Below are 72089 nucleotides of genomic sequence, written 5' to 3' on the forward strand. Positions count from 1 at the left end.
CAACTCTGCAAAATAAAAAAACATGTCAGGAGGATTTCTCTTGAACGTGTCTGCCTTGTGAAACTTTTGCCTTGGATAATAAAGGCTAGAGGTGGGTGCTTGTTCTACAAGAAGATTGATTGGTCTAGTTGCAACAATGGAAAAAATGGATTTTGGAGTTGTGATGAAGATCATGCCAAGATGTCAATTCCATTGAATGCCCGATATATTAAAGGAGTAATCTTAGACTTTACTGATAAAAAAATAACTAATTGATAATGAAGTATCATATAACACATCATAAAATGTAATTGGCCACAATGGGATTACTCCTATATGTATTTAGTAAATAAATAATTTAGAGATCAAAATTAATAGCATCAATTAATAGTTGACAGTTAGTTATTAAAATGACGGGCTTTATTACTCCTAATTAAACTAAACGTTCTGAGGGGTAAAAATTGCAAGTTGTACATAAAATATCCTTGGTGTAAATTACAACTTTCAAATCTTACGCATTTCTCATCAATCTCTCGCACAAATTGCATTTTTCTATCAAAAAAGTTCAAAAACCCTGATTTAGAACGACAATTTTTCAAATGAAAGCCACCCCCTCTCCACATAAAGACCCTCAGAACAAGTCACAATGTTTAGTGTATAATATTAAGTCAATACATATTTTCACTTGGAGCCATTATTCTCAATTTATCCGAACTAATTTAAGCAAAAAAGTTAATGAAATTCATTAAATCTCGATTTAAATTGGCTAAATATATAAAATATTTGCGACTCTTTGCTGAAACGTAGCGAAATCCATCCATTTTTGAGCTGTGTGGTGACAGGCGATGAAAAATGGGTCATATCCCAGAACAACAGCTGAAAAAGATCTTTATCAAAGTACAATGAAGCGGCTCAAACGATCGCCTTGCCCAGATTAACGTCCAAGATGGTTATGCTTTTTTTTTTGGTGGATTGGAAGGGAATCATCAATATGAGCTGCTCCCCATCGAGCAAAACACTCAACTCGGACTTATATTGTCAACAACTAACGAGGTTGAAGCAGGCGATCGACCAGAAGCTACCAGAATTGACCAATGGAAAGGGCGTTGTAGTCTATCAAGACAACACCAGGCCACACACATCTTTAACGACACACTAGAAGCTCCGAGAGCTGGGATGTTCTATCACACTCGTTGTAGAGTCCAGACCTTGCATCAAGCGATTATCAATCACGGAATTATGAAATTCCATTCAAAAGGGACAAAAGTTATTTAACAAAACGGTGCATATTTTATCTGAATCGGATAATCCTAAGAATGTCAATTTTATTGTCAGAATAAAGCGAAGAAATTATCAGAACTTATTACTTTACCTATTATACTTGTAAGAAATTATATAACGGTGTTGATAATTTTGGGACTAAGCCTGCTCCCCTCAAATAATGAAAGCTAGCAACACACCTAGAGTAAAAAAGTAAAGAGTATTTAATTAATTATCTATTTAAACGTCGCCTTATAAGAAGGCTCGCGAATATGGGGGATATTGTGGGAGATATCCTAATAACCTCCCTGTTTATAGCCAATTTATTTTCGTTGTATTTCCTAGGCCATTACAAAGTAAGATGGCTCCCATGGAATGCAATAGAAAACAAAAACACAATAGTCAATACTGCATAATAAGGTCTAGCAGTGGGGCCCTCTCTCGAACAAATCAGCAATCGCTCTCAAAGAAGAAGAAAAGAACCGGTTTTTCCTTCTTACTCACCCCCCAAAGTAAGAATAATAATAATAACTGAAGCGAGCGTGAATAAAATAATATAAGAGTATATATTATTGTAGAAGAGGCTCCTTGGCGTAAATGGCTTTAAGAGGACCCACTTTGGGCGGGTATGGAATTAGAAAGGCTAAGAAGACCGTAAAGGGGCAACCTCCTGAGAAATAGAAAAAGAAAAAAATAGTACCCTCCCTTCCTTTTCTTATTCTCTTTCCATGTCTTTTTCTCTCTTTCCCTCCCTGAGTTTCTGTCATGTTTCTTTTTCTTGCCTCTGCTGTGTTCCCCTTGAGTTTTTTTTCTTTTCCTTTTGTAAGTACGTGTACGCTCCTGCCGTACTTTAATTCTTGGGATAGCTTCCCCCCTCCCTCCCTTTTTTTCTATTTCTTTCTTCTTTCTTCTTTTCTCGCTCGCCCGCTCTCCTATGTTCCCTCCCTCCCTTCTTCTTTTGGAATAATAATTTATTCAGTAGTAAAGTGAATACCGGGCTGAGTGCATCACGCTTGTGTTACAGTTTTTACTTCCTAATATAAATATTATAATTACCCGTGATGAACACCCCATAGTTATATAAGTAACACTACCCAACTGTGAAAGATGATGATGGCCTTATCCGTGGCTGCCTCTTCTTCCCCCACACCTCCTCCTGCATCACACCATTCGCAACATCCAGATGGAAAAGGAGGGGTTATACTGGCTTCATCTCTTAGCCTCTCTTTGGAGAAACTCCTGGATCAGGCAGAAACAAGTGGAGAGCTTAAATTGAGTGGACGGAATCTGAAATCCTTTCCACGAGCAGGGCCCTCCAAATCCTATAATTATTTGAGGGATACGGTCGTTGCAGGTAAAATAAAAGCACTTTAACTTTCAGGATTGGCTGTGGGGGTCCAATTCTCCTTCATTTACATACTGCATGAGTCATGGGGATGTGTTCACGTTGTCGTCATTGGGGGTCCAGGGATCTTCAACCCTTCTACATTGCTTTCCACTCTTGTATTTCTATAAAAGTGAAGGCTCTAAATATGTCCAAGCAATAATCATCATATATTTGGTCGTGGTATAACCTTTTTATACGACGCTCGCCATTTTGAGGGCCTAAACAACATAGTTGGTTAACAATGCGGGTTGTTTTTTTCTCATTTATATTAATAAAAACTTGCTGACGGAGCTTGTAATGCTGGGTTTCGATCCAAAGAAAAAAATAGGTCTAACTAAAAATTCTTCCAAATGCAAAGACTAATATAAGGACCTAGCTTGCGGATCCTGGCTAGTTAATTTTTAGAAAAATCGTCAATTATTGGCTTTTGAAAATGGGACGCAGGATATTAAAAGGACATAAGCCTTACCTTTTCTCAAAAATGTATTATTCTATTCCCTAGAGTTGTGTCAGACCTTATTTATTCGGTTCAGTTCAGTCTTAAGACGGTACTTTGGACAGTCAGTACTATAACTCATTTTTAAAAAAAAATGTATTTGAGAACCTAACTTTATAGGTTTTAGGGCGGGACTGCAGTCTTGAGTCCTAAATAAGGCCTGGCACAATACTACCTAGTTATATTATATATCAGACCCTAATATGTATTATATCGTTAGATAATCTTATTTACATATCATAGGTTGATAAAAAACTACTATCACAGTGGAAATAAAGATATATTTTTCTCATATAATTATCCTATCTTTCTCCTTCCTAATCGATCAGAAAGAAAATTGTACTAATTTAGACATGTGAAAGGGATTTTCAGTATATATTATTACTTTGATTATATTCAAATATCCTTCTTCATCAGGGGTATCAAGTAGTATTCAATGTAAGTGTCTTTTTTTATTTATAAAGTCATTTGATGAAGCTTCGTCAAGATTTATTGGACCTTTTATTCAGAAAAAATATCAACTTGTGAGCCCCCAAAATTGCGTCTCCTTCAATCATGATGCAATTTATGCCGTTAGAAAAAAGGATAATGATGTATGTACAAGTTCTAACTTCTATAAGCAGATTGTCTCACTACGCTTTACTTCATTATAACACCAGTCATTTTAATTATCAACTTATAATTAATGTCATCATTTAATTTTGATCTATTAAATGACAGAGTTATTATGTAGTTACTATGGGGTATTTGAGCTTTGTGATGTGTCAAAAGTAATAGTCAAAAAGGGGACATCCTTTAGTATATACATTTCAAGAGTTTTTTCTTGCATCAAGACAAATACTTAAGTATTATTTAAAAAAAACAAAAAAAAAACAAGAACTTTAATTACTATATGCAATTTGAAAATCCTACATAAAATATGCACACCGTGTTTCAAATAATATGTAGGGCAGAGAAGTTGTTACGTAAGCCCCTCTTCTCAATATTGCAATCATATTATTTCTAATTTCTTCCTTTCCTCAGTTTGTTGCTGTTGTAAATATAATATATCATATTATTGTATCTAAAATAATGTACAAAGATCGGAATAATATAGGGGCATGATAATATGCCCTTTATTTTAATAGGTCAAATGTTAGTTTTGGAGTTAACGAATTTTAGGGGCATAATTATTGGAAACATAATAATCAACTTCCCTTTTGGAAGTTCAAATGTGTTTTAGCTCCTTTGAGCAACTTTTTTGGACTCACAATGTACCTTTTGTATGAATAATAAGAGTATATATACCTTTTTGGATATGTTCAAATGTGTTTTTGTACCCTTGAGCAAAGTTGTGAACTCTCAATGGAGCTTTTGTATGAATAATAAGGGCACAATATGCCCTTTTTAATATCAAAAGTGTTCTTGCTTTATAGATATAAGTTTTGGACTCACAATTCCACCTTTTATGAATAATAGGGGCATGACGGGACCTTCTTTAAGTTCAAAAGGGGTTTTGTGTGTCCCTAAAGCAAAGATTGGTACTCACAATTAACCTTATCATATTGCCTTTTTTGAAGTTAAAATGTGTTTTTCCCTCCCCAGACTTGCACAATCAGTGTAGAGTTAATGGTCATACATCTTGAGATTTGACGTTCGTATCTCTTGGATTGATCCTCTGCCCTACAACATTACCACCGCTACCACCCCTTTTCTCTACCACTTCCAACTTCCTCCTATTATAAATAGTTGATTTAATAATGAAACTCCTTCCTTCTTCCTTTGTTGTGTGCATATAGATGTACGCATACAGCTAGACTATACGACCAGAGATATTTTGATAAGTTAAGCATTTTGTTCTTTAAAAAATGTATTAAATCTCCTATACTACTACTACTAATAATAGTAATAGACTTCCTCTTATGATGAATCCATGACATTCTCTTTTTGGGATTTGAAACGCTATTTAGTAATACAATCCGCCAAAAAATAAGGGCAACATTACCTCATTTAGTCTTTTGTCGTTTCTTCCCCAATTTGAATATCTTTTTTTGTCTTATTATTAATTTATTACTCTGTACAAGCTTTAAAAAAACGAACTGTTATAGTCAAATCTGCACAAAATGTCCCTTTTGAGAAGGAACTAGAGTTGTGTCCGGTTAAATAGTCATACTTATAAACACATCCCCGGAACATCACTTTGTAAAATACCAGCAGAAACGGTTACCCTGGAGTAATTACTCGTTGCCGGCTAAAATTATCCCAAATCCCCTAAACCTGTACTGCGGTCTCGGGACATAAAAACCCGACTCCTGCACCAACACACAATTTGTTAATATTATATTTTATAGCCTATATGGGTACTACTGAGTCATTTGAGACTACAAATATAGATTAAGTTTATAGCTATAGGTAGCTATTAATTTTATAGTGTAAATAATTGTGCCAGGTATAAAGATTTTTTTTTTTTTGAAACATCAAATAAATAACAAGATGGACAACAAATGAAATTAATCAAAATCCATCTATTCATAATTTATTTATAAGTTTCTGAAAATGATTTATGCACTCGTAACTGAGGAACAGCAGTAGAAACAATCTCTCACTGCAACTTTACACTGATCAAATTGACTATTCACTAGACTATGTATTGCACTAGCTTGGCTTGCTCTACGCAACATAATAGTTTAGTCTTTCGAGATGTTCGGGAATTGTAATTTTATAGACGATAGAGCACGTTTGAAATTTGTGAAGTAAACTTATAAATGAGCTTACTTTCGAGTTTTATAAATATTAACCGTACTCAATAAGTTGAACGTATAACCATTTTGAAAATAACTTACCGAACTCTCAATGTAAGCCTTAGATGAGCAGCAATGAATCCGGTTTTAAGCAGTCTGGTTAGTAAATATCCGGGCTGTTCGGGGTTTTTGATGTAGATTCATCTGTAGGGGCTATTTTTTTATATCATCGCAACATATTTAATCATTGTTCTTGTAATATAGTTTGTAAGAATCCGGATTTAAGTAGTCTCGTTACTAAATATAGGGACGGTTTGGAAGTTTTACTATATATATGTGGGATTTAATTGATGTATTTTGTGATATTCTCAATACACAATTTTTACCCATTTGTGCGTGTGTAATCTAGGTCTTATTATGTATAAATATGTGCAAATATCCCTTGTGTATTTTGTTTTATTTTAGCTTTTGAAATCACTTTTTGAATAATAATTTTTTTCTTCTTTTATAATATACGAGGATATGTTTATTACACGTTGCAATTTTGTAGACGTTCTAACTTGTATGAGCAACCATAAAAATGAGATGAATCATTTTAAATGTAGGATTTAGTATATAGGGGATGAGGATAATGCATTACTTGAATATTCCTTGGATGAACCATATACTTAAGGGTGTAATTGCTGACTATTTATACAAAATGATTAAAATATAAGGATATCAAGTAGCAAATTATAGAGTTCAAATGCCCAGGAGTATCAATGTTTAGTTGGACATTAGAATCACAAATGTGTTAATTAAATAATGGATTTTAAGATAAAGAAATTGCAAGTTGTACAATTTGCTCTGTACAAGTTACAACTTGTACAGAGCTTAAGTATTTATAAAATTACCTACTCTCCCTTATATCCATGGTAGAGATTTCTTTTTCGTATAGTTTTTTTTTTTTTTTTTTTTAATTTTTGTATTTATAAAAAAAACACGTATTAAACCATGACGCCAAAGAAAAAAGCGACCTGACTTTTGGCTGGCTCGTTTTTGTTTTGTTTTGTTTTTTTACGACAATGACTTCCATCCATCCCTCACCTCCTCCCCTCTACCCTATTCTCTCTCTCTCTCTCTCCTCTCCCTTCCTCCCTCTCTCCCTTCCTTCTTACACTATCCCAAAAAATATCACTACCTGTATACAGTATGCTATTTTTTAATGTTCATGTAGTAGTAGTATTATACCTCCATGTATCAGCATTTTATTCCTTTCCTTTTTCCCCTTCATAATAACAAGACTCAAAGAATCCTATATATATATATATATATACAATTTGTAGCTTGTATAAGAAGATTGTACACGTTGCTGTTTTTCGTCTTAAAATGCATTATTTAATGATCAAATTGGTCATTAAAATGACCAATATGTTAATTCATACTATCATTATTACATTTTGATCTATTAAAATTACGTATTTATGAGTAATTTAAGTGTAGGCATTTGAATGTGGCCCATAGTAACGTCGCTAGTTCGTCTTTGAGGCTCCCCTAATTTTATATCATACATAATAGTTTAGGAAACAATCAATTTCGTATTTTTCGCTTTATTTGAAAGATTTAAGCAAAGTATGACCCCTAACAGAGGGCATCATTGCTACGAACTAGCATTATTTATTTGGTGATTTTTTTTTTTTTTTTACAAAATGGCCTTGATATGATAACCATTCTAGAAACGTAGCCATGGAGGAGTACAAAGAGCCCCCTTCCTCTCTTCAAAGCCATGAAAACCCTAATGTAGCCTGTAGCCCGAAGATTATAATATATTTTTATATATTAATAGCACATATGATACAATAATCATTTATAAACCCAAGCCTGAAAATAGTTCATTTAAATAACAGTTCAGAATCAAAAAACGTTATTAAAATAGCCAGTCTTATTAACTGCATTCATGATGACTAAGATTGATTTTTTTAGTACTGTTTTTATAAGGCCATTTTTTCCACATTCCCTTCCTTATATTATATAAGGCAATATAAAAGTATTTTGAGTATCTTTTCACTAAGTACCCCCCTTCATAAATAGTTAATTTTCATTGACGTCATAATCATAATTGAAGGAGACGTCATTTTGGGGGCTCAAAGTTGATATTTGTACTACATAAAATGTACTAATGTCCAATCAATATAGATTAAACTTCATGAAAGGGCTTTAAGAATTAAAAAAAGACTTCACGTTTGCATTGAATACCAATGAGTTCGAGGGATATTTGAATTAAATCATCGGTTAGGGACGAGAAAAGTAGGATAAAATCCCTTATTCTTTCTATTGTGATTAACATTGATGACAATATGTAATAACATACTTCCAACGCATATTAAGATCTGATAAATATATATATAATACAACCAGGCATAGAAGGACTTTTCATTGGACAGTAAGGGTTAATTCCTTTTATTTTACATTGGACCCGATTTTGAAATCCAATAGTTGACTAGTTCCCTTAATATTTATATTAAAAGGGATGAATGTTGATTATAATACAGTTTGGTTGCTTAGGCCCCAAAGATAGTCGATATTCATAATGCTGACGTCAAGAGACCGGACCATATAATAAAATCTACACTAAAAGTAGTATTTTTGTCCATTCATGTATTTTCTCTTTATGAGAGTCAACGAATCCTTATTTTCATGCAGTTGTTACCAATGAGTCATAATAGGTTTTGTTATGACCTTATTTTTTGATTAATCATCTTACTCTATATCATAAACAAGTATTTATAAAAACAGTGCAGTAGTCTGTTCATTTGAATTTAGGTCAATTTTGCTTTAGATTGAAGCAGGGTGGCAGGTGGAGGATTCATTATTATTATTAATTGCACAAAGATATGTTGTATAAGTTCTAAAAATAATAATTTAAATATTTATGAATGGCGTATTTTATTTATAATTTTTCCCCTTTTCTTTACAGATCTATCTCGAAATAAACTTAATGAAGTACCAGATGAATGTACTAAATTCAGTTCAATGGAAAAGTTCCTACTCTATCACAACACCATTAAGTCTATTCCAGACTCTATTATAGCCTTGCATTCGCTCCAATTTTTGGATCTCAGGTGATGATTTTATTTATTTAATGTGTCCTTGCCACGATCCCATTCGGATAAGTGTAAAATTCTTTAAAGAACCACCACTCTTTTTGTTTATAAAACGACTTTGCATAAGAACAACAGTATTAATGTTACTCTACGCGAATTCCAAAAATGTATACATATTCTTCCTCAAATAGTTTTTAGATCATTTATGTACCTTGCTTTACTATCTTCTTCTCTTATTAATAATAACCATATAAAAAATAGAGTCTATAACTTCACTGTTGGGGGTTAATCGAAAAAAAAAAAGTCTTAAACTTTATGGGCAAATTGTATAAGTTTGCCCACACGTCATACTTTCTCTTTGCATCTCGAGATTGGAGACGGCGACAGAGGACAGCTGAAATTTAATCCTTGCAACCTTTTAATAATAAGGAAATAACTTAACCACAAAGCAAAGAATATATTATTAGAGTAGGAGGACCATGATCGAAAATTTTCTCTGTATTCGGACAATTAGCACTTTGGAGGATCATGAAAGTAAATGGAAGACTCATGATTTATTAGTGAAGGTTGTGAGTTTGGATCCAGTATTCCAGGTCGGTCTGTGGACAGCGGGTTGAGGCCGGAGGAGATTACATCTCATCAAGTAAAACACTACGGTTTTTTCTTGTATCTACCATGAACAATTACAATATAATTAAAGGATGAACGTAATAGGTATCATGGAGAGGAACTTCTTTGTTATCAAATCTATTAACTGTAGATAAATTTATGCCTTGTACCCTATGAATGTTTATGTTCAGTACATCCTTATTTAGGACTACGGTTCCCTCTTGACGTAAATGAGGGTATTTTCCTTTTTTAATTATTCCATTGTATATTAGAATAAATTATATAAGTAAGTAACAAAATTATATAATATGTTCGTATTATAATGGAAAAAAATTATATTTTTTGCAAGATATGTGCAATAATCTTAATGCATATCTTATTTGACTTAATACACCATCGACTTTTTTTATGAAAAATTCCAAGGCCCGGTCTGAAGGACCCGACACAACACTTTATGTACATTTTAAATCGAGTTTTAGATGCAATTGGTACAAACTTTTTGTTAAAAAAAGTCCAGGTGTTTAGTTTTTATCCGTATTTGATTGTATATTTAAACATATTTGTGTATCAGTCCTGCTATTTATATACTAATTACTCTATTGTTATTTATTTTTTTGCAGCCGCAATCAACTTAGTTATCTTCCTGCCAATTTATGTCAGCTTCCTTTACAAGGTCTAATTGTCAACAATAACCGTTTAGTTAGTTTACCTGAAGAAATTGGAAAAATGCAAACTCTAATGGAACTTGATGCATCCTGTAACGAAATCGCTCATTTGCCTGTTCAAATAGGAGATTTGTCATCCCTAAAATGTCTCAAACTACGCCGAAATCATTTACAAGAAATCCCTGTGGAAATTTCCTACTTGCAATTGTCAACTCTAGACTTGAGTGGTAACCGCATATCCATTCTTCCTGTCGAGCTCCGTTTCATGACATCTGTTATTGATATAAACCTTGAAGAAAATCCGCTAACTTGTCCTCCTGCAAATGTAAGAAAATATTATAAAACGTTTTTTGATTTATGATAATGAATCTGCGGTGTGTTTTTTAAGACTTTTTATAGTTGTGCCGTTAATGTAATAAATGTGTGTACGTTACTAGTAATTCAGTTTGAATCCGTTCTTGCGAAATTGAAAGGAACTTGGATTGATCAATATTCTTTGCTTATTACTCTACAATTTCTATTAGATAAATATTTAAATTGAAAATGCTTCTGTATATCTGTTAATTGAGGAGGATGTAACTATGATCATGACAATCTTCTGCTAAATAATAGCTGAAGTAAAAAGTTCTGAGCGTTTTTTCACTTTATTTTGACAATACAATTAGTAGTATAGATAGGATTATCAGATTTAAATGGTTCCAAACGGTTTTCTAGCTAATTTCCAGTTCCTTGGTAATGGAAAAAGTGCTCACATGCCGGTACAACTAGACAATTATCATGTATTTTGATTCCAATGGACATGATCTTTGTAATGGTTATTGATAATAAGTGATATTTAAAAATGTTGAAGAAACTTTGGCTTGGATTTTAATTATCAGATGCATATTTTTGTCTTTTAAACATAACATCTTTGGGTACTTCAAGTATCAAAGACTTACATCGTTAAATTACAATCTATAAAAGGCAACACATTGACAAATAAGTAATTATAATTGAAAAACATAGATGATTCGTATTATAATTATAATCAATGATCAGAAAATGAAATATTGATAGGTCTTAGAAGCATAAATCTTAGGACTTCAGAATCATTAATATTAATTGTTGATATTAAGTGATGAAAAATTCTGCCAAAAAAAAAAATATATATATATATACTGTATTAACTTGGAATTTATTTGTTTTAAAAGGAAATGATATTATTTTTCATTCCAGCTGAATAAGTTATAATCAGTTATGTTCAGACTGATTAATATAAAAATAATGTTACTTAAAGAAGCTTTTTATAAAAAGAACACTTAAAAAAGTAATTTACATGTCATTATTGCATGTTACTTTTAAATACTTTGAATCACATACGTCTTTTAGACTCATAACATTTTGCACGCAATCACTATGCGTTATTGTTGTTGCTTTTTACGGATTAAAATTATAAATCTGTTTAGTTCTATATTGATAGTCAGATTTTTTTTTTTTTTTTTCAAATAATAAATATTTTCTATAGTGTGACTTAATAATTGTACTTATTTTTCCTTCAAATATGATGTACAATTATTTATTATTGTATATATTTATTATATATTGACATGAGACTCCACTTAATTTCAGCTTTGTTCACGTGGAAGAATTCATATATATAAATATCTTGAAATTCAAGCCATTAAAGAAGATCGAAGGAGAGGTGTTTTAACAGATTCTGAGTATAGGCGATCATTTCGTAAAACCGGAACTAATCAACTGAGCGATATGGGGTAATAATTAACCCTAACATTTATAGCTAAATATGTATGGTAATTCATTTAAATTTAGGTTTAACAACATGTTTAATTGTGATCCTAGAAGAAAACGAAATACGGCGGATAGTGGCTATGGAAGTGAGCAGCCGCTAGAGCGTCGTTGGTCTCAGGATTTTAACCAAGAGGTAAGTCTATGAATATAACTTTTTTAATGTATCCTGGCATATCTGTCATTGTGAACCCAAGAGTTGTTTATATAACATATGTAGGTAGGGAAAAGATTTTATTAACTTAATATGACCCACAAAATAACATGATTACCACCTAAAGATTACCAAATTTTTTGAAATAATTTAGATACAAGACTACCACCCGGACGAAGCTAAGCGACTCATTCTCAAGGCAGCTAGTTCTAGTACAATATCTAGGTCAATAAATAAAGTCAGTCATGTCGAAAAAAAAGTTCCTCCACATACTAGCTCTGGATCTAGTACTGCTAGCTCGGGTTATAGTTCATTATGCGGGCCCCATTGGGAAAACGGAGGAATGAGTAATAATGTCCTTAATCTCGGACAAAACCCATTAGATTGTGATTATAAAAACCCATCTATAGCCGGATCCATCTCCTCCTCTCAGTACTATCATTCGCCTAATAGTGTAGAAGGATCATATCATAAGGTAGATTTTCACTCCGTTGTTTGAAAGGTGTTGGGTTTTTAGTAGATTTTTATGTATGTATCATTTACAGGGTGGTTTTGAATTAGAGTCCTATCAAAGTTAATTAATTAATCACAGATTACGGTTTGTATAGGCCTGAAACTGCATTAGTCTCCCTCTCGACCATGCCCTACCGGTTGGTCCATTAAAATCTGAACACAAACAATTAGTTGCAAAACAATATAAACCTGAGCTCTCTAGCCTAGGTACAAGTTGAGAAAATTAAACTTGAACGTGATCGACGAATTTCCATTCGCACACTCCAAGACAGTTGGGCGTTTCGAGGACCAACGTCAGCAAGTCCGAAACACTGGAGAGGAAAAAGATCTCTGTCAAAAAGGCCAAATTGGACTCTTAGGAATTAAAGAAAACAACCAAGGTCAATCCCTTCAAGTCCATGAGGGCCCATGTAAGAGATCTCGGGGTTTCACACCAGACTGACCAGATAGCTATAAAAAAGTTGGTGAAAAGAGCCTTGTGTGGGTGGACAGGCCACTTTTGGCATAAGAAATGAAAGAAACCCTTCTCCTCCTTTGTCTTTTCAACTCTTTTTAATACTATTGCCCCGCCCCACAGCCCTGATGCCAATCTCCTTGACTGCACCTTTTGGGTGAATGTCGAGGGGAAGGTCTTCAGTGTCTGTCATCCATATACCGAGCCCCCAAATACACTTTCAGCCAGCACTGGGATGTCATGACAGAGGACTTCATCCTCCGTGGGTGTCAAGCCTTCCACCAACACCTGGAAGCTATCATTGCCACTAAAAGCTAATGATTAACAGAACTCAGACACTCATCTATTTATAGTATTAATTTTATTGAAATTATTTTATTAATTATATCTTGTTGAAGATAAAATTCAAAGTGTTCAGATTTTAATAGAGAACTCGGTACATTGCAAAGTCAAGGGGAGTTCAGATCAAATGCCAAAAGTCATCAAAATTGTTTTTGTGGGAGTCCACAATACTCTCAATTGAATACAGTTAATAGGACTCTAATTCTGAATCACTTTGTATATATATTAATTTGGCAAATTCATTTATATACTCGCTATATTGCTTTGATTACAATAGATGATGGACGGAATGACTATCTCGAATGAAAGAAATCATAATAAGCCGACAGGAGATTTTGTGGATTCTACAAGTCAAGAAAGGAGTGTGTATGGTCACAATTCGTCTGTAAAAAGGGGGTGAGTGCTGTTTTTAAATGTCCTTGATTTGAATCAAATTAAAAAAAAAGAAGTTATGATTGCACAATAAATTATAATGATACAGTCAAATTCCGTGAAAAGGAGCCATTTGAATGCTCCTATGGATGAGTTCAAAAAGTATCTACGTACTTTGAAAAATACTTTAAATTCACAAGTGTGTATTCTAAATATTATTTTGTCATGATGAATACGAGCATGGACTTTTTTAATTTCACCGCTGGGCATGATAAGAAAAGTCTTACATTAAAATTGATTAATAAAGTTAAGAATATGTCTAAAATATAATTCTGCTCTTAAGTGAATACTTTTTAGGCAGTTTTAGATTAATTGACGTTCCTCAAAGTTGGTGTACATTTAAAAAAGCATATATTAATTAACCTCTGAAAACGGTAACATGGAAAGTGTTGCCCATTTTTAAGAGTAATTTCATTCTAAATGATTCTGGGAATAAATATAATTTGACTAAATATTAGTATTGAGATTCGGTCCGAGAGCGATTTTTTTATTTCCGGATCATATTTGGAGTTTTACTACAAAATCGGTCCAATGCAAACTTGGATTAAAGATTTACTTTCGGTATTACTAAAATTATTTAAGTGTTGGGTTTTTCCGACATGTCTAAGACATTCATAATTTTTGAGTAAGATCGAACTAATTCGACCCAAGTCTGTCTGGACATGGCTCGAAGTGTAACTGTCAGACTATAATTTTTACTTATATTTAATCAGAGCAACTGCATCTGATCCATTAACAGGGCGTCTGCAAGGGGGGCTGGAGGGCTTTGGTCCATGGTTAGGACTGAAATATCGGTCTAGAAAAAATCTAACCGATATTAGAAAAATAGGTCTTGGGGCTAGTCTAGTATCAACTATTTTCATTATTTTTATCCGGGTTTGACTGTAAATTAATTCATTTTTCGTTTCTCATTTGTCCCCCAAATTCTCCCCCCCCCCCTATCAGTATCAGTCCATATTTAGGACTGCAGTTCCGTCCAGTTTAGTCCTAAAACTTATTAAGTTCGGTCCTTGTTTTGACATCACTAAGCTTGATTTCATTTTTTTTTTAAATCAGTTCTAGTATTGACAGTCTTAAGGACGGGATCCAAGGACTGATAGGACCAGCCCTAAGACAGGACTGGACCGAATAAATAAGAAATAACACAATACTAATTTAAGTAATCACACCATTAATATATGGTTACAACTAACTACGTCATTAGAGTCTTTGAAGTTTCATTATAATCCATTACCTCTTTTAAAGAGACAAAGTACTCATTAGACATTCAGTCCTAAGACTACTCCAATACTATCTGTAAAATATTCAGTTATTGTATTATCCTCATCCCAAGTACACTTAATCCTACATTTAAAATGATTCATCTCTTTTTTTTTTTTTTATGGTTACAACTTATACAAAAACATATTTATAAATATATAATAATTATTATTTTAACGTGACTGGTCTTTAGTATACCTAATTAAAGAAATTAGATGTTCAAGTGGGTAGTTATTTATTTAATTTTAATTTTTAGTGGAGATAAAGGAGCAACGACTCATTTACCAAACCATCCTACTTTATCGAGACCTAATCCTGCCTCCTCCTCTTCCAAGCTATCCTCTCCCCGCCATAATCCCCCAAATCCTCCTTTATCCACTCATGAATCTAAAATCTTACCTCATTCTTCGTCTACAACAACGACAACAACTACTAATGTTTCGAGTAGTAATATTAGTATAATATCCAATAAATATTCGGGAATGGTATCGCCGCCTAATAAGATAAATGGTAGTAGTGGTTTGCCCCTTCCTTCTAAACTGACTAGATCATCAGATCCACACACTAAAGTCCACTCTCAAACGTATAGGTGAGAGAATGTTGCTAACCTTAATGTATACATATTACATACTAATCCTGGTTTTGGTTGTTCATAACTCTCTTTCGCTCTCTAATTAATTAATTATTTGACTAACAACATTGGTTTGACGGTTTTTACATAACTACTTGATTTATAATCCTCTCATTTATTCCCTTTTTAATTCGCCCAATCATGTTTTAGGCAATATAAGGAGCAGCTACGCCAACAGAGAAACAATGGATCTAATCATGATTACTCGAATTCGAATGAAATACCGCCGCCGCTGAGTGAAGAGCAACAATCTAATGATATCAAAAGCCGTTTGTCATCACATCCTCATAATCATATAACGCATGGACATGGTAACACCATGAAGCTCGGAAAACACAATGGAACGTCATCATCATTTGCGTATTCATATGATGTTAAAACAATGCAGAAGGAAGCTGTACTATCGTTTGTTAAGGTATGATATCATCAGCATTCCTTTATGTGTATATATGCTGTTGTTATCATAATCTATTTATGTGGTGATTTATCACAAAAACCATCAGGAAAAAATGAAATACTGTATTTATACTCCTATATTTATTGTGGGTTTTTTTAATGTACATGTATCCCATCAACAAAAAATCAAGCTAGAATGATTTTTCTAAAAATTGAACCTGGATTACATTTCTTTCAATTTCTATCAACAAATTATTCTGATGACTTCATTTTTAAGCACCGCAAATGCATTGTCACAATGAATTAATTAAAAGTTGATAGTTATATTCTATCTGAAAGGCCGTATCGGGGCCAAATGAAGACTAAACGATAGTTAACACTATTGGGTATTTATATATGATTTTCTTGAATTTTGTGCAAGATTGTTGTCGTATTAATAACCGGGTATATACATAGTTAAGTTTAGACTTATTTCGGTCAATTATAGAATGTATGATATCAGTTGAATCTTAACTATAGTTTAGAGCCATCATATTTTGGCTCACATATTATACTACCTTTCAAATAAAATCTTTTTATTTTTTTATTGTGACAATGAATTTTTGCTAATTTACGTGTTATTTACAAGGATTCCAAAGGATAAATTATAATAGTTTGCTGATAGAATTTGAAGATAGTTCGTCGTCAAAGAAAATGTATAAATATAATTCAGATTTATTTAGAGAAAAATATTCTAGCTTCATTTTTGGTTGACGGGCCATATATATGAACATAATTATTGGCCTGCACTCGACTTTAATATATTGGTCACACCATGTGATGACAAATTCTATTATGCGAGTAGAAATCATTTTGTCTTGACAAATGTATTAATTTAGCATTTGAATGCACTCTGTGAACAATGTTGCACTTTCCACCACTGACTGCATGCATATATTGTCTGAGCAGAGCATTGAATTATTATAATATATATTTTACCTTCAACATTCTCTTTTATATTCGAATGCTTTTAATTTGAATTTTACTGTAAAATGATTGATTCGTCATAACGATATGTATTGTCATTGATATATCCTTCATTACTATTACGATATGAAATTTTCCTCAGTTGATTGGTTCAGCTCTTGTGTTTGATTATACATACATGTATTTCAATCATTGTAACTAAAAACGACTTTTTTTATATATAGTCAAAATCAAATGGGTCCAGTAATACTGTTAATTCATCCAAATTACCCTCATCTTCCGGGATTCCACAGCCATCCTTGAACTCTTCATCGAGACTAAAGATGCCACAGCATTCCAATACTACTACAACTATAGATCAAAACAGAACATTCACTGCTAGACGAGAAGCTGAGAAATCTGCCACTTCTGAAACGCACATTCAACAGTTAAAAATGGTAATATTTCCTTCATTTTGTCATTTTTTATTTAAACATAGCAAATATTAGAATGACTCCTACAAAAACGTTTATTCACCACAAAGTAAAATTTCAAAAGAAAGCACATTTTCTGCTATCAAAATCCTGCAATGCCATAGCATAGACCACCAGATATGTCCAACTCGAATCAAATGATACTAGAGTTGGATTCGAGTATTACTCAAATCCAAAAAAAACCTAGACGTAAGGAAATACTTTTTTGGTCTTGTTTAATTACTAGAATTTGTCCAAAATATCTTTTGAAAAATTCCACATAGTTTTCACGCGAACAAAGGAAACTCAAAGTATATATATGAGTCTTTAGTAATCAAGTATTTAGATATTTCTTTTAGATAACAAGGAATATCTAATTATTCCTGCGAAATAAAAAATTATAAATAACTATTCAAAATATAGGAATCTGATGGTTTCAAATTTAAAAATATTTGTTATGTAAATATTCATAACTATGGATAGGAATGGCGCCATAACCTACAAGTTATAACTAGTTCTAAGGCCCGGCACACACTTACAGTTTCAACTGCACTGGCCAAGGCCACGGAATATTTTTATGCTATAAAAGTAATATGTTACTCTTATTTATGTTATTTCTCCATAGCAAATTCGAAGTAAAATATGAGAATCACCGTCATATCCAAAATCAACTCGAAATCGACCGAACTCGAGAATTTTAAATCGAATCTAACTCAACTTGATACTAATAAGACGTTAAATTACAATCGTCAGTACCGCACAAAAGTCTTCTCGATCTTTTTCAAAATTATTTTGACTTGGTTTGTAGGACAATAAAAGTTAATTACTAGTAGTCATCAAGTATGGGTCTCTCTGTAGTATTTTGGTTGTACATTTGTTATTAAACATCTAGTTAAATTCACTTGAAACTCGTCGCCTTTGCGTTCATGATTATATTTTTAATTTTGCAATTGGAATTAGTTTTGAATTAGACTCAAAATTTTGGAGTTTGGTCGAAGTTCTACGTGTAGTCAATTTAGTGTAATATACCCATATTTGAGTTTTAGAGACTTGCTGCAAATTATACAATGAGATTTCTACTTTTTAATTCATTTCATAAGAAATGAATGTTTTGTAGTAGTATTTACTGTGATGCTAGAAAGTAGATTAATAAAATATTTGGGTAAGTTCGAGTAATACTCAAATCTAACAATGATTTTGTACTATTAAAAAATATAGTGGACATCTCTGGTGTATACTTCATTTTTAGAGTTATCGATTCTATATGAAATCTTTAGACATGATTTTGCAATAGTTTTTGAGAATTGTGGCGAATGAACTTTTTTTTTAAGAACATGCTTCGTACCTACGCGAATTACTTTATAAATTTTATTATTATTTTTAGCATCTTGAAAATAGATTAAGGCTGACTCTACCGGATGACATATCTGGATCTCTAGTTGATGGAGTGATATTATGTCATATGGCTAATCATGTAAAACCAAGATCAGTGCCTAGCATTCACGTCCCATCCCCTGCTGTGCCCAAACTCACTTCTGCCAAGTGCCGTAAAAATGTGGAAAACTTTTTATTGGCCTGTAGAAAAATCGGAGTCCGTGATGTAAGTGAACTCATATTTTTATTCTATTTTTGGTTTCTTATTTATTTTCAAATTTCACTTTTTTGTTTTGTTCTTTTTATCATTAATGGTTAATTAGTAACTACGTCTTTAGTGTATACGTACACATATTTTCATACACGCTCATTCAGCCCTCTCTTAAATTTATTTGTTACCACACGCAAAAATAACAAAAATTGCTTTTATAAGTATTTATTGATACAAATCTTATTCCATCATTTACTTCTCTAAAAAAAAAATCCTTGAAAATTATGATGATTCATTTTTTAACAAGTTGATTACGGTGCATCTTTTTATGACATTCCTTTCTGGCAAACATGTGTAACTTATACCTTAATTTGAACTCTTTTGGCGTTCAAATTGATTTTATATTCAATGTACAGCTCAAACCCTATATTTAGTGATGAAAATCCGGTATATATTTTAACTCGTGTGTTTTTATGGAATGGGTAATAGCTGAAGAATGTATTTACTTTTCCTTAGCAGTTGTCGTAATTATTTAACTCCAGAGTAAGAAACTTCCTTTTCCACTGCATTCAATTATATTCAAATCCTGATTGAACATGTTTATGTGCTCAAAAAGAATGAAAGTAGTACCCTGGAGGATTTGTGGAAGAGTTATAAATATGAATCCTTGTTGGACTCATAGTAGAATCAAGGATCCCCATTAGTGATGGGACGATTCCAAAAGAAAATTCCGATGCCGATGCGATTCTAGTAAAAAAATCCCGACTCCAATTTTATAATATTTTAAACATTAGTTCAAAAATTAAATTCATAAAATATATCGTCCTCCTCTATTTAATGTAAAGGATTCGTCTGCACGGTGACCTTTTTCCAGGGCAAGTAATCCCACGGCAAACTTTCCAAAGCTGAACTGCTTCCCTATATCCCTTTACAACACTTATTCCCCTAAAATAACAATATCTGCACCGACTGCATGTGTTTAAAACATTTATGTTCACGTTTAGTTTGTGTCAATTTGTTTCTTCTCAATTTGGAGCATTCTTTATCATAAATTACTTTATAACAATATTTATACAATTCAAGTAACAAATTGACATGGTCGTTTTTTTGTATCTTGACGGGTATATTTAATATTTTTTTGCCCTAGCTTGGAAAAGTAATAAATAGTTAATAAGAAGTAATAAATAAAAGAAAAATAATCGGAATCACAAATTAAATATTATTTTCCTGATGCTGATTTCTGAAAAAACAACAACACAATTCTCCGATTAATAGTCCCATCACTATTCCACATCGGCAGTTGATCTAATGAAACGACATGACAGCAAAGCTATTCTCCTTCAAAACATTCTTCCAATTGTCAGGGCTACCATCTTGATTTTCGGTTTTTTTAAGCAGTATGACAGATCATATTATTATGGAAATAACTATTGTTAGAATGCCCAAAATACATACGATTTTCATCACTACCAATATTGCACGTTCAAATCTAATATTAGGTTTTAGTCATAGTTATTTAAAACCACATATTTACCAACTAAAGTACTTTTTGCCAGTTATGAAAAGTTGTGGTACACATTGATATTAACATGATCACTTTTTTTAATAAATGAAAGCTTATATTTTTAATTTAACTGCAAATCTCTTCACCAATTGATATTTCTCTCAGCATCCCTCATTTTCTTTCAAAATTTGTATCATTATGTTAAATTGTTTTTTTATTATCATTTCATCTCTTTTTCTTGTCTTCCTTGTATTTTTTATTTTATTATTTTCTAGTTGTTTGTCAGATCCTTGTTTGTACTGCTTATTCCTTTAAAAAACAGTCATTTTGTTTCATTTCCTGGGGGATCATTGCCTCTAATTGATTCTATAATATGTACTTCCAGGAGCGTCTGTAGGATTATATATATATATATATTATTTTTTGGAGGAAAAAAAAATCCAAAATCCATAACTATTCTCAAAAGATCAAAGATTAAATTTTTTGGGGAAAAAATTCAAAAAGTAAAGTTCTTATGTTATCCACAGCTGTTCATACAAAATTCATTTTTTTTTTTTTTTTGAAAGACCTGCGGACGCCCCTGACTTCACAACGAATTGAGTGGATGTGCTCATGGAATTCTGGGCACATGTAATAATCACGTAATCTTGTTTTTCTTTATTTCCCTCTCTTGAAGGAATTGAGAAAAAATGACTTAAACTCTTTTCTTTCCAACCAATCACTCCTTTTATATTCCTCTCATGTGGGAATAAAAATTATGCATGATTATTCCAGGTCTCTAGAATTTCATAATGTAGTATATTAAGTTATTTTTTGACAAACATATTTTCAAACTATTTATCGCTTAAATGATGAATGCATTTGGTGAATTAATTAACATTTATCATAATATTGTTATGTACAAGTTTGAATTTGTACGCCTCATGTTCATTTTAATTATAATACCAAGACATTTTAACTACTAAAACCATAGAAAGATTGATTCCATCATTTAATTTTAATCTACCGGGTTGAGCTTATATATAGTGGTATACATTTTGTTTATTTTTTCAAGAGTAAAATTAAAACAAGAGGTTTTGTGAGGGCATTAATTTAACAAAACCATCTGAAAATAGTGCTCGGCACAACTTTTATTCAATAGTTGAGCCCTCAACTCTAATAATTGCCTCAATACAATGCCTAAATCCCTTGCAGGCCCTGACTATGTAGTCAGACTTGAGTTTGGTCAACTCCTTCTTGATGGAAGCCTCTAGAGTCTGGACACTCGTGTGAGGAGTAGCACACGCCCTTTCCTCCAGACGTGCATAGATAGAGTAGTACAAGTGGTTCGCGTTTGGAGAGGAGGGCAGCCACATTTTGGAGTCCGGAAAGTTCTTTCTCAGGAAGGCAATGCCTCGGAGCTTCATCTTGAGTGAAAACAAAGTTGTCTCCGAACTTTTATTTGACCCTGGGTAGCTCTTTCATATCAAGATGTTTGATGTAAGCATATGCATTGAGCCACTCCTTCCTCTCCACAACGGCCCTGCCCATGGCTCCGGCTTGATTTTTGTTCTGAAGACATGGATCACTGAAGTTAAGACATTATCCGGATGTTTGGTTGTGATGTAACGACTATTCTGTTTATTCACAGTGGCATCAACGGTGTAAAATTATGTTGGCCTTGACAAAATTTTGAATCTTCTTTGCTCCTTCCAACAGTCTCAGCTTGCTCTGTTCAGAGACAAGATGTTTTGTTGTCCTCCTTCCGTGATTTTGCACAATCGTCATTCTGGATTGAAAGTAATAAAATGTGTACCACTAAATAAAATCATGAGTATTTGTATATGCTGATGAAATACTAAGGACGAAAATATTCTTGTTTTATTTTTAATTCATAGATCTTCATATAATAAACTTGCAAAACATAATCAATTTACCTTATTTTTTTAAAATGAGTTTTGGATGGATTCCTCGATTTGAGCAGTTTTACCATTTTTGGGATCAAAAACTTTATGGATTTGCTATAACAAATGTACATATATCTCATGAAATATATCATTCAACAGGGGGAGTGTCATTTCTTACATTTGACCTTCCATTGTTGTTGCAATTGTATTGCCTCATTGAAAATTGTTATAAACAAATGTGTTGTTTTTTTTGGAAAATTATATTTATAATTTTACAAGTGTTGTTCTATGGAGAAAATCATTCATTCAATTACTACATTAAACACTTAAAAAGCTCTCAATTTTTGAGCATCAAACCATATATTTTTGTTACTTTAGAAATAGACAAGGATTTTCATTTCAAAAAGTCAGACCACAAATTAACTTAGTGAACGTATTTAGTTTTACTTCCATAAATCAAAATATGCAATTTGATCAAATTTCAAATTGAAGATTTAATTTTAATAGCCTCCCTAGTCAGAAAAAGTCAGTGGTTATCAAACTTTATTCATGGGTTCAATAAAGAGATAAACAAGATTATGAGGGGGGGGGGATAGGCAAAAAACTACCATACTGATTGTAGAATAAGATGAAATTAAGTCCCCTTTTTACACGATCAATCATGAATTTTCTAAGCACTGGTTAAATATTTAGAATATTTTAAAGATCAGCGCATTAGTATTTGTATGACTTATTTATTATATACGGTGAAATTTGGGTACTAAAGAGCACATTATTAAGCGTGTCTTTTTTTAAATTTTCCTTGCCTGACTACTTAACACACCGCTAATTGCATTTACGTATAGTCCTTTCATGTGCCACAGAAAACCGACCCAATAAATTGACAATTTAAAAAAAAAATTCAAAAATCTATAGCTATTCACAAAAAATTAAATATTTTGGAAAAAAAAAAAAAATTAAAATATTACATTTTTTCTAATTTTTTTCCCACAATCTAAAGCTATTCACAAAAAATTCAGCTTTTTGGAGAACAAAATTTAAAAATAAAATTTCAAGGGCCCACAAGTAAATTTTTGAATATATATATTTATATATAATACTATGGACGCCGCCCCTGAACATCTATTGTAGTGATTTAATCATTGTATTCAAAATACGTCCTCTCAATTTTTGATTGCAACTTGTACACGACAATATTATACAAAGAAATTGTTTGTTTTTTATTCATTTATGTTTAAATGCTTCCAAGTCTGAAAATTTTCCAGCTATGCTCTTTGCATTGTACTTTGTAATGAATATTGTTTTTTAAATCTTTTTTAATTAATATAATTGTTGTACATTAGAGTGTCCAATTCTTGTGATATAGTGGTTTTTTGTTTGCTTATTTTTTGGAGGGGGCTTGGTTGGTTTTTGAAATTTCAAAAAAAAAAAATTCAAAAATCCATATCTATTCAATTACATTTTTTGTTTAGCTGCAAATTTTGCCGGAATGACGAAAAAAATTCTTGTAAAAAGCAAGAATTCCTTAATTTGAGCAGTGGGGACAAAGACATTCCAGCCCAACCCCTGCGGACGCCCCTGTTACAAAACTTATCTATAAGATTTAAATTCACAAGTTGGCCCTTTAAATACTAGATTGATATATACCTCCTTTAACACGGCGGAGAGGACATTTTGATATAAAACTACAGGATATATAACTGCTAAATCAAACAAGTTATAAAAATTTTGTACTGCCCAACGTCACACACTAACATTAGCCTTTTTATCAATGATATATACTGTTCTTTACGCCAACGAAGTTGAACGTTAAAAGTTACAGATCGATTTTGATCTGACTTGCTAGTAAAATTAATTATGGTCACAGTAAGATGCCATTAAATTTTGAGAGGTCAATAGTAACTGTGGAACAGAGCGCAAATTTGTGTCATAAAATAGATGGTTCAGATAGCAATAAATCAAGCTCAAGCTTAAAAACACATACTCGACTATCACTTTTGAGCAAATTGAGAGACATAGCCTAAATCATCTCTTTGTGGTACACACAATACATATTAAAGTATGTATGCAATAGATATTAGGTTAAATTAAATTTAACATTGAACAATTTTTAACTTTAACATAGATAAGAAATGGTGTTTCTTTTAGAAAAATGACAATCTACCGGTTGCATTCTAGTTATAATATATTACTGAGTCAGGTTTTGTTGAGTAATGTTATATAAATCTGTCCATATATTGGGATCAAATAAATCCGTCACTGATTTGAAAACGATTAAATTTATCTCTACCGTCTGGACCGAAGTATCGGTTCAAATCGGTCTCGGACACAGTCTCAACACTATTGTGTACCACCTTAGAAAATATCATGATATTCAAGTAGTATCATTGTACAAACCAAATTGAACATACTATAGTGGAATATTTAGCCTATTTGTGACGTTCCTCTATATAGTACTACTTGATGGAGCTGTTGTATCACACAGTCTTATACGTCTGAAAATTCCCATTTGTACACAAAAATATCACTTTCTTCACCTTCAAGGAGGCCAAAGACATATCTCAGTTATATTTTAAAAAATAAGTGATGTATGCTAAAGAAATGTTTGAACTCGAATTTGTCTTCCATATAATTTTATCAATGTCCTCCATCAAATAAGAAACCACTGATCATTGGCGCAGTAAAAAAACAATTTACCCCAAAAACTGAACACTCTAATATATATACGCATAACACAATTCAGGCCTTGGAACGGTGCGAGCTGAAATCCACATTTATGAAATCTATTCAAACTGTAGAACACGATAACGACTGTTAAAACCTTCAACTTTCACCATGTATTTAATATAAGGATATTCTTTCATTTTATCTATCATATATTACCTTCCAAATTTTTCTTGGAGGTTTGTATGGCTATGTTCGTGTTTCATGGCTTAAATAACCATGATAAATGTGGGTTTCACACCATGGGCCAAAATGCTGCTACATAGTGTAATTAATTATTCAATCAAATCTGAATGCTTTTGCTCCTAAACTTTACTTTTTAAACAGTAACTATTGATGCACGGTCAGGGGCGTCCGCAGGGGGTTGAGGTAGAAGGGTTGAAGCCCCTCCCCAAAAAAGGAAACATTGCATTTACTAGAAAATTCAATATTTGAAGAAGAAAAAGTCATAAATTTCAATTTTTGTAAACAGCTGTGGATTTTTGAAAAAATAATAATAATGTCTTTAGAATAGCTATAAATATTTAAGATTATATGGCAAAAAATCTAATTTTTTGAAAATAGCTATAAATTATTAAATTTTTGTCAAAAAAAAATATTTTTTCAAATTTTTTTCCAAAAATTTTATCCAAAACAATCAAAAACCAGCCCCGGTCCCCAATATGATCCTGCAGACGCCCTTGTTGGTGATTTTTTTTTTTTTTTTTTGAGTACCTCTTTCCTTCAACTTCTCCTTTTCCTTTAGGAGGATCTTTTTGACTGGGACAATGTGAGCCCTCTTCCGGATCTCGAAAGAATATTGACTACTCTTCTGGCTTTAGAAGAAACGCTTTATTCTGCCCAGATTTCTTCCTCCTCCTGCTCTGATGAATTGGTTGGGCCACTTGATGAAGATCCAACAAGCCTGGCTCAACCTCCTCATTACCCTGACTTAGTTCCTATAGAAGAAACTACTAACATGAGACTTGTCAACAGTCAACCTAATAATAATATTAACACTACTGACCTGTTCCTCAACAAAACCACCACCACCACCACGTCTCTTCAACCACAAATTATTAATAATCATAACAACTTCTTTGAATCATTTTTTCTTTCTGGTCTTTTATTGGGAACGGTTTTGCTATTATATCTGTATCCACCCCCTCAATAGCTTATTCATTATTTAACAAACACCTTTTCTTCATCAAATTCTTTTTGTAAAAAGTCAACATCTGATAATAATAATAATAATAATTAATCATTACTTGGTGCCATTTATTTTTATAGTTAAAATACAATTATTTTTTTGTCATTTTTTGAAAGTTTGAAAATTTCACGAATATGATTTATGAGTACATAATATGATATTTCTCCCCTCCTTCTTTTTGTTGAAAGGTCTTTTTTTACATTACATTTTTTGTTAAATTTCACATACCTTATGAGTAATAAATATGTTTGGTCTCAATTGGATTATTTGATTAATTAAACTCTATGCGAGGTGTGCTCAAAAAGTAAGGTGACTTGGTATTTTCAGGGGAAAATATGGATTTATTCATCAATATTTATGTTGTCCCTTTTAAAGCAATCCCCCCTCAGATACAAAACACTAGTGCCAAGGTTTTTTGACATGACTTTGAGCTCTTCCAGCGATCCAGTCTATATATTTCGTTACAAATCTCCGTCCTATGACAAGTCTCTTCAGTTTTGGAAGAAGAAAAAGTCACATGGGGGGAAATCCAGTGAATATCTATCACAAGCAAAGATCAAAATTAAGCAGTTTCTGAACAAACTCTGCTCACACTTGCCTCATGGCCAAAACCTTTGAAAAAAATATTATGGCACGACCCAAATGATATGGTATTGTCTTCAACAATTTTTCCTATAGTAATTTTCTTCAACGCTACAACGTTTTCATCTGTTATTGACGTGCTTAGGCGTCCATAGTGAGGCTCGTCATTTGCATCTTCCAAACCATCATGGAAGAGTTTGTACTCCTTTTAAACAGGTTTTATTACTCAAGACTGTATGCCACTGTCAACATCTCAGATGTTTTGGGAACTTAATTTCATTTTTACATAAAATTTGACTCAAATTATTTGATCAATGTTTTTCAATAGCAAAAATCGCCGAACATGCAGAATACTTCTAACCGTTATTCCTATCACAAAGAAACTAAATATGGAAAATGCGTTGGGACAAGTGTATTGTATCTGAAGGGAACAACATAAATATTGATGAATAACTAAATGCACTATTCCCCTATAAATACAAATTTACCCTATTTTTTGAATACACCTCGTACAAACACACTCTCCTGTGTAAAGTTGTAACTCACTTGCATCAAATAAGCAACTATAGAAAAATAAGATTTGTGATATTAGTACTGTACTTTTATGTAAACTCCATTAATTGATCCATACCACTAAGGATTTTGCATGAAAATGACACATTAATAGTGTGGATTCGAACATTGTTTTCGAACTTGAATAATCAAAACATGTAATGTGTAGTACTCCCATTTTTCTAGTGTCACTCAAAGGGAACTCTAGAAAAATGTATAAAATATTATTTAACAACATTATTTATAATACTGTATCGAATAAAATAATACTATGTAGGATTTTATTGTTACGTAATGTATATATGTTATATGATAGGATAGTGTCTGGGAGTGTATAAGAGGTAAATAGCAGTTGGTGTGATTGACTTATTTGGGCAACTACCAAATAATTTATGGCTCTTTTTCTTTTTTAAAGTATGTAGTAGAGGTTGCGTGATAAAATAAATGTAACGTGGTGCCATGTATTGTTATGTCTGTCCTAATTGGGACTAAAAACTACAGTCCCATCCAGTTAAGTCGCGGTCTACTCCAGTTCAGTCCTAAAACTTATAAGTAGGGACCTTGATGACGTCAATCTACTTTAAAAAATTATCAGTTCTAATACTGACAATCTTAAGCCAGGGGCGTCCGGAGGGGTGGTTTAGAGGGAATGTAGCCAAATTTCTAAGGAATTCTATAAAATTTTATTCAATTCTTTAAAAAAGAAATCAAAGTTGAAGTTAATTTTTTTGTGAACAGCTGTAGATTTATCTTTTTCCAAAAAATTTAATATTTGAAGTTTTATTTTTCAATTTTTTTTGTAAATAGCTTTAAATTTAAACCAAGTCCCCGCCCCAATAAATAATCTTGTAGATGGGCCTGTAAGGGCCGGTCCTAAAACTGCACTGGACCGAATAAATAAGGGAACTGTTAATTCACTACTTCCAGTTATCTAGAATTCTATTCCTCATCAGGAGTAGTCTAATTTATACATCTCATTTTGCGCATCAACTTGTACAATTTACTTATACTAGTTACAACTTATACACATTATATATAATATAATGGGGATATTTGAAAAGGGAAACCATTTTAGAGCTCCATCATGGAATTAAAATATGATATATATAATTTTTTTTTTAATTATCCTCTTGTATGTTTCAGGACTTGATTTGCTCTCCCTCAGATGTTTTAGAGCCACGAAAGCAGGGTACAGTTCGTATAGCTATATCTATTTCCGAACTACTTCGATTTCAACAGCCCAAAATGACGATGATGATGATGATGGCTAATGGCAACTGATTGATGAGGTAAAACAACGCGATTCCAGGACGACGATTCCTTATCTCTCCTATCTTCCTATTATAATTAATTTGAATCTATATCTGTGATGATACCTAAAGAGGAATGTGTTCTAGCCCTTGACTACACATATAATAACCATCAAAGTATTATTTGGTGCTAATGCTTTTTTCTGCATTATGTTCGTACAGGATATTATGTCAGGGGCGTACGCAGGGGATGAAAGTCTATATAAAGGAATTTTTGTTCTTGCTAGAAATTTAAAAATATTAATTTTCTGTGAAAAGCTATGGGGTTTTTCCAAAAAAATATAACTTGAAATTTTTTTCAAAAAGTTTAATTCTTTAATTTTTTATTTTTCAAAAAAAATAATTTTCTGTAAATACCTATGGATTTTTGAGAAAAAAAAATCCAAAAAATTAAATATTTGTTATTTATTTCTATTAATTTTTTTTTTTTTCAAAATAAAATCCAAGAACCAAGACCCCTCCCAAAAAAAAATATATATATATAATCCAGCGGACGTCCCTCTATGCAGAATGTACATTTTATATGAAACGCGATAGATGTTAACTTTGAAGCTATCTCTCTCTCTCTCAGACTTATGAAATATGGTATTCCTACGATAATGTTGCTGATATGATAAGATAATTTATTATCCATTTTATTAATTGCTTTTACTATATATTATAATTACTCTCTATTAATAGATTTACTCATAATTATTTTAATTTAATTTTATATTTGACAATGAGTAAAAAAATCAAATCAAATCATCACCAACAACCTTTTTATGTATGTGGTATACGTCAAACCAAAAGCAATCCTGAAACAAAAATGATGAGAGTCATTCCCAATATGTATTTATTTTTACATATTATAATGGCTTGTGACTCCTGGGTCCGGTTCGGTTTTATGTTATTTTATGAACCAAATTGTAGATAGACGTTGACGAAAAATTACAACCGTCGAATTAATTGAGTCTTAAACAAATGATGATGGTCTCTGACCGGTCCCGGATTTTCAGATCAAAAACCAACACTATATACAGGGGCACCCGCAGGGTGTGGGCTGTAGGAGCTTCACCCCCCCCAAAAAAAAAAAAGAAGGAATTTTTGCTTTTTACTGGAAAATGTAATATTTGAAATATTTTTCTAAACATTTCATATTTTTTTTTTGTGAACAGCTGTTTTTGAAGTTTTTCTGTAACGAGCTATAGATTAAAAAAAAATATATATATGAACGTTAATTTTTGGAGAAATTTTGTTAACAGCTAATTAATAAAATTCCCCCAAAAAAAAAAAAAAATATATATATATATAAATATAGTCCTGCGGACGCCCCTGACATACATAGTTGAAATGCTCAAATAATGATAGGAAAAAATGTATAATTGTAAAGTGATTGGCTCTTGTAACTTCTATGACTTCTTACTGACGAATCTTTGTTTTATTTTTGGTCCAACTCCTCTTACGTGGTTAAATAGCCCCGGTCACTTGATGTATGATACTTAATTTTGTGCTAGAGTATGGCCTTTAAAATTATTGGATTGGATCATATTTTTTTGAATTAATTGTAACTGGGACTTTGTACAATCTTGCAATGCGATTTACGTTTGTGTATCAGAAAAATTAATTAATATATAGGTTGATAAATATTTGATTTGTCAAATTTTGGTCAATTCTAGATCTTATATTCAAATTTCCTTGATGGGCTGAGATACACAAGGTTTTTTTGATATATGATATTTGGCTCCGATATGCTCTTACAAATAAAATCTAATATATATTCGTTAATTGGGATATGTCCTGATTTTAGGATGGGGTGGGGGGAATTGACCCCTGGTCCCGTGAAGGGTTAGTTTTATATGTATATATAAATAAATATTTAAAAATCCAAAGGGCCCGCATTTTATGATTTGAAATTTAATTATAAATGTATCAAAAATTAAATCCAGTAGATTCATCTTTCTCAAAAGAACATATATATATATATATAACTTGAATAGCAACGCCGGCAGTTTGGAAGAATTGGTAGCCCTCTTTTTCAGTGCGTTTAATCGCTGAAATTCAGGTCAATATCTGATCATAAAGTAAATATTATATTAAAAAATATCTAGTTTTATGTACATAATTTAATATCCTTTTCTGTTACTCACTCCTTTCATTCACCTGACACGTTGCTCTTCTAGTTACCTCCGCATCAAAAGTTATGCTTTTGCCTCGTGTCTGTTTGTTAGTTAGTCACGATGATTATGGCAAAAGTTACAAATTGATTTTGATCAAAATTGGTAGGAAGATGGTCACAGTCAGAGACCATTAAATTTTGAGGTCAAAGGTACAGAAAACGTTAATATAAAATGCTTAATGGACCATCACTTTGAAAAAATTGATGTACATAACTCAATTTTATTTTAGGCGGAAGTTAGTTCTTTATATATATTTTTTTGCCCATGCCCTGATTTTGAGCGATAATGTCTGTTCTTTTCAAGTCCAAGGGCTCCATCATCATCAAACGGGGTGTAATGTATAAATGGAATACGAAATATTTTTATTGTACTCATTTTTGAGGGGACAAATTATCATTCCTCCTTGCTTGCTTTTGTATTGACGAATCACATTATATTACTTTAATTATTGTACTGATAAAATCTCTCAAACCGTACTCTGCCTTACCATTATTGTTTTTTTGTTTTTTTTCAACTAGTCGTATTTAATTTTTTATACTCTTTTATCATCATATATATGAAATGAATATCTCTCTATATTATATACATAATAATACGTTTATAGATTTATAAATATTTATATTTAAATAATTCAGTATGCGACAATAAAAAAATAAAAAATTAGAGCATGCAAATTTGTTGGTACGATATATACATAAAATTCATTTTCCTATAGGGATTTTTATATATTGTATTTTTTTTTTTGGGGGGGGGGGAATTAAAAGTCCACAGCTATTCACAAAAAAATTTCCAATTCCATGGCTATTCTCAAAAAGTTTCAAAAATCTACAGCTTTTCTCTAAAAATTATATTTTTACTAATGTTAAATTATTAGGAGAAAACTTTCAAAAATCCATAGCTATGCATTGAAAATTTGAAAAATAAAGTTAAATTTCCAATATAAAATGTTTTTAAACAAAAATTTCATTTTTTATTATTATTCGGTTCCTTCATACCGAATAAATATTTGACATTTGCCATGATTTGGAGACAAGCCAAGTAACAAAGTGAGGTATCTTGATATACATGGAGATTATGTTCGTAGAACAAGTATAGGACGTCAATAAAACAATGCTATAATGTAGAAAATAATTAATTAACAATATATGTATAAACCAATAATAATACGTTCAAGACTCCAGTTAAAAAAAAAAATATGCCTATGATTTTTTTAAATGCCCTCACAGAAAAAATTCGTCCAGTAAAAATAATTTTTCACCTGGAATGCAGAAATGAAATACACATTTACTTGCTGTTACAATATTATAGATACAATTGTTATATTAAATACAATGAATTTAAGATATATTTGACAATTTATTCACTCTTCCATTGACTCCAGAATCACTATGTCTCTTGCGTTTCCTATTTTCTTGTAGATTAACAGATGGAGCATAGCTTTTAACTATGAAATTAGACGCTTCTAATCTATTAATTTAAAAATCATCAAATAATTTAACTACGCATATAGCACTTATAAACAAGGTCCATTGTATATATTAGCATTCCTCTATCCTTATTGATGATGAAAAGAGCAAAATTGGCAAATTTTAACTTATTGGTATACAAGACATTAGAAGAAATCAATTCCTCAATTTTCGTAATCATCTCTTTTGGGTCCACACTTTGCTGTATGTCAGTATTGCGTCCGCTTCAGCCGTAAAAAGAAAAAAAAAATATCAGCTTTCTGTAGTAACTAATAACAATATTCCCTCTGCAGAGGGCTCTGAGACTAACAACACTTAAAAGGGGGGTGAGAACCGCAAAACTGAGGAGAGTGTGGAATGTGACCAGGAGAATGCCGACGTCTTCACGAGCCAGCTGGGTGACTCGATACTTAACAGGCTCGAGCCACAGTGGAAAGACATCCAAACCAGAACCTGAGCGGGAAATTGTGCGTAAAGACGAGAAATATCCTCCTCTACAAGACAAGTTGCAAACATACAGACCTTATATACATGAAAAATACGACTGATACCGTTAGTTTCCGGTCAGGTTCAGTCTCAACATGCTGAGGAAGTCGTAAAGTGGAGAAATTATTTGAGACGTATTTTCCAAACTGTTGGGTTCCTCGCAAAGCAAAGATTGGTTTTTAGAGGCGATTCCGAAACAAGAGAGAAGTTGACGGAATCTAATGAAAACAATCGAGGAAACTTCTTGGAGCTTTTGTCTCTACATTCACATTATAGTCAGATTCTCAAAGATAATCTGGTGGCTGAGGTAAGAAAAAAAAATGGTTCAGTTGGGGCAGGTTTTGCCAAGTGGTCTTGAGCTGACATCCAAAATGAGCTAATAGAGATTATAGCATCCAAAGTGACAGATAATATAATTCAAGATGTCAAGACTTGTGCCGGCAATGATGAATATTGGTTCTCTGTGATTGATGATGGGACATCAGATATGTCAAACATGGAGTAGTTCAGTCTGTCACTGGGATATCTGACAAGTGAAGACATAAAGAAAGAGAGCTTCCTCAAGTTTGTAAAAGTTACCCAGACTGATGGAAAATATTTGTTAGAGAAACTTCACGAGGCTGTCAAGGATATCGGCCTTAACCCCGCCCGCACTGTCTCCCTAGTCGTGGACGGTCCCAACAACATATCCGGCATCAAGCAGGGTCTAGCCGCCAGGTGGAAGGAGGCACTTCCTGTGTGTCTACGTTCACTGCTACGGCCATGTCCTCAACCTTGTAGTCAAAGATCTTCTCTCAGATATAACCCCGTTGATAAATACAATCGGGACAGTGCAAATTTTATACAACTTAATTGAAGGGTCATCAAAGAGATTACCAATCTAACAGTCGGTGTAGATAACAAGTCAAGATGATGACCATGAAGAACCAGTTTTATTAATTTAAAAAAGTACCCGGACATCGGATTTTTTTTTTTTTTTTTTTTTTTTAGACACCAGCTGGAGTCTCTGTTACAATGCCGACACGCTGTATCTCTAGAGATGGGCAGAATCATGAAGACCCTCATAATAATGAGAAAAGATAAAAATAAATAGTCGAGGTCAACAGCTACTTATCTGCTCAACAGAATCTTTAGACACGAATTTGTTTTCGGCATTGAACTTTAGAAGCGACTTCTCAGACACACATCTAGCTTATCAGATGAACTTCAAGGCAGAAAGCCTGACCTAGAAACAACCTAGTGATTAGGACTCTTGAAGATCTTAAAAATGAGAAAAACTTTGAATCAATCTGGAAACTTGCTGAGCTGAAATCAGTAACTGACCACGTAGACTCAATAGATTTGTACTTCAAGGAGGCGAAGATTCCAAGGAGAGTAAAGTGGAAAAGAACAACTGAATCCTACTTCTTTGAAACACATTTCGATGTTGCAATCAATAGGATTGTATCGGAGCTTGAGATAAGACTTGCGACCGACGATACAGACATCACAATGGATGTCATTGCAATGGTGAATAATGACAGTGAGATAGAAATCTGTGTTATTGAGCTTCTTGCGAAACACAACAGACTTGATCTTGAGCAGCTCCAGTTAGACCATGCAATCTTCCAGCAATTCAAGGTTAATATTATAATGTTTCATTTTGCATCATATGTTTAAAATTTATGTTTTTCTAGGCAGATATTCACACAGAATTCATGGTTTCGTCACAAAATGCTGCGGATTTAATAAGTGTTCCGCTTATTGCCAGATCTATACAAGGTGATCGTGATCCTGGCCTCAATGCCCATCAGTAGTTGTGAAGCGGAGCGGTTATTCTTCTGTCTTAGAAGGCTCAATAACCACATGAGGATCCCCATGCGCTAGGAGAGGCCTCCCTCAGCCTCTTGAACATGGACAGGGTGATGGTTGACAAGGTGCTCCATGAATAGTTTGATTGACACCTTTGCGTTAAGGAAAGAGAGGAGAAACTTCTTCTTCTAAGTCTTGATAAAGAACACATACATTTTTATCTTCATTTTTTCAAACACATCACCACGTACATAATTTGCTATCTTTTCTGCCGATGTAACCGTTTCATGGTCTATTATAATCTCGTTCATTAACTTCATTCCTTATTTTTTTCCATATATTTAAGGAGGTTTAAATTGTTTGACTTACTTTTATAGTTAAAAACTTTGTCTCTCATTCTCACCCCGTGCATTTTATACTCCATTATACTCCTTCCTTTCCGAATCGGTCAGCATTCACTTTCCGTCTGCAGTTTTTCATTTTGATTTTATTTTTTTCAATTTTGCCTGAAGATCATAATGGTAAAACAGTCCATCGGAACATATTCTTGCAAGATCCAATCTTTGCTGTAGCATTTGTCCTGTTTAATTATCCCACATCCATCACTGAAAATCAACCGTTCACCCTTGTAAAATGGACCGAAAAATCTTCCTGATATACGGCACTGCTTACAAATGTTAGTATAGTGGACCATATCAATAAGTTTCAGAGAGATGACAAAGCTTATGGACCAGAAAATTTATGGAAGGAAAAATATTTACTGAGTATATTGTTCCCTATTTACTTAGGTTTGGATTTGAGATGGAAAAGAGGGGGTAGGCTCTTCTTAGCTTTAACTCGGGGTAGGATTTTCCCATCCTCAAAAAAGGTAATGGGACATCACTTAGTCATTGGAGGCCTTTGGTAATACTTAATGAATCATACATAATTTTAGCAAAACAAATTGAGCCTATACTTTACAAAAAGTTGGGTTCAGAACAAAAAGGTTTTGACTCTATAAGTCATTATTTCATCCTACGTGCTATAAAGAAATAACTTTCAAGAAGGTATTTTAATCCAATCCAATGGAACTTCAACTATAGTGATTGATGGATTACAGAGTAACCATATAGTCTTAGGAAAGGCTGTATACAAAGATGTCCTGTATCTCCGTTACTGTTTGTGGCTGCAATGGAACAATTAAGCTGTACACTTATGTGGAAATATGAAGGTTTTGGTGTTTCCATAGGAAGTAAAAAGTATTTGATTGATCTTTATGCAGATGACCTTACACTGATGGCCGAGGGAAATTTGAACAGACAAGTAATGAAATTATTTGAGATGTCTTCTCATATTTTGATAAATTTTCTCTATTTTCGGGATGAAAATGAATGCGGAAAAGACTTCCATTCTTTCTATTTGTAGATGGTGCGCTTGGCCTCACATTATGATTAGAGAATATAAAGTAGTTGAAAGTGTAAAGATTTTGGGAATATAATGGTAGAGAAATGGACCTTCTTTATCTAACTTTGTGAAGCTAAACTCTGAAGCCCGCAAATGGTGTTAGTCCTGGAAAGGATAATCTTGCAAAAGAGAGTATACCTATACAACTCCAAATAAATTGCTCAAATGATTTATGTGGTCACATTACTACCCTGAGTAGGCGACAGGCTCTAAAAGGAAGAGGAAGGGTGGTTAAATAGATTATTTGATAAAAGATACGTACCTGCCCTGAAGAGACCTCGATCTCAACTGGGAGGAGGACTAGGACTACTCCCAAATATTTTACCAAAAATTTATCTAAGATTTTTACTGACATCACGTCCAAACCTCTGTTGGAATGGAGGAGATTCACCACAGAGTCATCTGTCTATAAGATGTTGACGTTTGGTACGGAATATTCCATCGATGCAGTGACATTGCACTCCATGGACTGGGCAGCTACACAAAAAATTATATGTAGTAAATCACCTGTATTTGATTCCAATAGTATAATTAATGTCATACTCCAAAATGCAAACAAAAAGGCATTCTTTAAGAACCTCTAAAAACAACAGAGAGAGCTGGAAACGATTGCCATTAACGAGGACGTTCTTATATTTATATGATATGGATCACGAATTGATTCTGATCCCTGGAAGATTCTACCACCCTCTGTAGAGATCAGCAAAGTGGCATCTTCCCCTTACTCCTTGGTATTTGAAATTTAATTCTTAAGTTTTGAAGAGCCTTCCAACTAAGGAATATATAAGGAGCTTCGGTCTTCCTCCAACATGGGAGAGGAGGATTATACTTGCTCTGAAAGGTGTCAATGACGGTCAAAAATTCACCTCACAATTTCAGTTATCGAATAGGTTAATTAGTTTCTCTCTATATTGTAAAGACCGTGGAAGAATATATAACGATATCAAACACGCTTGTGTTTCTTGTCCACTTTTGAAAATCATACAGGATTTCATATTACTTAACTCCAAGTATATTTTAGATTTTGAAGCAAGATATTGGGAAGCATTTGTGCTATTTGCTATTCCTTCTAGCAGGAAGCTGAGTTCATATGAGGAAAATTCAATTAGTGTGGCTTCCAGTAATTGCAAAGCTTTTATTGCTCAAAAGCTCACAGAAGATAGGGGGATTCATCCAATAAATCTAAGGACTATCTTAATATGGCCTGCAGATAGATACAGCGCTGTATCTCCGAGGATTTCCCAATTGCAAGACTCATCGTGGAATTATGCCAGGGTACACTATATAAGTTTGCCCATACGTCATATTTTCTCTTTCTATCTCGAAATTGGAGACCGCGACTGAGGATAGTTGCAACTCAATTATCCCAACCTTTCAATAATAAGGAAATAACTTTGCTACGTCAAGCGTACGGACGCGAAGTGAAAGGATCTCGACTTTTCCGAATTGTTCGGTTAATTAGCACTTTGAAGGGTCACGAAAACAGATGGAAGGTCTCATGGTGTGGAAGAAGTTGATAATTTGCCTCTTCTAGAGTATTCGGAGGGGGGAGTTCTCTCGGAGTCCATCTGTTGCGGTTGACTGAGGGATGAGGCCTGGAAGGAGATCATATCTAATTATGTAAGGCACGACAGTAGAATTAATTTCAGTAAATATAATTTATAAATATAGAATAGTATAAAATCTTTTCTTTATTTAAGTATGCTCTTACACACAATGTGACCTTTCATTTGTTACCGTGACCCTTCAAAGTGCTAATTAACCCAACAACTTGGAAAAGTCAAGATCCTTCCGCTTCATTTCGCTTCTTCTCTTCCTCAGCCAATAATATTCTTCCTTCACTTCGCGTCCCTACGCTTGCCGTATCAAAGTTGTTTACTTATTATTGAAAGGTTGCGAGAATTGAATTGCAACTATCCTCATTCGCTGGCTCCAATTTCGAGATAGAAAGAGAAAGTATGACGTGTGGGCAAACTTATAGAGTGTGCAGATATTTTTCATCGATATTACTTCGGTATGAATGTACTCTTAGAATGATTATTCGGTGATAAAGAATTATAGGAAAGAAAAAATGGATTGAGTTGGATATTTCTTTTCTTGTTTTATTTATTTGGGTTGTTTTACGGTTTTTATTTTTTTTCAAGTACATTGGATAACAGTATTTGATTAAATATATTATGTAATCATGTGAAACGTCGTATTTTTTAGTTTGATCATTGGATATTTTTTGAGTTTTTAGGTCTACTAGAAAGAAATTAATTTTGAACTAAAATGTTAAATTATATTTTTTTAAGAAACGCAAATTTTCTTTTATGTGTTTATTTTTGTATGTTTAAATACATATAGGTTCCAGGACTTTATGAGACAGTCTTGTATTTATATTTATTCTGTCTCCATACAGTACCGAAAAAGAACTATATCCAGACAGCAGATTGTTCAAATACAATTAAAAATTCGAACTCATTGTCATATTATTGACTAGATGAATGAGTTAGTTCTAGTGACATTTACGCCTTGTGACGATTTCGACATGGATATTAATAACGTAAACAATACTTATATTATAATATGTTTGTTTCTATAATTTTTATCCTTGTACTGGAGTTTTTGAGAAATTAGAAAGCAAAATAAAGTAAATGAGACACAATTGTTCAAACTTTGTGTCGTAGGTTTTAAATCATTTGCAAGGAATCACGGATCCCTTGCAAAGAATCATTGGTAATGGTATGCCGTTCATTTCTTCATCAAAATATATAATAATTTTCCAAATAAATTAATCTTAGCCCCACTTACTAAGAATAACATTAATAATGTAAGCCCCTGAGTATTTTTGCTTACACGATTCAATAGAATAAAGAATATGGAAGCTATAAGAGTATAAATGATAACAAATTAGTATATCGTTCATCATATTTCATATAATATATCTTTGTATATATTAAATATAATGTTATGATTAGTTTTTGTTAATGTAAATTTAATAAATTGAATAAAATAACAATTTCCTATAAATTTTGAACAGAGTACAAATTGGCAATCAACTAATTCTAAGTCTAAATTTATAATATAAAACTCAAAAGCACCTTTCAATTTTTTCTCTTAACGTGTGTACTCCTTGTCTGGTAATCTGTATTTCTGTTTATGTATTGATGAAAAATATATATTTGAAAAGTTAAGTCATCAAAGATTGTTTTTTTAACCTCAAGTCATTTGAAAATAACATATTTTTAATAGAAATTATATATTTGTAAAGGGATTGAGAAGTTTCAAGCTTTAATTTATGATGCTCAACTTCAAAAGTTTCATTAAGATTCCTTTTGTATAATACAATAAATTCTGGTATATTTAAAATTTACTTTTGTTTTAAAAGAAGTTTTATTTATCATTAGAAGTAAATCGCTCAATATTAACAAAAATGTTCAAGGCGAATACCCCTGACACGGAATGATTTTATGGATACAATGACAACTATTAGTGTAGCTGTTGAAATAATTGTTTAATTATAAGCACAAAAAACACTCGTATATATTAAAATATATAAAACTCCTTCCACAACGATTCCCTCGATATAATTGATTTAGTACCTCATCCTCTACCACAATATCATGACCCTCCTCTCCTTGTAGATCCTACCTCTCCCATTCGTCATGATACCACTACGCCTGTGGAGTACACAACCGGGAAGTGACCATTGGTACTCCGAGGGCAAGCAGAGGAACCAAAAGGCATACTAGAAATGTACTCTCTACCACCAAGTGTGTTAATATATATGCTATTGATCTTTATTTTTCAAGAAAATATTACAGACAGAAATGTGTCCTTAAATGTGGTCTTCCACTACACTGATTAGAGACTGGAAGCATGGATGAATATATTTAATTAAAAAAACCAATAAGACAGGAAATCCTCATCACGGTTACGGGTTGTCATTGCTAAAAGAAGCCACCTTGTAGCCGATGTTGAGTGCTGAACAAATTATGGTTTTGATTATATGTAGATATATAGATCTTCTTAAGGTCAAACGAATTTACAGTTAGGTTAAATGTCACTAATTGTTTCCACCTTGTCTGAATTCCTGTCAGGATAAAACATACGTTACTAGGACAACATTTTCGCCAGTAGTCTGCCCAACAATAGATTGGATCCTTGAACTTTCACCTGTAAACGAAAGTAGTCGAGATTAAAATATGGAAAGCAACCCATATAAAACATTACGCATACCAGAGACATAAAGGGTTCCTGTTTCACTGCCTGAGGAAGTTTGGACTATCGAATCTCGTACATTAGGTCAGACTCCTCTGCTAGCTGTTCTCTCGACTTCACGGAATTGGTTGTAGTCCTTGGTCTGGACACCTTCGAAGATATAAATTGCATGGTATGGCTCCAGGTAAAATATGCTTCCTTCTTCGATTATTCTCAGAGTCGATGTTATTTTCGCTGAAGTGCTCAAAACATAGCACATGATGATGATAGTCCTTTCTTTCTTCTCAAAACACGTCTTTAAGTCTTCCTTTCTTTAGACTCCATTGGAAAACGATATGTCAGGGGATGGGAACTGTCCAGTGACTCAAGTGATTTAGAAACCGAACAAAGAGCAAGCAGGCATTCTTACAAAATGACTCTTTATTCCCTATTGACTCTTGCATAAGACTTGAAATAACATCCTAACATGTATTCCAGAACTCAGTATAATCATAAACTCGAGTCTTGCCCATTAAGAGAATGGCGTTGTGTGATTTTACAATACTGCACATATATATGATGCATTCCTTTGTCAGAAAAGGCAACATATACTTTTTTGAGTATTACAAGAGCTCAAATACAATACTTTCATTCAAGAAAATCTTATCAAGGTAAAGATGTGCTAAAAGGGCCTTAAATGTATCAAGCTCTACATCTGGAACTTCAATATGTACCATTCCCACCACTGACTCCTTAAAGGTACCGTTGAACATTATCTCGAACACTGGACTTCCAAGAGACAAAATGAATTTATGCGCTGGAATTTCCTTAGGATCTATATACAAATTGGAAATAATTAATTAACAACTATTAATGATAACTCAGTAATCATGAATATTAATATAATTGACACTCTTTTAACATCCCCATCAATATGCATATAAAGAGGGATTTAAGAAATACAAAAATTATCTAGTGAGGAGTCATTGTTAATAATATTTAAATAATTTCCTTTAGATCCAAAGTTGAACGTAACATCCACCAAATGTGAATTTAGGTAAGGAAAAGTACACTTTTGATTCATGTTCTTCTTATTTAATTGCCAGTCCAAATTCTCTGTGGAATTGATGTCTTCATCAACTGAAACTTTAACTTCTTTCGATGGTGGATGATTCATTTTTTCAAGCGTCTTATGTTTACCAAGAGTCTATATAAATGTGGTTTTTCACATGGAGATAAAATAAATAGTCAAGTTAGTTTACCATAAATCAAAAATAACTGAATCAAGGACTTCAAATAGGTTCGTGCAATTTATCTAAGTCTAACTCCGAAATTTCCTCTCGAACATCCTCAGATTAAGACGTCCCTTGTTATTTTAATTTTTATAATTATAAAACATCCATAAGCCGATCTTTTAGAATACAGGAAGGGAATGCGTGCGAGAGGGTCTATTTGCAGTATAGCCGGGGGTATTCTTGGATCAGGGAACCCTGAAATGAATATGGAGGGATATCTTCTTTTGGCGTACGCTCTTTTTACTAGAGTGCAAATGGATTTATCATATTAATAAAGTAAATACAAACTTTAACACCTCATAAGTCATAACTTACTCTTTTTAAAGTACTCAAAATTTAATTTTTTTATTGAAAACTTAACACATAATTTTAATTGAGCTTAATTTTATAATGAAAGAAATATAATAATATACAAATGACATTGAAGGAAAAAAAGGAGCTAACTCACTATTCAATCTGATTTCAACTTTGAAATTATTTTAGTGCTAAAAGAATTTTTGCAAGCACTTTTCCTTTTTTTATTTACATCAAAATGGCTGTTTGCTTCAGACACAAAAATTTTGCAAACTTATTTAACATTTTTGATAATATTTGATTAAAGAAAGTGTTGATAAGAGCAAGTTTATTTTTTTTAAATGTTATTGGTATCAGAATAACGGATCCGACTCTTTGATGAACATATATAATTCACTTCGACAAGAGGTATAGGAAGTCCTTTTGAAAAAATTGAGAAAGAGAGGTTATTATTCACTTCTAAACCTAACAAAATGTAAGGAACAAGATCCTGTGATGATAAGGCGAAAAACATGACAAAGTCTTCATTATATATTACATTAATGCCTGTGGGCAAACAGGATTTATACAGTTTTTATTTATATCTGTGAAATTTTTTATCTCATCCTCTTGACATAATATTCAATTTGAGAATTAAGACGAAGTCTATTTGGCTCAAGTCTGAAAAAAATAACAATGCACTTAAAACTACGTGGAAATGTTAATATGTATTTTCTAAAGTATAACCTTTTAGTAGAAGTAGATAAAGTTGTTGCCCTTTCAGGAAAAATTTGTTTCCTCAAGTTTTTTTGTGGAATATCTGGAAATACTGCTGGAACAGCATCAGGTTTTATTTTATATCGTTTACGTGGACTATATATTTTTTGTCGAGTTGAATTTGTATCCGGTCTTTCATGAATATAAATTGAAATAGGAAAATGATTACTACAGATTCTTGGCTCCTAGTAGTTTTTTCTTCTGATGGAATTGACCCATACTTTAATAAGTTCAGGAACTTTTGTAAAGTTATGAAGAAAATGTTTTTCTTCAACAATTTCTTCTTCACTATGATTTTGATGAGTTTTTCCTTTTGTCTAAAATAGTAAATGCAAAATATCAATTTATTAGATGAAATTGTTAATAAATTCATTAAATAATTCCTGTGAAAATATAATACATATATGTAATAGATATAACATATATTTTATATATAATTAAAGTACTTAGTATGATGCACTATATGTATACTATTGTAAAGATGTATAATTACCAAATAGAAGTAGATATTTAACAATTAACAATTGTTCAAAACAAAAATATGTTAATAAATTTAACCATGAAGTCTCTAAGTACACAAAAAACTAGAATAATCATTTGGAATGAATATAATATATAAAAAATAAATTATTCATTTTTTCTTTGCAGTCATGTAAAACAAAAAAAAAAGTTCCATATTCTTTTCAATGTCCCCTATAGTATTTCTATTAAACTTATTGTACCTTATTAGATATAGAAGAAAAAGATGAAGACAAAATAATTATGAATAGTATTATGTAGTTAAATCATAGCATTGAAGGGATATATGAAGTTTTTGAACATTTTCAATAAACTTATTTTTATTAAGAGAACATATGTATATCATTATGTTAATATTACGTATATATTTTTAACAAGTAAAGAAATGAATTTACACTGTAAATTAAAGATTATAAAATAAGTATGAATGTGAAGATAAAAACATCATCTAATTTGTAAGCACTAATCCAATTGTTCCATATACTTATATTTATTTTCAGTTTTTCTAATTTTACTATGGAAGAATCTCTAGCCAATCTATTATTTTTGTACAAAAACTGCTAAAGACTCATCTTTGGAGCAACCACTTTGAGTCAAGGAATACTTTTATCCTAGATATGTGAAAAATGTTGTATGGTGCGTGCCAAACTATCTCTTCAGGAGAAGAAGGAATTTTTATGTAATAAAAATAATATTAATTCAAGTCACGAATAATTGTATATATTTTTGAAATGGTAATTCCAAACCATTTTTTTTTTTTTTTGTAAAGCCTTCTCTTTTATCAATCTATCACCTGACAACATTTCATGAAGCTACCATATTTGCGATTCATACCAATGTAGCCTATATATTTCTATTAATCATCACAATAGTAACTTTAATTAATTAATTATAATTTTCGGTACATAATTATTAACATAAGTCTAAATATAATCTGTAGTTAAATCTATGTGCTTCAAGTTATGTTAATTAATTATTTTTTTATTTGAAGGAATTTATTTAATTTTCATGAAGATTAAAATGAATTTTTACATAATACAAGTCACGGATAATCGTATAATATAATTTTATAATAATTATAATTTGTATTATTTAAGAAACAAAATAAAATAAATTTATTGATGAACTAGAATTAACTCTCCTTAACCAATATAATTTTGCATATTGTTTAAATTTATGTCGTTGATATCGTAGCAAACACTTGCATATTCCCAGTAGATAGATGAGAATAATAATCAATACTCCATTCATGACGCCAATGATTGTAATAATAATATTATGTCCTTTAAAATCTTCCATATAGCTTAAAGTTAATGATTTGCTCTCATTCAAAAATGAGTTTATTATCGGAACTTTTTGAGTAAGTAAATTTGTAACATTAAAGGGATATGATATGAATTAGATGCGGATTTATTTCTTCAAGAATTAATGTTTATAAATTAGTAATATCAAGTTAATATGTTTAAGCTTTTATACCATTTACATTCCTAAATGTGTATTCCACACCTACCAATGCATATAACATTTAATATTCCAATCAAATTTTCTTAATTAATTTTTCTATTTTCGCTACTTGACTTCATTATTGGATTTGTAAGTAACTTATTTATTTCGTTATCCGTCATTATTTTGAATGTCTTATAATTTTTTTATGCATTAACTCAACAAGATAAATAGTTTGTAGAAGCCTTATTGGTATAGTCATTGTCAATATTAAGTTTTTCTCCAAAAAAAATGTCCTATTTAGTTTTAAGTAACTAATTATTTTTATCTGTTATGTTATGTCATCATTTTAGAAACATGGCTTTCAACACATCCTTCTAATAGCTAGGACTCATTGCTAGTGGGAACTGAGTGTAAATGCCTTTATAGGCATAAAAACATTTAAACTGAAAGATATACAATCACATATTTTATCCTAATTTACAATGATAATTTAAATTAGAATAAAATATACTTTATGAATTTATAAAATGTTAAAACTTTTAATATGAATAATGTCACTAATGTAAAATGTTAGTATAAACTTAAAAGTATGATAAACAATTATATTACGTAAGAAATATTAAATTAATTCAAATTAATTTATAATTATAATATGTATGTAAATATACAATACTTAATTATATAATTTTAGCATCGCATACATAAATATTGAATAATCATTAATACAGACTTTTATTCCTCTTTTTTTTTTCCTTCTCAAAACGTGAAAACATAAAATGGACATAAGACATACATCAGTCATAATCAATAAATCATTGAATTTAGAAGAAAAAGTTACATCAAATAAAGTTTATTATCTTCTTCAAATCTAAATTTCTTTGAAATCCTTTAGCATACATAAATATCACTGAATATTAGATTCTGTATTCAGCTCACAACAATCAATATATATTTTTATTTTTCACTACTAAGGTGATAAACAAACTCACATTAAGAGTTCTAACATTGTCTATAATTCAATATTATTGTTTTTTATTAGCTATGAAGTAAGTTTGCGTTCATTTTATTTTTTCACGTGTTGAGAAGAAAAGAAAAAAAAATAAAAATGAAAAAACACATAAGAAAGAGAAAAATTAAGTAATGTTAATTTAAAAAAAAACAAAAAAAAACTTGAACTTGAATGAACTTTTGAACTACCATTGACTTAAAAATTAGAAAAATATACTTATCAGTGTGTTAACACTAATAATCAATTGTAATCTACTTTGATCAATAATTATCAGAGTATTGATTTTTTTTTCAGATGTGGGTTTCAGTGTCGTTGATTAGCAACAAGGCATGTACATTGAACATTCCTTAGTCCAACTCTGGGATTTTCATTATATCCTAGTCGTACAACTACAGGAATGTTATGTATCATCAGATATCTATATATTTGTGATAATAGAAATGTAATGATCAGGAATAATGTCCCTTCTTGCATTTCACCACTTTTCTACTCAGATACAGCTAACAAAAAAAAAAAATACTTTCATATTAGGAAATTACCATCTAACGACTTTATTTTTCAAAATGGAAGTAAAAGTTTCACTTGGTATGCAAAAAAAAAAGATTACATTGGACATTCATTATATTTACAACGGCCACAATACATATAAGTTAATATCAAGGCCCTCGATAATCCTCCTACCTAATGAATGTACGGGAAAAGACAATATAACTTTTTCTTCGCAAAAGAAAACTATGTGTAATGTTCTACGAACACCACCAACAGACGAAAGTAACGGACCGGAGTAAATCCAATAAGAACACCTTTGGATTGGGGGTACAATCATACACTAAAACATATATTCTATAAGGGATTACATTTAAAAGGATGTACATACATATAACTATTAAAATATATCAACTCGGAAAGCAAAAGGTACATTACTATCTATTTAAAACAAATCCCTACGTCATGAGCTAAATGGTATATAAAAGACAATACATAACACTATGACATAGATCCGAGACTCTCAACCTTTTTTTAGTGATGTACCACTTGTAAAATATTTATTTAACCCAAGTACCCCCTTACCAACACAAAGAATTTTAAGTTTCAGATGACAGGGGTGTCTGTAGATTATATTTGGGGATTGGAGGGCTTGGATGTAGGGATTTTTGTTGAAAATAAATCCAAAAATTAAAATTTTTCCAAAATCCATAATTATTATCAAAAAATTAAATTTTTATGAAAAAAAAAAAAAAATAATCCTAAGCTATTCACAAAAAATTAAATTCTTCGGAAAAAAAATTTAGTTAAAAATTTTTTTAGAAAAATTTACGATATTAATTTTTTGGAGAAAAATTTACAAATTCATTGCTATTCACAGAAAATCAGATTAAATTTCAAATATTAAGTTTTCTAGTGAAAAAAAATTCTTTAAAATGGGGGCTGCAGCACTTACAACCCATCTTCTTGCGGACGCTTCTGAGTTATGTACCACCTGTAAAGGATTCTTTTAAAATCTCAAGGCAATCCAACGCGTACCCCCCTTTGTGAAACACTGACATCTATTAAAATCTTACTTGCTAAAGAATTCCAAAAATAGATAAGTTCATAAATGAGAGCAAATTAATAAGCTTAAAGAACATTAAAGATTTAAAGGAAAAATGGTATAACGAATTACTTATACGACAATATTAATATAACCCTCATCAGTATCATGATTTGTCTTATGTTTCTGGTGGCTGTATTCAAGCGTTTGTTTCGATATCAACGACATAAATTTAAACAATATGCCAAATTATATCTTTTAAGGAAAGTGAATTCTAGTTCATCAATAAATGTTTAAACTATAAGAAACTTTATTTATAGAGTAAAGAGGAATGTGTTTTATTGTATTTAATATTTATTATATTATTTTTTTCCATATTTTTAACAATTATAATTTATAGAAATCTGTATATATATAAAAGAGCGGTTGTGTGTATGCAGTGCCGTATATCAGGAAGATTTTTCGGTCCACTTTACAAGGGTGAACGGTTGATTTTCAGTGGTGAACGTGGGATATTTATACAGGGCAAATGCTACAACATAGATTAAATCTTGCAAGAATATCGTCCAATGGACTGTCTGATCATTATTTTCTTCAGGCAAACATTAGGAAAAATAAAATGAAAAGGAAAAACTCTAGACGGAAAGTCAATGCCGACCTATTCATAAAGGAAGGAGTATAATGGAGTATAAAATGCACGGTGCAAGAATGAGAGAAAATTTTTGAACTATACAATTAAGTCAAACAATTTAAAGCTCCTTAAATATTTTTAAAATAATAACGGATGAAGATAATGAACGAGATTATAATATACCATGAAACGGTTACATCGACAGAAAATAAATTATGTTCACAAGTCTTCATGTTCTTAACTCGCATGTATACGTGGTGATGTGTTTCAAAAAAATAAAGAAAAAAATGCATGTGTTCTTTATCATGACTAGAAGAAGAAGTTTTTCCTCTCTTTCCTTGACGCAAAGGTGTCAATCAAACTGTCCATGTCTTCATGGAGCACCTTGTCCACCATCACACCCTGTCCATGTTCAAGAGGGTGAGGGAGGAGAGCCTCTCCTGGTCCATGGTGGTCCTCATGTGGTTCTTGAGCCTTCTGAGTAGGAGAATGACCGCTCCGCCTCACAGCTGCTGATGGGCATTGAGGCCAGGATAACGATCACCTTGTATAGCTCCAACATCAGGCAGAACACTCCCGAGCTTTTTAACTCCGCAGCAATTTGTGACGAAACCATGTCTTCTGTGTCAATATCTGCCTAGAGAAACATAAATTTTAAACATATAATGCAAAATGAAACATTATAATATTAACCTTGAATTGCTGAAAGATTGCATGGTTTGACTGGAGCTGCTCGAGTTCAAGTCTGTAGTGCTTGGCGACACGCTCAATGACACAGGTCTCCACTTCACTGTCATTGACGATTGCAATGAGATCCATTGTGATGTTTGTATCGTCGGTGGCAAATCTGCTCTCAAGCTCTAATACAATCTTATTGATTGCAACATCGAAATGTGTTCCACGGAAGTAGGATTCAGTTGTTCCTATCCACTTTATTCTCCTTGGAATCTTCCCCTCCTTGAATTCCAAATCAATTGAGTCCTCCTGGTCAAATACTGATTTCATCCCAGACGACTTCAACTCAGCAAGTTTCCAGATTGATTAAAAGATTTTCTCATTCTGAAGATCTTCAAGAGTCCTAATCACTAGGTTGACGTGTTTCCGGGCCTTTGTTAGGTCAACCTTTCTGCCTTGAAGTTCATCTGACAAGCTAGATGTGTGTCTGAGGAGTGTCTTCAACAGTTCAATGCCGAAAACAAATTTGTGACTAAAGATGCTGTTGAGCAGAGAAGTTGCTGTTGAACTCGACAATGTATCTTTACCTTTTCCCATTATTATGAGGGTCTTCATGATTCTGACCACCCCTAGAGATACAGCGTGTACAGCATCGTAGGGAAGACTCCAGCGGGTAGCAGACTGGTTCTTCAGGGGCATCACCTTGGCATGCTCCTCATCTTTCTTATTATCTTCACCGACTTGTAGATTGCTGACCTCTTTGGTGACCCTTCAATGAAGTTGTATAAAATTTGTACTGTCCCCATTGTATTTCTCAACAGGGTTATATCTGAGAGAAGATCCTTGACTACAAGATTGAGGACATGGGCGTAGCAGTGGATGTAGACACACAGTGGGGCTGCTTCCTTCCACCTGGCGGCAAGACCCTTCTTGATACCGGTTATGTCGGCCAGGCCAGGGAGACAGTGCGGGCGGGGGTAAGGCCGAGATCCTTGACAACCTCGTGAAGCTTCTCAAACAAATATTTGCCAGCAGTCTGGGTAACTTTTACAAGCTTGAGGTAGCTCTCTTTCTTGATGCCTTCACTCGTCAGATATTTCAGTGACAGACTGAACTGCTCCATGTTTGACATATCTGATGTCCCATCAAAAATCACAGAGAACCAGTAGTCATCATCGCCGGCACAAGTCTTGACATCTTCAATTATATTTTCCGTCATTTAGGATGCTATAATCTCTATCAGCTCATTTTGGATGTCAGGTGAAGTCCATTTGGCAAAACCTGCCCCAGCTGAACCAAATTTTTTAACTTCGGCCTCCAGTTAATCTTTGAGAATATGATTGTCGTGTGAACGCAGGGAAAAAAGCTCCAAGAAGTTTCCTCGATTGTTTTCATTAGATTCCGTCAACTTTTCTCTTGTTTCGGAATCGCCCCTAAAAACCAATCCTTGCTTTGCGAGGAACCCAACAGTTTGGAAAAGATACCTCAAATAAGCTCGCCACTTCACGACTTCCTCAGCATGATGAGACTGAACATGGCCGAGAACAGAGGTATTCTTTCTCTTTGATGTGAGGAAATTGATCCACTTTTCCATCGACAGTTTGTGTTTTTTGTTGTTATAATGAACTTTCAACGAGGAACTGTTTTTCCATGTTTTGAACTCAAATTTCCCAAGGTTGGAAATGGAAAATTTGGAACAGGCGAAACACTTGGCTGACTTTTCAACCTCGTCATATTCTAGCCACGAGAACTTACGGAACCAATCATATTGAAAGTCTCTGGAGTATTTGCCATCTATCTGAGGACTGTATGTTTGTAACTTGGGCTGTAGAGGATGATCTCTCTTGACTTTAGGCACAGTTTCCCGCTCAGTCTCCACTCTGGTTCTGGTCTAGATGTCCTTCTGCTTTGGCTCCCACCCGGTAAGTATCGGGTCATCCAGCTGGCTCATGAAGACGACAGGTTACTCTGGGCCTCCGTCCACAAACTCCATCTCCTCAGTCTTGCTCTTCTCACCTCCCTGTACATTGTCGCTAGTCTCAGAGTCCTCTGCAGAGGGAATATTGTTGTTGTTGATTACAGAGAGCTGCTCGGGAGAGAAGATTGGTCCGATATCGAGATTAGGAAGACTTATTCCATGATAAATCCGTCCGCTGGGGTAATTTGATGAGTCGCCATTATTTTCTGTGTCTACAGTAACTTTCTCTTCAGCAGAAACGGACTTTTCAGATCTTGGTTCAGGCAGTAAGGCCTCAACTGGAGCAGGGTCATCGGGACAGGAGGAGGCAGTGACTGAGGATGAGGATGTAGCAGAGAAAGTTTTCTTAACAGCAAAGTTCAATGTTTTCTGCTTCTTATGATCAATTTTCACTTGATACTTGCAGCTAGGGTCATTCTTATGGAGTTTAACTTCGTGATCATTAAAGTTGTCCTTCTTTATTTCCTTCTGACAGATAGAACAAATCACCAACTCTCTGTTAAAATGCGTTTTCCGCTTCCTGGGATACATTTCTGATAATTAATAAATTACTGCAACAATCCACTCTAAAAAGTACATAACTATTATTTATGTCCCTTTTAAGCAGTAATAATTTAATTTATCTTGTATTCAATGAAACAAATTATCACGCTCTTAAATATTTCAAGAGTACTCCATACGAAAAATGTTGTGTGCGTCTTTTTTTTTTTTTTTTTGGCAGTAAAGTACTTCACATTTGCAACCAGTAACGTTAAACGTAATATCTAACTCCAATATCCACTCAATGTGAAGTACTTTAAATCCATACGAAAAATGTTGTGTGCGTCTTTGTTTTTTATTTTTGGCTGTAAAGTACTCTTGAAATAATTGCAGTAATTTATTAATTATCAGAAATGTATCACAGGAAGCGGAAAACGCGTTTTATATTCAAAGGTTCAATCATTTATATTTATAAAATGACAGGCAATATGTGAAAGAGATATTACAGTAAATTACAGGATTTGAATTCAAATTTCTGCGATGATTTAAAACCTCCGTTTTATCTATCTGACTTAATTTGGCCCCAATATTGTCTTAGATATATAATTGATTAATTTACTAATTCTATAAATGTGCCGGGAATTTTGGCTACTTTAAGTACAATTTGTGGTGCCTCCAAAGGATTAATCAGAATCATTTTTTCATTTAAATAATTTGTTGGAAAAAGTATTCCATGTTCAATTTTGAGAAAAATTATCTCACTTCCTTTTTGGGTGGACGTGCTACAAATATGTAATTTTATTATAATGACTCAGTACTATTATGAGTTGGTCATAAGTAAGGGTGATAATTTTGGTAAGAATACAAAAGCGTGCGAGGAGAAAAGAAGAATTACTTATGGCATCATTGATTAAATAATATACATCTTCTTCTATCAATCATGAACGTTATCATTCCCGCCTTTATTATTCAATATTAATATAATATGAGATGGTGATAGTCGATAGAGAACTGAATAAAATCCCCAAAATGACGTCGCCTTCTGTCTGGATTTATGAAAATGGAGGCCCAGGAATTTGGAAAATACTTACCGGATGAGAAACAGATGGTTTGTCGGATTTGTCGATATAAATGTGCCTTTAGTCCCCTGTCTAGAATTACACGCCACTCATTATCCTCATATCATAACAAGAGTATGGATATTCATCTATAAAATCAATTTGACGATGAATACATCAAGTCAGACTTTAACTTTGATCTCACAACGATGCTTATTGCATGTAATATAACCTTATCCATTGCTAATCATCTACGTTCAAAAAATTTATGGAGAAATACAAGGGTAAACATATCCCTTCCCGAGGAACCATCATTAAATTAATGGAGGATGTTGGTACTGATGTCATATATAGAAGTACATATAAAAATGTTTTGAGTCATCCACACCAAATGATGATCATGTTATCAGTAAAAAGTATTTACGAATATCGAAATGGAACTCTGAATTTTGTACTATCTCACAGTAAGTATTCAATTTTTTTTAAATCTAACCATAAAATATGATTTTATTTTAGCTAAACATATCAAGAATTATGATACACAACTCAGTAAAGGGCAAAAACAACTGCTTAAATGGTCACAACAACGGGGGTAGTAGCTTTGGATGGTTCGCAACTAGTTTGTCTGAGACTACTTACTTCGCTTAAAGACTTTGGTATGATCATTAGGTTTTCCAATATTACATAGTCTATAAATATTACTTTTTTGTCACTTAAGGATTAGCTATGGTTCATAAGCTCCAAGAAATGATGTTCAAAAAACTCATAAAAGGCAAAAACAACGGCTTAAATGGTCACAACAACGGAGGTAGTTACATTGGGTGTAGCATTATAATTAGTAATTGTGTGTATCCTTCATTATAATAGTATGTTGTTATACAAGCATAAATCACCAGGGGTCTTTTTTTGATGCTCTTAATAAGGAGTAATATCGCCGGATATTACTACATAATTTTTATATCTAAGATAAGTAATTAAGGTTTAAAATTTTACTGCATGGATTTTTTTTTTCTTAGATAAACATGAAATAAATGAAAGTGGGATTCTAGAAGCTGTTCGTACTAAGATTGGAAGAAGATATGGATTTAAATCTAACATTATTTTATGATTTTGACATTTACTTTATTATTAATAATTAAGATCTTATCGGTAGAGATTTTTCTATCCTGTGCACAATTGTATATGCAACTTGCACATGAGGAAAAAAGGGTGATGATATTTTTTATTAAACCCCACGCCTGGCTTGTGTTTTGCAACCTAAAGTTATGACATATTGAACTGAATTCCGATGTTAGAACAAGAAAATATTATTTGGATCAATCTATTATTTCAATATTCTGTGTTTATAATTTATTGTTATTATTAGTTATATGATTCTAATTGTTTAATTTTGTATATTTAACTTAAATGTATGATGGTTTATTTTTTAGTATGTAGATTATATTTAATTTAAGCCTTCTATTTTAAACTTGGAACTTCAAATATATTTCGAAATACTCTTACTTTGTCGTTTTATTAGTTATTATTCTGAGAATATGGTTCATAATGAATTACAATTTCATAGAATGTGACGTTTTCAAATCCACTGTAACGGATAAAAACCGTCTAAGTCAATTATACGTAGTATATTTTTATTAAACATTTTGCTAATAAATTCTTTCGTTATACCCTCAAAAATCATATAATAAAATAATATATATAAATAATCATAATACAGCAGGCAGATGATAATCTCATCAGTATTTAAACAATAATACCATATGTCTTTCTCCCCCCCTTCTACTCGCACGCGTTATTCTCTACAATATTATCACGGCCCTGTGTGTATGTATATGTCCTTTATACATTCCCATACCATTGTAACCATTGTCAAACTACAAAATTATAAGAAAAAATTACATATTATATACTACTCCATCATAAATATTAAAGTATATACAGGGTGTCCACGATAAATTGGAACTCCTTTAAACTTCATCCAGATCCATAATGTGGATATTCGGGGTTATATCATACCAATATAAAAGGTTGCGTGAACAATACACTATAACTTCCACAACGATTGTTTTGAAAACAAACAATAGTCATCATGGAACAAGCAAGGAGAGACATCATCCTCGAATTGGCTCGCGCGGGACACAAGCCCTCTGCTATCTACAAGCTTCTTAACTACCCCAAGACCACGGTGTACCGGGTCTTCAATGTCTGGAAGGTTGAGGGGAAGGTCTGCCACAAGGTCCACAACATGAGAAATGACCGAATTCGCACTCCCCGCTTCCTTGAAGGCCTCCGGAAGTCCATCAAGGCTTCACCGGGGACTCCCCTGTGCAGGTTAGCCAAGAACCGTGGAGTGAACAAGTAACTGGCCTCCAAACAACACATCCTCACGGCATACATGAAGGGCACCAGGCTCACCAATGGTAAGCGTCTCCTCAATGACCTGAAGAGCCATGGAGGAAGAATCGTCTTCTCCAACGAGAAGAACTGGACTGTCGACAGAAGCTAAAACGTCCAGAATGACAGGTGGCTTGCCAAAGAGAGAGAAGAGGTCCCTGCAGTCTTCACCACAAAGTTCCCGGACTCTGTGATGAGCCTGGGTGTCATCTGCAGCACCGGTGAGTTGATGCCTCCTTTCTTCTTCAATCCCAAGGAAAGGGTTAACACGATAAGGTATTGCGCAGTCATGGAGGATTTCGTCATCCCTGAATGAAGGATACGGCCGCTGTTACGGAGTTCATACTCCAACAAGACTCAGCGCCCGCATACATCGCCATGAGGACCACTAACCTCTTCAACTCCCACGACTTCACTTTCTGGGATCGCAACACCTGGCCCTCCAACTCCCCCGACCTCAATCCGTGTGGTTACTACTGGTAGGGAAGTTGGAGAGGGAGGTGTGCAAGGTCAGCCACAAGAGTATTGTGCCCCTGAAGGGATCCATTATGAGGGAGTAGAATGCTGTCGATTCCGAGGAAGACATCAGGGCATGCAAATCCTTTAGGAGAAGGATGGAGAAGATGGTGGCTGCTGAGAGAGAACATGTTGAATAAATTTATTGTTTAATATCATGTCTAATTTTTTCATATTAACAAATACATTCCAAATTCCATTTTTATCAAGCAGCTTGAATTTTAAGATAGTTCCAATTTATCGTGGACACCTGTACAATTTAAACGTTACCTTATTTCTGAAAATAATTTTTGTAGCTTTATATTGCATAAATAGTTAATATTTGCTTTATGAAATTCTGTTAAAAGATAGCTGACACATTTCCGTATTTGCATAAACTTTCCAAAATCATGTATTTCAAAAAATTATATAATTTTATACATATTACTACTTTAATATTGAAATTTAAAGAAAAAACTTCCACCTCCTTCCCATACAAACTACTTGGAGCCCCCTCTATGTTTTTAGCAAACATAGATAAATCAGAGCCCTGTAAGAAGTGTTACTTCACGAGATTTCAGCCCCCCTTGTGACAGATATTAAATGGCCCAAATAGACCTTGAATATAATTAATGAATACTAAAAGATCTGAAGGCCTGTTCCTCAGGAAGGCAGTAATAGTGAGGATAATAGCGATTTAAATCTCGGCAGTGACTATCAAGCAGGTGAACAGAGATACTCTGTTGATGAAAATCCCCTTGCTGAAAATAACCAACCGATTGTTGTTGAACAAGAGCAAAGTTCATCTCTACAAGCGCACTGGAACTGTACTCACACAAAAGCGCAAAAGTTATGCCCCTCCCCCCCCTAAAAAAAAAAGAAGTAAAAAGGCAGTCGGGGTTTGAATATACCAATAGCTGAGAAAAATGCAAAATGCAAGCTCCGTAAAAACTAAGAATGATTGTACGAAATGGAAGTTTAGATGAAGTTCAAACATCAATGAAGAAGAGAGAGTGGATATATTTGACGAATTCTGTGGAATGACAGACAATGAAAAATTGCATTTCTATGCAAAACAACTTCAGAGAAGTCGACAAAGACGCCAACATCTGGAAATGCCCCCTGTAGGAATAGCAGCATAAGCTATCGAGTTCCTCTGGACACTCACAATGTAAGAGTTGGCAAAGTTTTCTACCTATCCACATTGGATATAAACCACAAACGCGTGCAACTTTACCACACAAAAAAAAAACTATTTGTGGAGCACCAGTGAATTTAAAGTGGGGTGTGAGTAAGAACAATGTTGTCCCACAAGAAATTAAGGATAGACACACATTAGTTCTTTACCACGTGTAGAATCACATTATAACCGAGCTTACAATGAAAGAATATATAGCTGTTGGATTTAACATTCCTATACTGTTGAGAAATACAAAGAACCTGCCGGACACCAGGAAACTTTCACCTTTATCGTGAAATTTTTAACATTGAATACAAAATCGCATTCCATCTGCCCAAAAAGGATATATGTGATAACTTTGAAGCCATGAGTAAGAATGAATGTCCAACCAAAGAAGATAAGAGGAAGTACCACCAACACCTAGCTAGAAAGATTGAAACTAAAACTGAAAGAGACGAGGAGAGAGGGAATGACGACAAATTTGTTTTTTGTTTTTTTTTTCTTGAAAATGTTTAGAGCACAATCGACAATGATCTGATGGTTTCCAAAAATTTATTTTTATTTTTAGGAACCATTTTCAATTGCCTTCCAAGAAATTCGTCCCTTGGAAATGAAAAAAGTATAATCCCCTCAGCTCCAGAGCGATTCTTACAATCCACGGCACAAAAAGAGGGCATACAAGGGGCAAAATACTTACGACTAAATGTTCTTTTTTAAATTATGAAATTGAAAAATCGCTACAATAAATTAAAGAGTTTTCTGAAAAAGACTTTTCTTTAGAAAGTCAATTTAAAGAAGAGCAATGGTGAATGAAGTTTAAATGACAATTGACCTTGATAGGTAACTGAATATTGAAAACATGTCCACAGTATCAGAGGAAATATTTTATTTCTTAATAAAATATGCTAGTATTGTTATCACAAGTTCTCTAATTAACGGATTTCGTAGGATCTTACATCCTCTAAATTACCAGGATTTAAGCCCAAACTCCAAAAATCTATGGAGACTTCATCCTTAAATGCTAGTGAGATGGAACTAAAAGACGATGTTTTTCTATCAGAGTACAAGGGGACAAAATTTGTAATCAAAAAGTCATCCAAGAAGTGGATCCCCAATCACAGTATATTCCTCCTAAAAAGAAATATTTATTTGGCAACCGTAAGCATGTATTGTTGAAGATGAGTGCCCCGCGAGTACACAAAAAGGTCCAAAGTGTAGCGTAATAGGACATTTTTCAGTGTGCTGCAAATCATAGGTCAAGTCATGTTCGCCCATTATTTTTCATGTAGCTAACGCCTTGAAGATATGGCCTATACTTATTTTGTGGTTGATGGTAAAAAAATCAAGTTTCTCATGGATTTGGATGCCAACGTCAACATACTTCCTATTAAATTTGTAAAATTGAATTGCTTAGAAGAGAACCCTGGTTCCTTAGGGGTGTTTGGAGGTGATAAAGAAAAAATCTTAGGTACAACCTGACTGAAAGTCTCTTTGGATGGCCAGGGGATGGTCCGGTGGCTTTTGTTCGAACTACTCTCAGATTGATAAGGAAGTGACAGGGACTGTGTATGGCCTGAAGATGTTCGAATTGTATCTGATGGGTCGTCATTGTAACATATAGACGGACCATAAATCCCTGGTATACATTTTCAATCCTGGATAAGCGTTATCAGGAGTTGTGTGGGCGAGATTGTCTCGATACCCTATGCTGCTCTCTACGTTTCACTATTCAATAGATCATATCAAAGGAACGCATAATCTTACAGTTGATGCTCCTCCAAGACTTCCTGTGGACGATTTTAATGTCAGAAGAAGATACCACGGATGCTTTGATGGTCCAATCCCTATCTCAGTCAGAAACAGCAGAATTGTCCTTCCTCAGTGAAGTCCATACAGACAGGGAACTACTCAAAGCAATTGAAGCTGCCAGAACTGGAGATTGGAAAGAAGTGACGGAGAAGGCGCATACATTTAGATTACCTATCCTTCAAAGGAAAAAAAAATCTTAGTATTAATTGACTCTGGATCAAAATGGATTGAATCCGAAGTAATGAAGGATATGACGACCATAGCAACATTGAGACAGATATTTCATTGCTTTTCTAGCTTTTGGATTTCCGCATGAAGTCCATACTGATAACGGTCCTCAATTTGCAAGTGAGGGATTCAATACCAATCTGTATGTTTTGGGGGTAACCTTAGTTTTGTCAACTCTGTATCATCCTCAGTCAAATGATTAGCTGAGAGAGCCTTAGGTATTGTAAAGAACTTTTACTTTCTCGTCCTTACGTACTCACTTGCAATTCCAAGAATGGGCTGTGCCTCTCACAAAAGAAATTTGTTCTTACTATGAAAGTCTTGGTTCAGATATTACGGACGGGGGAAACCAAAGTGGGTACCGAGAAATCTGCTAAACCATTGGAAGCAACTCTACGGTATGTCAATTGTAAGGATGGTATGTGGAGAAGACTCTGTCCTCGAAGGTCGTCTTGATTGAGGGCAAATATGATGTATTTTATTTGTTATGCCGATTAGGTGGGTTGGGTGATAATCCTTGTTTTAGATTTTCTTGTTTTATAAATGTTATAAATCGGAAACCGATATTATACCTATATTATATATATATGTTGCAGTTCTATGCAAAATAACTAGTTCATGGACATAATAACTAACCTAAACCGTTAATGTGTATAATAACTGGACAAAACCGTTAATTTGCATAAAAATTAGGTTATATGCAAAATAACTGAAGAAGACCCGTGAATGTGCATAATAAATGAAAAAGATAGTTAGTGTGGAAAATCATTGAAATCATAAATTTGACATTATTTTCCGATACCCATTCCAGATACACAAATTGATACTCGGCTCATGAAATATGCAGCATGTCCACACGGCTTGATTAGGAGTAGGAACCCATCGTCAACTCATGTATTACAATCAGAAACGCCATCCACATAGCTTGGTTGATATTCAAGCCAACAGGGTTTGTTGCATGCTACTAAAAATGAGATCTACAACACCGCCAATTCATGCAATATCATCAGAAACACCATCAACTCTAATTCCGATTGCTATAACAGCCCACAGGTTGTTTTGTGTGCTAGCACTACTAGCAAACGGATTGGAACCAACCGCTAACTCATGTAATATCATCAGAGCAGCTATCCACTATAGCCTCCGTTGATATCCCAGCCCACAGGTTTTGTTTCGTGTTAACACGCCCAACAAATGTTACAACTCGTTTTTTTTCGAGTTGGCAAGCAAGACAGCCCGTGGGCTGGGATATCAACCCTGTCCATAGTGGCGTCTCTGACGATAATAATTGAGTTGGCGGAGGGTTAACCCCGTTTTTTAGTCCAGTTGGTACTCAACACAATGCTTGGCCCGGGATGTCTTATTCAGTTATTATAACGGTCTAGTTCAGTTACACTAGTTAATAATGATAGTTAGTTCTAGTTAATATCAGCTGGCGGTATAATTTGAGGGGAGTAAATGAATTACAAATGAATTATTAAGCTTAGAATTTGTTGCGGAGTATAATTGAGTAGAATTGAGGATCAACATCGGAATCATTCTTGCCAACGCCCATGTTTTTTTCTTCTCCCTCCTTCTGGTGCAGCTGATTATAGCTTTTTAACATGCCGAAAATGTACAAGGTTTTCATCACTATTCATGAGCACAGTCATACGTAGTCACTCAATACGTATATGTTTTATCCTCAAAAATGAAAAATAATAGTAAGATATATATTTTTTTAAATATGATAGGATGAGCAAGGAAGTACTTTCGTCTCCAGAGGGCTCCTTAGTTGAGCTTTAGCTAAACACACTCGTTGCAAAGCCTCACATGAAGTCACATTCATTATTTTTTATCGTATATATACATACTTTATTTCTCTTTTCTTTGTTAAAAATGAGTCCTCATCAGACAGTTGTATAAATTTTATATTCTTCAACGTCAACTCCTTAAACCAATGAATGCACAAGAAGTGAAATACAGGATGGGGATTTTGAATCGGAAAATTTAAGGATAATACAAGATTAATAGAAATAAAAGGCTATACCATAACGAGTATGCACCTATGAATTGAAACTTAAAGAAAAAAAAAAATTGAACGCTTACTGTGAAAGAATGGTTACAAACTTCATTTTTAAAGTATGCACCTTCGCTAACACACATTTTCCTCATCTTCAAGGCAGTTGTTGGATGCCTTTCCAAAAAAATTGTTCGTCTTTGGCTGCAATCCAGCTACCTGTCCATTTTTTTGCCTTCAGCGTGAGAAACGAAGCGTAAATTATTGAGTGCCTGACCCATTGATGCAAACAAGTGATAATCGGAAGGGGCCAGATCTGATGAGTAAGCTGCATGAGCAAGAGGTTCCATTTGTACGACTCAACAAGTTGGTGGGTAGCTATAGAGCATTGCAGTGCTTCCTTGGCATCAAGGAAATTTACCTTTTGCTGCCTGGCTTCATATTTTGGGCATTTTTTGCGTATGACATGGTTCAAATCGGCCAATTGTTGTTGGTAGCAATCACCATTAACGGTTTGATCGGGTTGTACAGGAAGCGGGGATCAAATTGTCGCCTACTTTAAACCTGGATAACTTGAAGACGACATTATCAAATTAAATACCGGTTACCAAAAAAGGAAATCTATTATCGTCAGCTGACGATACGTAGTTCAGTTAGCATTATGCCGTCATCATATGAGGAGATAAAGAGCTATAAGTGGAACAAGGAGCTTTCAAGGTCCATCGTAGTCATTGCATTGGTTAATAATGGAGGTGAAATCTCCAATTCAACGATTGCTTCAACCTTAAGAGTGAATTTATGGACTGTTCAGCGTATCCATAAGAAGCTAGAGGATACCTGGGATGTTGATGCCACCATAAAAAGGGCACCCAAGGAGGAGGGCGCTGACATGAAGGTCAGGAATACCGACTTTGTCGACAAGGTGAAGAAGATGGTTGAGGTCTTCAGGTCCATGAAGGCCATAGCGAGGGATCTGGGCTGCCATGAGAAAACAATAAAGGACTGTGTATCTGAGGATTTAAGTTGCAGGAACTACAAGATGTAGGTGGGCCAGATCTTGATCCACAAGGCAAAGCACAACAGGCTGATGAAGTCAACAGAATTGCTCAACAAGCTTAAGCACCCAAAGCACCCTGGGATGTTGTGGTTTTTCTCTGATGAAAAGAATTTCTTTCAAGATCAGAAGGTCAACAAGCAGAATAACAGGTGGATAGCCACCTGGACCAGCCATGTGAGGAAGGTAATGAAGACCAAGTTCCCTGCAACGGTCATGGTGTTCAGGGGGTCAGCAGTGAAGGTCATATTATGCCTCCCCACATGTTTGAAACGGGTCTAAAGGTCAATACAGAGGTCTACCTGATTGTTATGGAGAAGGTGGTTCTGCCCTGGATCCAAGGGGTGGCCGGAAACAAGCACTGGGTGTGGCGACAGGACTCAGCACCCTGCCATGTGTCCAAAATCTCCATGCAGTGGTTAACCGAGAACTGTTATGACGTCGTAACCAAGGATTTGTGACCTCCTAACTTTCCCGACCTTAATCCTTTGGACTATTTTGTCTGGGGCTATGTCGAGAGACATACCAACAGACATCCCCATAGCACCAAGGCCAGCCTGATGGACTCTATCAAGGAGGTATCCGACAACATGGACAATGAGATGGTCAGAAGAGCCTGCGGCCGGTTCAGAGGCCGTTATTGATGCCAATGGTGATTATATCGAATGAATGGCTACTCTATACCTATATGCTCGTCATAGTTTTGATTTTCAATAAAAAAGTTAACAAATGTATATTTTGTGTTGTTTTTTGTAGAAAAATATGTTGGCGACAATTTGATCTCCGCTCCCTGTAGAAGGTCATGCAATATGAAACCACACTGGGTCAAAATGACCACTTTGGAATTTTTCAAACAACCTGAAGCACTGTGCTCTACTTAGAACATGTCCACGGTAAGCTTCGACAAGCATTTGATGGGCTTGAGAAGTGTTTTTCTTCAATTGGTAACAGAAAATGGAGACCTCATTTTGCTGGGTAAAAGCTAATATTTTTACTACATCAAATGGACAAATTTCCGATAAATCTTGGATTTACGTTTAAACAAAGACTTAACATCTGCGTTGATATCAATGATTAAGAGTGACATTTGAATTAAATCAAAGTAATATTACTTTGATATAAGGGAAGCCAGAAAAAAAGCTATGCAAAAGAGATATAAACTAAGGATCCTTAGTAAGAATCGATCCACTGACTCCAAGGATGAAGAAGCAGAGGGAGAAGAAGACTTTCATTACAGAGGCTCTTGGACCAGATAGGGGGGAGGGGCATATGCCTCTTTTTAGATACCTAAATAAAAACTACATCCCGGCGCGTAAAATACGAATAGAATATCCGGCCTGCTTATTCTAGAGGAATGTTACCAACTACTATTTTTTAATTGTTGTTCACGTCGTTACCTTCATTGTATCACGTAACCTTTCATCCAAAAAAAGAACACAGAAAATATGCCCGAAATCATCTGGTAGTTAGCAAAACTAGTTAATTGTACCAACTGCTATTTATGTCTTAAATACTCTAACCCCATCATTGGTTCCATTTGGGCATCCAATAGTTTACTATTTTCCTTAATATATTTATACGAAAAGGGTTTTGATTGTTATACAACTTGGTTGTTTATGCCTCCAAAATGGACGACATCAAAATTCTGACTTCACATGAGAACGCTGATAAAGTATCTTGAGTTTGTCAACTCCCTAAAAACGGGTACACTAAAAAATACTGACAATTAGCATCATAGAAGGTACATATCAATGTTATTTTTTTAACATACCTGCAAGACATATCCTTTCCATAATGAAAGTGGATCAAGTTGACAAGTAGTTGTTATTATCTAAATTAAAGTATGATGAGTACTTAAAAATGATAGTCAATAGGCAAACTATAAATAAATAGTAATCAAAACCAATGGAAATTCAGTTGTATTAAGTGCTACCAGGAAAGAGGACGTACTTTAGATCAATATTGAATAAAGTTTTTTTATTCATCAGTTACGAGTCCTATTACCCATTGTAAATAAGATATTAATCTAATTGAGAGTACATCTTACCAAGCTTATATCCTTCTTGAGGCATGAGTAAACGTAAGAAACTTAAAATGGATCATTTACCATCGAAGAAAGAGTTATTGGATGTTGAAATCAATCCCACAGATAATTTAGACTGGCAAATAAATCAGAAAACCAAGAGTGAAAAGTTTACTTTTCTTTACCTAAACCCACATTTAGCGGATGTTACGTTCAACGTCGGATCTATAGGAAATTATTTAACTATTATTAATCATTACTCCTCACTATATAATTTTTGTATTTCTTAAATCCCACTTAATTAAATATGCATTTGGATGTTAAAAGAGTGCCAATTGTATTCATATAATTACTGAGTCATCATTAATATTTGTTAATTGTTAATTAATTATTTCTATTTTGTATCTAGATCCTAAGGAAATTACAGCTCATAAGTTAATTTTATGTATTGGAAGTTCAGTCTTCGAAGAAATGTTCAAGGGTTCCTTTAAAGAGTCAATGTCGGGAATGGTTCATATTGACGTTCCAGATGTGGAGCCTAGTACATTTGAGGCCCTTTTAGAATTTATCTACCTTGACAAAATTGCCTTGAATGAAAAAATTGTGTTTGACCTCTTGTATTGCTCAAAGAAGTACAAATTGCCTTTTCTGACGAAGATATGTATCATATTTTTGTGCTGTATCGTAAAATCAGAGAACGCTATTCACCTAATGGGCAAGACTCAAGTCTATGATTGTCCTGAGTTCTGGAATTCATGTTGGGATGTCATTTCAAAAAATCCGGATTTGTGCTTTCAAGCGGATACATTTATCAACATTGATTTTTCTACGCTCCATAATGTTCTAAGTAGGAACAATTTTAAACGCTCAGAAGGCGTTGTTTTTGAAGCTGCTCTTAGATGGGCCACTCATCAATTGAACACCGAAGGTAACTTGAATGAAGAAGAAGATCCTGGAATTATGGGATATAAAAAAAAGAGAACTGCTTGGAACAGCCTTAAATTACATACGTTTTGACAATATGAGTAACAAGCAAATAGCAGAGTTGGTTGTACCATCTTGTATCTTGAGTCCCATCGAGCTTGTTGACGTATTTGTAAATAAAGCATTGACGGATCCTCAAGGTAAAGATAACAATTAATTGGATCAATTTGTATAATTTCATTTTTATTTTTTTTTTGTAGTTTAATCACCGTCTTGGAGATCTCATGAGCTTTTTTTTCGAACAAAGTGTAGCATTATCAGTAATATAGCATTTACGGTCAATATCATCAAATTTTACTTTAGAGGTGACTCGATCAGTCTTCATTTATAGTCTCACTATATCATCCTCAGAAGGCTCTAATAAACTCGTCGTCAGTATTAAAAAAGGTGATTTCGTTTGTAGGAGCTCATCTGATGTTATACAATATAATGAAAAGATATAAAGTATTCTTTTATCTTTCCAGCCCCATTCCAACTTGACCTTAATGTACAATATAAAGCCACTGTTAATTCACCTAGTAGTTTTAGGTTTTATATACTCAATTCGATGTCACTCACTCACATATTAATGATAACTTCCTTGACTACAAATTATGGCTTAATATCACGCATTATATATGATGTTTAGGACTAAACCGTAATGTCTATGTTCAATTTTTTGTTTAAAAAATGAAATACACTTTTTGGTTGAATTCAATGCCTAGTTGACTTAATTAATATTAATGTTGTGTATTTTTTGGGGATGGGGGGCAGCGGTATGAAGGGATTCACATTATAACCACTATTTAAATACATATGGCTTAGTTCGCATGAACATCTCATTAAATTAAATGGACTCTCGAAATTTCTACCGGATTCTGTTACAGCTGATGAAATCCCTTGTATTATAAAATGCTATACAGATCCTCTAGTTCAGTGATTCCAAGCATGTGCGAACCAGATATTGTTTTCGGATTATGTATCACCAGGGTAGTTGTGATTGGACCAGAGAGGGGTTCCACATTTTTAAATAATGTAATAAAATATCTTTGGTTTCTCCCCTTCGCATATGATTCAAATGCCTCTGAACTAAGGAGAATAAACTATTTACTGCTATAAGGACTTTATGTTCTGGACATAACCAACCAGTTGCAAATGAGCCACCAAATAATAACTCTTTGCTAGAGTTTTACTAGATTTAAAAAAATAATTCATAAGGGTTTGCATAAGGCAAATCAACAAAGGAGGCTATTTCCAGGGAAGACGCCTTTGGGCATCGAGTAATAAATTAACCTTTATATCAGTGTTGGTGATATAAATTAAGCTTTTATTAATGGTGAAACTAATGTGGCTCTGCCACCTAAGCTCTTAGGGCGGTGGTCGTATAATTGGATCGCCAATTTAAATGAGACCGATATTTTCCCTTGAACCCATCTAGTAGTGTTGTGTCGGTCCTTATTTAGGAGTGGGGTCGAGTCCAGTCTCACTTGTAGGTCCTTAAAGAAAAAAATCGATCCTCGTGACGTCAATGAGAGTATTTTTCCTCTTTTTAAGTATTCCCTTATATAATAATAAACTATGCAACCAAGTAACAATAGAATATGTTCGTATTTTATTGTATTATTATGAAAAAAATAATATCTTTTGCAAGATATGTGCAATAATCTTAATACATATGTCATTTACCTTAATAAACCATCGATACTTTTATGAAAAAATCCAATGACCTACAGTTAAGGAACGGTCCCAAGTACTGACGGTCCTAAGGAACGATAAGACCGGTTTCAAGACTAGACTGAAATGAATAAATACTTTTTTTCTTTAGATCGGTCTAGAGCGAACTTTCTGAAAGGGGCGAATTAGTTCGTCCCATCAAAAACCAGAACTGTCGCAGACCCGTGTAAGATTTCCAGACACAAACTACTCAACACTGGTAGTTGGACTCCGCACTCTTCTCCCGATATAATTTATATATATATCATACACGCACACGTCTTCACGCACGATAGATGTAGAAACCCGGCTTTATATAATAAAATTCGTTTATTCTTAATTAGCTTACTAAAGAGAGTTTTTCTTTCCATCTCAATATCCTCTTCACTTTTTTTTTTTTGTTATCGTCATTTACCTTATTTTTACCTCTCATTTTATTTATTCTTGAATGAAAATCATTAAACAGATTCTTACAGTTTTAATTTAAAAAAAGCATATCTAGTTGCTGAATATAAGAAGTACAATATTTTAAAAGACATACACCTATTGGAAAAAATTATTATCCTTTTTTTAAGAAATTTAGTTTTCATTGTTTAAAGATCAAAACCAAAAACCATTCATAACTTTGTTTCTATTGATGGTACAGCCTGTTTGAAGACATCGAAAAAAAATTCAAAAAATTAATTTAATTTCATATAAATTTTTTTTTTTTTAAATGTTGAATATTAAATCTTTACGAAAAGCATTTTTAAAAATCTACAGCCATTCACAAAATTTAATGTTTAGAATTTTTTAAAAAATCCATAGCTATACTCCAGAAATATCTTTTTTTAGTAAAAATTCTATAATTTTATTTTGAATGTAAAATTTTTTGAAAAAAATTTTTAAATTTTTCGTAGAAAATGTCTTGCTTTTCACAAAAAAATAAGCTTCTTGGAAAAAAAGTTTGAAAGTTTGAGGTTTTGAGAATTTTTTTTGTGAAAAACTGTAGATTTATGAAATTTTTTCCAAATAATTTAATATTAAAACGAATCCCGAACAGAAAGAAATAGACCAATGTGGCTGAAATTTAGTTTGTGTTCTTCCAAGAGATGCTACTAACCAAGGTTAATAGAAATACAAGGTTAGACTAAAGTATGTAAAGTAGCGCAACAAAGCAAATGTAAACAAAAAAAAAAAAGTTGTTGGACATAAAATAGTTTATTTTTTAAACGTTAGATGTCGCTTTTCCATTTAACATTTCATTCAAACAGGTAAAGAGGAGTTGATGAAGTATGAATTAGAATAAACACATAATAAGTGTACTGAATACTAGTAAGTGGATATATTATATCTAGTCACTAGTATTCAGTACAAAGTTATATTCCAAACTTCAATCTATGTTGTCTTATTGGCTTATTTGTTTGCATTATTTAGTTCAAATTAAATGATTACAACTTATAGGGTTCAAACAAATACAAAATCCACGATTCACGAACCAAGACTTTCGTCAGCAATGACTCATAATTCATAATGAGTTCTAGAGCTCACTCCATTTAATAAATGATTTATAAATAATACAAGATATTTGTTGTTATTTTGAAACAGCTCTTTCATCAAACACCCTCTAGCGCCTATAAAAGAACTACATTTGGTCCTTCTTCTTTTGGAAAAAAAGAAGTTTATGTACTTGTAGCGCCACTTTACTTTAACGCTTTAGGTTAGACTATCCTGTAATCGGGCTTGTTGTACCGACTGCTGGGGGGTGGAGGCATCCACACATAGTTGCTCCTGGGCTTCATGACCTCTGTCAGAAGATGGAATGCGATCCTCGTGTCACAGGACAATCCTAAGTCACTCTTCATAGTCCTCCTGATGTTCCTAGAACAGAGGAGTCGTTGGAGAGACGATTCATCGATTCGCTAGAGTTATCCTTGATCTTCTTCTTCTCCAAGATGGATAGAAACTTTGGATCGCTCTTTAAATTGTACCCACCACTTCCTGATTTCCCGGAGAGGTATTATCAATCATTTTTCATCTTGGTCACTTCGAAAACCAGGCTCCTGGATTACTTCACAATGTCCATTATTCTTACCACCTTAACTTCAGCATCTAAGAGATCTGAGATGAGTTGCCTTTGTCTACTTGCTTACTCATGATGACGAAATGTTTATTATAGTTTGTCTATGTACAAAGGAAGGGTGAACCAGAATGTCCCAAAATAATTACTAAGCCTTCCCATTTTAATGTGAAAATTGCATTTTTTTTCTACCTTTTGGAGAATTCAACTTTTTATTTAAATTGCTATAAGAGTTAAAATCTGACCCAGAAATATATTTAGGTTATTACTTCTGAACATGCTTTTAATATATTAAATTTTAATATAATTTTGTGAATTTATCGGCATTCAATATTTAATTATATAGTAATCTGTAAGTATAGTGGACGTCCAGGGGCGTCTACAGGACTATAAGTATATATATATATATTTTTTTTTTTTTTTTGGGGGATTTTGCATTTTAATTTAAAAATAGAAAAAAAAATCCACAGCTGTTAACAAAAAATTAAACTTTTTGAAAAAGAAAAAAATCAAAATTAAATTTGGGAAATTTTTTTAAAATCCAATGCTATTTTTAGGAAATTAAATTTTTTTTGAAAAAAAAGCTTCTTTAAAATAATAATTTTTTTGCAAAATTAAACTTTTCATAAAAAATTAGAGATATTTATATTTTTGTAAAAAGATTACAGATATTAATATCTATGTCAAATTTAAAAATCCACAGCTCTTAACAAAAAAATAAACTGTTAAAGATTACAAGAATCCACATTTGTTCATATTAAATTAAATTTAAAAAAAAAAAATCAAAAATTAAATTTCAGATATTCAATTTTTTGCAAAAAGCAATCAAAATTTCAAAGCTATTGACGACAAATTACATTTTTTGAAATTTTGCATTATTAAAAAACAAAAATTACTTTATTTTAGGGATAAGTTACAGCCCTTAGATCCCACCTCCTGGGGATGCCCCTGAAGCATGAGGTAATCTTTGATCCTCTTTGCTTTAAAGAATATATTTATATATGATTTTTGAGCAGATTGCAGTAACGAAAATCCAAACTTGGTTAGGTTTCACTCATAACTCAGGTTGTCAGATGGAATTTATTTTTAAGATCAGAAGGGTATTTGAGAAACTCCACGAATAGAAAATGGGAAATCTTTTTAAAAAAAGAAAGACGGAATAGCACCATTCAAATGTATCCTAGAACCAGGCCTTCCGCTAAGAAAAAAAAAAATATGAACCAAAAAACAAATGATTGACCTAGTGGAAAAAGGGATCTAACATTCATTGAATACGAATTAAAAAAAGTAATTAGGAAAAGGATCTACAATGACTTTTTTATTTATTTAAAATAAAAGTTTAGTTATGTTCATCTTCGACCACTGTATATCATTTGTTGTATGTATTGGGACGCATTGGATTATTGAAGGATCAATTGGTTTGATTTATATAATACCATACCGTTTATCCTACTTAATAAACTTATGTAATATTATGCAGATAAAAACATATTATGAAGTAGTATGAAGGAGCTTATATCATTTGTCACAGGGAGAAATGATGTTGAAAGCCTTAGATATATATGTAACTGAAGTAGGTATCTACTTGTGTGAAAAAAATCAATACGGAATCAATATCCTCATATTATTTATCAGAGAAATAGGGGCTACAGGAAATATGTAGTGTTGAAATGTTTGTAATGAAAAAACAAGAACTTCTTTCAAAATTAGAAAAGGAAAAACGGTTATTGCCTGTTCTATTCTTTTTTGAGTTCACTATTTCATAAATAATGATGTAAATCCTGTCAATTTTTTAGATGTTTTTAAAAAGGAATTTTCTTTTCCTGAGCAGTTATCTATTACTATTCAATTTCTGAGTAGGGAACATCCTTTCCTAAATAGATTCAATTATATTCGAAACCTGATTGAATATTCGTGTGTGCTCTTCACAGATGAAAAGTAATTTGAAGATTTGTTGCAGAGTTATAATTCTAAGTCCTTGTTGGACACAGAGTAGATTTGGGGATCGAGATCGGAGTAATTCTTGCATATGTCCTTGTCTACATCCTTTTCTCCTTTCTTCCTCGTTACAGCTGATTGAAGCAGATCTAAGGAAACGTCCTTTGCATGATTCTATCTCTCCTCTTTTAAAATGTCCTTCAAATCGGTAGATATATATATATATATATTTGTAAGAGGGCAAAAAGAAGGCGGTAGAACGAGACATATGGTACATTTGAATTCATACTTTTATTAATATCAGCTGTATGTTTTATGATTTGGGAGGAATAAAATGAATTACTGGTCTAAAGAGGAAAAGAACCTTCTTCATTTAAAATAGTATTAGTGAAATGAAAATATAATTATTATATTTAATTCACATTTTTTTTTTAAATTTTCCATTTTTAAATGAATTTGCACCAAAGATAGGGAAGAATTTTTCTTTTAGAGGGATATGTTAAAAGCCCCACAACCCATTAAAGAAGAAAAATCAACTGTTTTTCCTTTTTCTAATCACTATACTTAGTTTGTTCATTACACACGTCCCCTCTTTAATTACACAATGGAACAGGATTTTGGCCCGCAGGCTAAACCCCATATATATTACTGTTATTTAAGCCGTATGCCTCGAAAATGACAATTAAAGTTTTCAACCCGTTACAGATCTGGCCTTTTAACACTTTTATTATATCAAGTTTTTAGGTTATAACTACGATTCAGTTACATATTTCGACAATAAAGAAGTATATATATGAAAATCTATGTAAATAACAAATTTATACAAACATTTTAGGATTTAAAAAAATGAATTATTTATTACTTTATCTTGATTACAATTAAGGAAAGATGTATGTAACCAAGGTTAATAGAAACTTCTATTAACCTTGTATATAACCACACAAAAAAAATTAATTAAAATGAAGGACCTTACTTAGAAGATAATATATTTGTTATTTTTTCTTCAAGTGCTTTATATCCTAGCCGAAGTTAAGGGGTAGACCTTATCTTTTAATTTAAAAAAAATACCTTTAAGAAATGTCGATTTTAATTGATTTTTGGCAAATTTATTTAGAATAATTCTTATTCTTGGAGTGCTGTGGAAAGCAGGAATCGCTCTGAAGTTGAGGGGATTACACTTCTTTCATTCCCAAGGGACTAATTCCTTGGAAAATGGAGTGGACATGAATCCAATATCATCACATGAATCCAATATCATCAACAATAGAAGATAAAACTTCTTATAATAGTAATTCTGTTTTTTCATTAGTTACTTTATCTTTAAAAAAATAATAATTGCTTGATATGTATTACAGATATTTATCCTGTTGTAAAACATTTAAAGGACATTAATACCAACCTACAAATCCAACATGAAGTCTATGATGCACAAATAAAGGAGTTAAAGAAGAAGTTGAAGGAGACATATGTCAAAATTTGTCAAAGTTTTTAGAAATCCGCCTATCTTCGGTATTTAATTCAGACTAGATAAAAACATTAAGTTGTAAGTCTTAAAACCCACCTTTTGTCTTATAAAAACATCAATAATTCACTTCAGTTAACATTCGTTGAGGAACTATATGTTGTCCAATTAATTTATTGTCCCAAGAAATGTTTGGATGAATTTTCAAAAATAGAGGCTTTATTCAAATCTTATGTCAATCAATTAATAAAAATTGGAACAAAATTGTAATTTCAATAACTAAAGTATCGGCTCCATTAATTCAGTCGTCTATATATGTCCCCAAATGTCATAAAATTTTATATTTCACTGTGTCTAAGTATGTAAGGATAAGAATGGACATACATTTACGAATGCAAACTGCAACTATCAAAGAAAATAGAATATAATATCTTCTTTTACTTTTGGAAGGGGAAGAATGTCTATGCGAAATAAAAGAAATTAACGAAATTTTTATTGAAGTAATTATTCCATTTGTTTGAAATGATTAATCGTGTATGTAAGCTCAAAAAAATTATTTTTTTAGTCTTCATTTATTGTATTTTAGTTTTTTGGGCCATTTGATATCTGTCTCAAGGGGCACTGAAATTTCGTGACGTAACTCTTCTTATAGGCAAC

The 72089-nt window shown here is 33.0% G+C and overlaps 2 protein-coding genes and 3 long non-coding RNA genes across 17 annotated transcripts; 4 read left to right on the plus strand and 1 right to left on the minus strand.

Moving 5' to 3' along the window:
* Nucleotides 1-285: 285 nt before the first annotated feature.
* Nucleotides 286-1489, minus strand: LOC121130573 (uncharacterized). Its single transcript, XR_005868755.2, has 2 exons — nucleotides 1352-1489; nucleotides 286-1289 (listed from the first exon to the last, which is right to left on the minus strand). It is a non-coding gene; the product is annotated as an uncharacterized lncRNA (long non-coding RNA).
* A 582-nt stretch (nucleotides 1490-2071) lies between these two features.
* LOC121130087 (Leucine-rich-repeats and calponin homology domain protein) lies at nucleotides 2072-30195 on the plus strand. 12 transcript variants are annotated; one of them, XR_011783940.1, is made up of 13 exons: nucleotides 2072-2593; nucleotides 8799-8943; nucleotides 10155-10524; nucleotides 11808-11950; nucleotides 12009-12120; nucleotides 12293-12613; nucleotides 13725-13843; nucleotides 15396-15728; nucleotides 15921-16185; nucleotides 17357-17569; nucleotides 18969-19184; nucleotides 28750-29112; nucleotides 29364-29618. XR_011783940.1 is itself a non-coding variant. In XM_040725799.2 (12 exons), the coding sequence occupies exons 1-12, from the start codon at nucleotides 2347-2349 to the stop codon at nucleotides 28885-28887; spliced, it is 2622 nt and encodes an 873-aa protein (XP_040581733.1). In that variant the 5' UTR covers nucleotides 2072-2346; the 3' UTR covers nucleotides 28888-30195. The 12 variants fall into 12 exon arrangements, 8 of the variants coding, with proteins under 8 accessions (XP_040581733.1, XP_040581732.1, XP_040581735.1 ...); XR_011783941.1 differs by having other exon boundaries at nucleotides 29407-29618; XM_040725799.2 differs by having other exon boundaries at nucleotides 28750-30195.
* Nucleotides 30196-41303: 11108 nt separating this feature from the next.
* On the plus strand, nucleotides 41304-44377 carry LOC121130595 (uncharacterized). Of its 2 annotated transcripts, none has more exons than XR_011783847.1 (3): nucleotides 41304-41500; nucleotides 41550-42014; nucleotides 43808-44377. It is a non-coding gene; the product is annotated as an uncharacterized lncRNA (long non-coding RNA). The 2 variants fall into 2 exon arrangements; XR_011783846.1 differs by having other exon boundaries at nucleotides 41304-41743; nucleotides 41798-42014; nucleotides 43808-44183.
* Nucleotides 44378-51976: 7599 nt separating this feature from the next.
* On the plus strand, nucleotides 51977-53617 carry LOC139907336 (uncharacterized). The gene is made up of 4 exons (XR_011783878.1): nucleotides 51977-52579; nucleotides 52632-52771; nucleotides 52834-52923; nucleotides 52983-53617. It is a non-coding gene; the product is annotated as an uncharacterized lncRNA (long non-coding RNA).
* A 9727-nt stretch (nucleotides 53618-63344) lies between these two features.
* On the plus strand, nucleotides 63345-64314 carry LOC121130428 (BTB/POZ domain-containing protein 6-B-like). The gene is made up of 2 exons (XM_040726180.1): nucleotides 63345-63459; nucleotides 63707-64314. Exons 1-2 carry the CDS (start codon nucleotides 63345-63347, stop codon nucleotides 64312-64314), a joined length of 723 nt encoding a protein of 240 aa, XP_040582114.1.
* Nucleotides 64315-72089: the final 7775 nt, after the last annotated feature.

Source organism: Lepeophtheirus salmonis, chromosome Z (assembly GCF_016086655.4).
Source record: "Lepeophtheirus salmonis chromosome Z, UVic_Lsal_1.4, whole genome shotgun sequence".
Lineage (NCBI taxonomy): Eukaryota > Metazoa > Arthropoda > Copepoda > Siphonostomatoida > Caligidae > Lepeophtheirus > Lepeophtheirus salmonis.

Excerpts from the sequence above, each read along its gene's own strand:
- LOC121130087 (XM_040725798.2), top strand. The coding sequence starts at position 2,347 with ATGATGATGGCCTTATCCGTGGCTGCCTCTTCTTCCCCCACACCTCCT. Across the intron at positions 10,525-11,807 it reads TAACTTGTCCTCCTGCAAAT|CTTTGTTCACGTGGAAGAAT; the intron begins GTAAGAAAATAT and ends ACTTAATTTCAG. Across the intron at positions 12,614-13,724 it reads TAGAAGGATCATATCATAAG|ATGATGGACGGAATGACTAT; the intron begins GTAGATTTTCAC and ends TGATTACAATAG.
- LOC121130428 (XM_040726180.1), top strand. The coding sequence starts at position 63,345 with ATGAGTAAACGTAAGAAACTTAAAATGGATCATTTACCATCGAAGAAA. Across the intron at positions 63,460-63,706 it reads AATAAATCAGAAAACCAAGA|ATCCTAAGGAAATTACAGCT; the intron begins GTGAAAAGTTTA and ends TTTTGTATCTAG.